General features: G+C 37.6%; 3 protein-coding genes across 5 annotated transcripts; 2 read left to right on the forward strand and 1 right to left on the reverse strand.

Annotated features, from left to right (window-relative positions):
* Positions 1-819: 819 nt before the first annotated feature.
* Positions 820-8,565, forward strand: LOC108998976 (ALA-interacting subunit 3). Its single transcript, XM_018975749.2, has 8 exons — positions 820-1,301; positions 3,792-3,850; positions 3,968-4,042; positions 4,127-4,240; positions 4,514-4,584; positions 5,805-6,102; positions 6,957-7,246; positions 8,212-8,565. Exons 1-8 carry the CDS (start codon positions 1,214-1,216, stop codon positions 8,264-8,266), a joined length of 1,050 nt encoding a protein of 349 aa, XP_018831294.1. The 5' UTR covers positions 820-1,213; the 3' UTR covers positions 8,267-8,565.
* A 1,409-nt stretch (positions 8,566-9,974) lies between these two features.
* LOC108998977 (ribosomal RNA large subunit methyltransferase I) lies at positions 9,975-43,439 on the reverse strand. Of its 2 annotated transcripts, none has more exons than XM_018975752.2 (8): positions 43,205-43,439; positions 33,777-34,002; positions 33,579-33,713; positions 32,500-32,722; positions 29,838-30,024; positions 28,129-28,313; positions 12,114-12,251; positions 9,975-10,611 (listed from the first exon to the last, which is right to left on the reverse strand). In XM_018975752.2, the coding sequence occupies exons 1-8, from the start codon at positions 43,311-43,313 to the stop codon at positions 10,483-10,485; spliced, it is 1,332 nt and encodes a 443-aa protein (XP_018831297.1). In that variant the 5' UTR covers positions 43,314-43,439; the 3' UTR covers positions 9,975-10,482. The 2 variants fall into 2 exon arrangements, with proteins under 2 accessions (XP_018831297.1, XP_018831295.1); XM_018975750.2 differs by having other exon boundaries at positions 43,182-43,439.
* A 9,585-nt stretch (positions 43,440-53,024) lies between these two features.
* Positions 53,025-57,418, forward strand: LOC108998978 (tubulin-folding cofactor A-like). Of its 2 annotated transcripts, none has more exons than XM_018975753.2 (4): positions 53,025-53,242; positions 55,768-55,926; positions 56,144-56,230; positions 57,103-57,418. In XM_018975753.2, exons 2-4 carry the CDS (start codon positions 55,774-55,776, stop codon positions 57,202-57,204), a joined length of 342 nt encoding a protein of 113 aa, XP_018831298.1. In that variant the 5' UTR covers positions 53,025-53,242; positions 55,768-55,773; the 3' UTR covers positions 57,205-57,418. The 2 variants fall into 2 exon arrangements, with proteins under 2 accessions (XP_018831298.1, XP_018831299.1); XM_018975754.2 differs by having other exon boundaries at positions 53,040-53,213.
* The last annotated feature ends 14,671 nt before the right edge of the window (positions 57,419-72,089 follow it).

The following is a 72,089-nucleotide window of genomic DNA, read 5'->3' on the forward strand; positions in this document are numbered from 1 at the left end:
ATCTATATATCAAAATAATTAATTTATCTTAATCTCTTTGATTTAATAACGAAAAATGTTGAAATAAAAACGTTGAAATAGCGCATACTTATTATACAAAAACTATCATAGAATGATGTGTAGATTATAAAGTTATTTTTATTATAAAATAGATTATATGAAACCACTTTAATTTATGAGTTTATTTTTATATAATTTATTTATGTCTGTAATATCTCTCGTCATTAATACATGGTTTATACTTATCTTACATGTTAATTGTGTGGTTTTTTTTTTTTTTTTTTTTACTTTTTCTTTTTAAATTACATATATATAATGCATTTATTTCTATAAATGATTATAACATGACAAATATGTGCTAATGTAAATTTTTTTCCTCTAAACTAGCATAGTTTAGATAGAGGGAATATTTTGATATACATACCTCTAGCCTTAGAGATCTCTTTTGGATTTTTCTAAAACTACAAGAATCAATTTTTTTTTTAAAAAAAAAAAAATCAAACCCACAATCAATATAAAACATATTTTAAGTATTTTATAAAAATTTTATCATTCATTTAAATTTTTTAATCTGAATTATAATACATTTTAAGTAATTAACTATTTTATAAACACATAAAACTATTTAAAATATATCCTATTATCCCAAATTGTTAAGATGTTAAAATCTAAAATGACTAATTAGAGTATTTTTTTTGTAAAAAAAAAAAAAAAAAGTTGAAATCCAAACATATTTTTAACTTAACAACATCTCAAAAAATAAAACTCTGTTTTTTCAAGACTTTTATTTCACAATCATGCATATTTTTCTGTGTTTTGTTTTTCCCTTCCTGTATCTGTCATATAAAAATCAACAGAAAATTACAATACTGCAGTCGCCGATTCCAGAGTCCAACCGCGTCTGCTGTATTGGATTGGTTTGACCACCAATTCCAGAGTCTCTCCTATAGAAAGACGGGGAGAGAAAATTCAGCTATCTGTTCATCCTTTCAAAAGTCAAAACAGTACCAAAAGCCAAACCACCCCCTCACCCTCCCTCTTGCGATAACTACAACAGCGACGACAACAACCGAATACCCTCTCTCTGTCTCTTTGTGTCTGAAATCTCGAGGCTTTTTCATTCTAATTCACTCTCTTTTCTGGGTCGTCGTGTTCTTCCTTTTAAATCTTGATATTCAACAAAAAAACAGAGCAGGAAACAGTCTTGGCTGTGATGAGTACGAATACTGCATCGTCGAGCTCGGGGGCCGCTGGATCGGCGGATGCGTCAGCTCCCAGGAGGAATTCCAAGCGACCCAAGTGTAATTTCCTCTCAGAAGTTTTGTTTTTTTTCATGGTTCTTTGTTTTTTCTGACGGGGGGGAAGTGCAGAGGTTTGGTCTGTTTCCTAAATATCCACTTGCAATTTGGTAGATAAGTTTCATCTGTTTTGTTTTTTCGATTTATAATTAGATACTTTTTATTAAGTGAGTTTTAGTTCCAAAATTCACGAATATGTTTTTTGACTGTAATTGGGAGGAACCCAGATGAATTATTTTTCAAAAACCTTTCTTGGTTTATGTTTTATTTTTTTAGTACTTTGTGCGATATCAGTGTCTTTATGTTCCATGCGATGTGTCTGATTGCGTTAATGAGCTCGGTTTTCGCCTATCTGTGAGCCTTTTGGGGTTCGGTCTGCTTTGGTTTGTTAAATTAACAATTTTCTGTTATGGATCGAAATTATCTGTGCCTTGTTTACTAATACAAACCCACATATAAATTATATACATATATTGGAATCTCTTTATGCTTGTGCTTTCACTTAATTCTGTCCCTAAAGTGCGATTTAACTTTCTATTCATGTTTATCTTGGTTTTATAGTTAATAGCTTGGCTTTTATTCTTGTAACTGGTTGACCTTTTCTTCTTTCTTGAAAAAAAATAACTGCCCTGAAGTATACAAAATGAACACCAAAGCAGATCTAGAGAAGGAGACAAGAAAATCATGAAAAACTAGCCTATTAAAATCTAAAGAAGCTACCTGAAGGGATAGAGCATCGAGAATGAAACTGCTTTTAGAAGTGCCTTCGTTAACCAAATGCTCCTCCAAGTGAAGTGGTTGCTTGAGGTGTAAGGACTTATGTTTAACAGTATCGATACAAGAAAATGTCGAACAGCGAGCATCCCTTTGTTAGAACGTGGCCAAAAATCTTATCTTCACCCCCAAGACATAATCTAGTAGAGTTCAAGAGACTAAAGAACTTAATGTATGCACCAACCTCTCAAGTTTCTTTGAAAAACATTCCACCGTGGGGAACCACTGGAGAACTTCAATAGAGTGACCATTAAAACACCTAGCGCACACGCAATACTGTACCCTTTTGGAAAGTTTCCTTGAGGGCCCTTTTATCACACCATAAGTCATGTTAAAACCAAGTCCTAGAGCTATCGGCCATCATAAGTTTAGTATGACTGGAAAAAATGCCATCCTCTTTGATATTTTTTCCATAACCCCACACCATGTGACCTAGGTACCTCACCAGAATATCACCCACCCCAAGCATAATCAAATTTAGATTTGAATTAGTAACATTTCTAGTGTTCAAGATGGATGACTATGAACTCTGGAAAATATATTGAGATAACCCAAGTTATTTTAATCTAATCCTAGAACTGGTTTATACCTATCAAGTCTTTTACCATTCTTCTTGCTTGGAATTTTGAGATTTTCATATATTTACGTATTTTCAATGAATAAATTAGTTTGTCACAGCTGGAACATTCCAAAGTACTAATCATATTAATTGTAAGCCTTCTTGTGATTAATTGTGTTTATTTAATGCTGCTGTTTTAAGCTTCTTATAGGCTGATCTAGATGTCTTCAAGCTAAGGTAGTAAGGTGGGCTAGTTTTTGAAGGCTTTGTCAAATAAATGAAACTTCGAGTAGGGGTGACAATTGCATGGATTTTTTTTTTTTTTTTAATTTACTGGTTTTATCCATTAAAGCATTTGGGCTATAAGCTCAAAGGGTGCAATCCAAGTACACAAGAAATATACAAGTGGAAAAACCCAATCAGCATTAAAGCCAACGAAAAAGAGCGCAAAAATGTACGAGGTTAGAAACATCAATGATGGCATTAACAGAACACCACTCAGAAAGTGACCTTAAGAAACCAAAGTTGTAAAGCTGAACTCCTCTTCTCACAATCCTTGGAACTTCAGGCATTTTGTTTTCTCCAAATGCTCTACAATATACAAGAAGGGATCACATTCCAAACAACATTAAGGTCGTTCCGACTAAATCTTCCTTTCCAACATGCCAAAAGCTCCACCACATATTTAGGCAACCTAGTTTACTCCAAACCTCTTAAGGACCAAACACTACAAATCTCTTGTAATATTGCAATTGAGAAAAAAAAATGTTGCAATCGAGAAGGTGCTCAGCAGTTTGCTAATTTCATATATATATATATGTAACACCTATCCATTGCTACAATATGATGCTTATGAAGGTTATCCAAAGTGAGATTTTTTCCTAAAAGATGCAGTCCACCAGAAACTGACACCCTCAAAGGTGCCTTGGATCTCCAAATGCTCTTCTAACTGGAAACAAAAAAGGTTAAACTTTAGGAAGGAGGGCTTGGTAAAATGATTTAACCTCAAAAGATTTTCCTTTTGTAGAACATGGATCAGCATTATATGCTTAAAACTACTTTAGAATCTTTGCTGATATTGCTAAAATAATTTTTTACGACCTCTGAAACTTGTCTGGAATTTTAACTGACTAAAGAGAGCTCCGTTTACGAAATTTCAGATTCTAAGTTTACTCAGCAGGAACTTCCAGCATGCAAGCCAATTCTTACACCAAAATGGGTGAGCGTTGTAATTGCTTGTTTTAGTATCTGGCAGGGGACATTATCAGTATGCATGCCAATCATCATTAACATAAATCTCTGTCTCCCTTCCTCCCCCTCCACCCTCTCTGTGCAGGTGATTTCAGCATTCCTGCTTGTTAGTGTTGTCTTCATTCCGATTGGAGTTGCTTCCTTGTTTGCTTCCCGGGATGTATGTCTAAGCATGACCCAATCTTTTGTGGTTTATTTGTTGTTCCACATATAGTTTATTTGGAAATCTGTTTCCTTTTATCAGGTTGTTGAAATTGTTGATCGGTATGAAACTGAATGCATACCACCGGACAAAAGAAGTGATAAGGTCAAATACATACAAACCACTGAAAATACAACTTGCAGCCGAACTCTAACAGTAAGCTTCCTCTGGAACAAGTGCTCATTTATGCTATTGTTTTTCTTTTTAATTAGAGGGCTATTCCCACTGCTGTAATTCTTCAGCAGCTATGGTGGTAGTAGTAGGGGATCTTAGAAGCTACCATATCATCTCTGGCATGTAATGTTCTTATGCATAGTGTTTTATTTTTTATTTTGATAAGCATGCATACTGTTTTATTTATAGTGATAGTCTTGAATCCTGAGTTTACAAAATTGAAAAAATTATTATTTTTTATCATTTAAATGGAAGGTACCGAAGCGAATGAAGCATCCTATATTTGTGTACTATCAACTTGACAATTTCTATCAGAATCATCGCAGGTACTCATCCCGTGCCTTTGTCATATCTTCCAAATGTGCTTAATATGATTGATGCTATATAGAGTTATAGCATCTAAAAAATCTTGTAGTTATTTTTGTCAATAAAGATGACTTGTGGTGCAGGAGTGCACCTTCTTCTTATATGTTTTTGTGACATTGTAATCTTAAACTGTAGCCATTGTTAGGTACCAAAGAAGGAGCCACAATATTTTATATTTTCAAGTATGAAAAAAATCACAAAGACTTGCTTGTCAGTGCGTGAGAATGTGTATATCAACTAAGCATGTGTCTGGGTGTGATGCGGGTGGGCTTGTGGGGCTGTGTGCATGAGTGTGAGCTTTGAAGAGCAACTAAGCATGTCTGCACGATCTCTTGATATCATGTCTCTTTGTTCTCCCTATTCTCCCTACTTGGGTGCTTTTTCTTATATATGTCTTGTGTACTTGGGTTACACCATTTTGTGCTTTTTATAAAGTCGATTTATTAAAAAAAAAAATCCTAGGGGACAGGCTGGGCATTCACACAGATAGCCGCCCATCCCAAGTGTGCTTTCCATATTGATTTAGTAGTAGTTCTCTCTCATTGACAAATATGCGACCATGTAGTTTTCATTTATAGCACCACCTTTTTTTCTTGATTGAAAGTTTATCCCATGTTTGTGTACTTGGTTGGGATCGGAATCATCAGATCCTATGTGAGGCACTCCACCACAAATAAAGTCTTCGGAAAAATGAGATCAAATGATAATATTTGATAACTCCTGTAGTATGACACGCGAAGGACAAAAGTTACATGCTTTGTTGACTTGAGAATGAAAGAAAGTGTCTTGCATTGTGGTACCCTATATGTCAGCTTCAGGAATGAGGGCAGCTATGTGCTACATCAATCTCATATCTCACAATTTTTTGGGGGAATATAAATTTAAAGAGAAACACATCAGGCAGGGGTAGAAATCCCCAACAAATACCCCAAGATCTAGCTCCTCCCAGTTTGGAACTTGGTGTTCTTAGTTGTATACCTTCTGTATACTTGGGCGATGCCTTGTTTCAATAAAATTTTATTTTGCTTATAAGTAAAACACCCCAAGATCTCACCTTTTGCAATTACTTCTATATATTGTGAACTTTGTTTTTTTCTGTTAAATCTTTTTCCAGTATCTTTATACTTGGTTCTTAAAAGAGTTCACTTTTGGTCATTATGAATGGATTTATATAATGTAGGTATGTGAAAAGCCGAAGTGATGCACAGTTGAAAAAAAATTCAAGTGCTGACGATGTGAGCTCTTGTAAGCCTGAAGATATGGCAAATGGGAAATCAATTGTTCCTTGTGGTCTTATTGCTTGGAGTTTGTTTAATGACACATATAGCTTTTCACGCAACAACCAGCAATTGAACGTGAACAAGAAGGATATTTCTTGGAAGAGTGATAGGGAGAACAAGTTTGGCAAAGATGTCTATCCTACCAACTTTCAGAATGGAACTCTTAAAGGTGGTGCCAGCCTTAATCCCCTTATACCAGTAAGCCTTCCACTACTATTCTGGTAGAGTTGATGTATGACCGTTATCATATTTGTGCACAATAGTTAGACTTTCTGGACCAAATGGAGCATTTATATTCATTATTGAAGGGGAAATGTGTTCCTTTACGAGGGGATGTCACTCCAGTATACAGGATCTGTGCAAGAGGATTTCCTGACCAACCAAACTCGACTCTTATAGGTTAAGATAGCTAAAAGTTCTAAAAGGGTAAATAATAAAGAAATACAGCTGGTATGAACATAATGCGAATTAAATAATGATCTAAAAATTCATATTGAGTTTGTGCGTTCCAATTGCATATCCCACAGAAAAGAAAAAAAAAAAAAAAAAAAAAGAGGCTCTATGCAAAGGAATTTCCACGTCTCAATTTTTTTTCTTTTTAAATTCCTGATGCCACATAACCTACTACGGAACTGTTCTCAAGATTACTTTACCCTTCCTTGGCCACCCTCCCCAACTCTAAAGGAACTCTGACAAATTATCAGAGACGTTTGTTAGCTATGTTTAGAAACAAAGACTGTCTCTCAAATCCTTCTCCTGCTAGCTGATTTTTGCAACGTTTGCTGATTGATCTTTCTAAAGATGCTGGAGGAATGCTGATTGCCCTTCCACAAAAGTCCTTTTTCAAATCCAAAGACAGTCTTCCTCCCCACCTAAAATAGCACCGCCTTTGCAATTTTACAAGACAAATTCAAATGCACAATTTACCTGTAATTGCCCTTTCACCTTGTTTTATTTGAATGGCTACTAGGTGTAGTTTTTGAGTCTTGCCAAAACTTGCTTCATTCAATGTGGGAAATGGCTTACCTGGTCAGATCTATTTTGTGTAACAGTTGAGTGAGCAGGAGGACCTCATTGTTTGGATGCGAACCGCAGCTCTGCCAACCTTCAGAAAGTTGTATGGGAAGATAGAGGTGGATCTCCAGGCAAATGATATCATACAAGTGATATTGGAGAATAATTACAATACATACAGCTTTAATGGCAAGAAGAAGCTTGTGCTTTCTACAACTAGCTGGCTTGGTGGAAAGAATGACTTTCTTGGCATTGCTTATCTCACCGTCGGCGGGTTGTGCTTTGTCTTGGCTCTGACTTTCACTGTAGTATATCTTGTTAAGCCAAGGTAATTTCTTAAACACGTACTCAGCCTGTTATGTAGGCCTCTCTATAAGAGTGAGGCTGTTGGTAGGTGGCCCCATGTGAGCTTTCCTATTTTGCAGCCTAATTTACTGTACACGTGTTTGACTGGTCACTGGGAAAACATGCTAGGGTCGACTAGTGTTCCATGCCTAATTGCATTAGCATCCAGGTACTGCACAGGTTTAAACTTATTGGGTTTGGTGAAATGGAAAGTTAACTTTTCGCCTCATTCTATCTAATTGCAAAATGATTTGGGCATGGCCTTTTGATCATGGAACTTATGAGGCTCTCAACTAGCTGCTAGGCAAGCATGTGCAGTTATGTAGATTAATGCATCAAATGTAGGCACATAGAAGCTTTTGAATCTCTCCATCCACCCTGGGGCCACTAACTAATCTAATAAAATAAAAAAATAAATAAAAAGGAACGAAGAAAGATAAATAAAAAGCTTCCACTTTGGCTAGTGTATCCACATTTCCTTATATAGCTTCTCATCCTTTGTAGCAGCTCTGTTTCTGTTATATGAAGACACATTTATTCTCTGGTATATCTTACTGCTAGTCTTCCTTAAAAGTATATTTATTTTTTATAAGTGAAGTCTTACGAAAAAATGTATATATTTTTCTTTTAAAATTAGCAAATATCCTGTGTAATGCTCTAGATTAGGTTCATTTCATTGGCCCCAACCCAATAATTAAAAACTGCCCCATTATCTTATTGTTCTTGTGGTTAATTAATCCAAGATATTGAAGCAATGGGAATACATGATAGAATAAATAAATCTATGTCAATGCCAATTTCAGTCAATGGGGAGGGTAGGTTGGATGAGATTTTGTCTGGATGCTTAAAATTATTGTGCCATGCTATGCTGTTTGTGGATCTTAGGGAATTCCTGGGCAAAATAGTTTTCTTGCAACTTATCTCACTTTCTGTTCTCTCTATTTTCAGGAGACTTGGTGATCCTTCATACCTGTCATGGAACAGAAATCCAGGAGGGCGGTAGAAAGTTTCTGGACCGCTGCTGATACCTTGTCTCGTGCATTTCGCGGTGGACAATGTTTTATGATGTAATATTATGTGCACTTCATACTTGCGTGAACAGCACTGAGATTGTTGATAAATTTTCTGGATAGATATGCAACAAGCTCTTTATTTTAAGACAGTCAACGTTTTGAATTTAAACCATTATTGCTCTTTTGGTTTTATATGTATCTCTATATGATTTTTTTTGGTGGGATCTCTGTGATGTTCTTATGAGAACTTATTTTCAATGTTTAAAGAATGTGAGACCCATATTCTGCTCATGGCTTCTTATGGTTGCAGATAGCAGCAAGCCAGCGAGATTAATGATCATGGTGCGCCGGAATAGGTGTAATAAAATCATCTTTGTTCTTTAGCCAGGTTTATCAAAAGTACATGAAAAAACTGGAAGGAAAAAGACCAAGAAAATGCATGAACATGATAACAAAGAGTAATAGCAAGGGAGCCTAAAGTTGCGAAACTATATTGAAATACTAATTAAATGGTTAAACTCACAAGATCTCATCAACTTAATTTTTTTTGGGGGGTAATTGGTGCTTAAATATCTGGATGTTGAATTCAAATCTTAGGGCTCAGTTCGTTGGTTTTGATAGTGGCGAAATGCGAAACTCAACAGCATTCAAGTGTCATGAGAGAACCAAATGCAAGATGAGCAGTGCTACAACAAAACAACAGAGATCTTATAAGAATAAACTCATAAACTGATATAATTTTGTGTTACATTAGATATATTTGCAATCAAAGTAGCGTTACAATTTGATGTATTACATAAAATCACGTCAGTTTATGAATTTACTTTTATGAAATTTCTTTGTTGCAAAAAATTTCTCATGCAAGATATACTTACATTCATATATATATATATATATATATATATACACATATAAAGCATATTTCTACGAGCCATATGCATAGATGTAATATTTCTTGAGCATTTTGTAGGATATCATTGACCTAGTTTAGTTTACCACAATGGACGATCTTACGAGAGCATGCACGGCAGATCCATTATCGTCCAAGTGAAATAACTTGAGAAATTAAGTAATTTACATACCCGAACTTGATGGGTCTTTCCCGGAAAATCTTGCATTCTTTCAAACTGTTTGGTCTTGCATATATACTTTATTGAAGTCGGTAATCAAAGTACTTGCGCCAATCACACGGCTACACGACAAGTTATTATTCCATGGATTTTTCGGAATTTCCCAGCTTTATAGGCATTGGATCCAAGTAGAGATCTGATGTCAGTTGCTAATGTTGGTACTTGGTAGTCTCAGATTGCGTGAAAGAAGTGGTGATCACTTGAGAATCTCCTTTGAATTATTGTTTTAAGAACCTGTGTAACTGCTCCTATGTTCTTATTTGTTCCCTTTGATCTTATCCATGTATGATATAACTTCAAAATTACTGTTGTTCTTTGGAGTCTTTTGACCTCTTCAGGAAGTCAGACAGAACGATCGATTTACCCAAAAGAAAAGGATAAAAGCAATTTATTAGTATTCATGAACTAGACTCTAGAGTCTAGACTCCTGTTCTGAGAATGTGTCAATGCTTCTAATAATAATAACAATTGCCCTTTGGAATTGGATAATGTTCTTCACTGGGAATAAATCTCCAACTAAAATATCATCAAACACAACACTAACAAGCAACACAAAAGTGGGTACCAATTGGCTCAACTGATAAATCTCTCATGGTCGTATAAATAATTAGAAATCAAATCCAGCTTGTGTCTTAGGAAGCGGGGTTTTGGGGAAAAAGAGGGCTAATTTCCATTGGTAACACATAAACCCAATGAAACTCCAATGAGAAAGGAAAAAATCTGGATAAGTTGCACAAAAGTCCATTTAAGGTGGTTTTTTTTATGAGCATTAAAGACCCATATAAGTCTGCATCTATAAGGGGGGAGCAACACTATAAAGGAGCTACAAGGACAAGGATTGTGAGAAAGAACATTAATTGAGATGGCGAGAACCGACATGATCATCTATGATTTGATCGAAAAATGCAGCTCTAGATAAGAAATTAAGCAGTGGATAGGATTTGATATCTGCAGGATAGGCTTAGTTGCTCTACATGATATTCACGTTTTGCAAGATTCTGGTCCTCTCTATATGGGTTAGATTCAGCACTTCATGGCAGCTTTCCCCTTTTTTTCATCAGATGATGGCTTTCCATTCACAGTACTCTTAGGAAAACATTGGAAAGATATGCACCTTCTGGGTAGGATGGGTCAATAGGATGATCGCAGGCTGCTCCTGCCTGTCGTAGAACAGTAATTTTCCTCCCTGCCATTGATGCAGCACCCTGATCACAAAGAAAAGATGTTGTCGAAGTTTATTAGAGAACCTGTTACTTTCTTCCAATTAAAGAGAAATGACCATTTGTTTGCCCCTCAAACTGCACACTTGTGGCCAAAACTTTAGGGAAGAAATCTTGATTTTAACATGTAATATTACCGAGTCCATCTCAGTGGAAGGGGCATAATCTATTCACCCGCTGATTTATTCCATTAAAATAAAAGGACTAGGGAACACATATAAAAGTCCTGTATCAAGGAGGCCTTCCAATATCTTTATTATTATCATCATCATCATCATTTAAGCTTTATTTGTGGTGAGAGTAGGGGAGAATGGCAGTTCTTGGGTGGATTTATTGGTAAGAAAGCAGAGAATCAAGCACTTTCTCAAGAACAGTTTTAAATACCTTTTCCTTTTACTTTTCCTGAAAATTTTCTTAATTTTTTTTTACCTCTTTTCTTTAAATATATATTTTTTGAAGGGCAATTTGCAGTTTATTGGATGGGTTTATCGGTAAGAAAGTTGAAGGAGAATCCATAACTCTTTTTCCTTACCATAGCATTTGCAATTATCAATCTACTCCCAACTACCAGTTTAATGGAAAATGATAAAGATACAACCTTTTTTACATATCTTTTACAACTCTACTTTAAATTGAGAGAATTTTATAAAAAAACAAAACTCAGTAAAATAGTCAAATGATTTTATAAAAAATGCCCTCCATTTTAAAGCAGAGTTGTTAAAAAAGTTGTCAAAGAGGTTGTGGCTGTATCATTATTCCTGAACAAGTTCCAGACTCAGCACGCTGGCTTTCTAAGGTAGATATAGCCCCATCCAGTGTATATACTATATAGCCTTGGTATTAGTTTCTTAAATTATGGGGTTATATAAAGATGCATCTTTGGTTAGGACGTAGTGTAAAAGTGACTTTTACACCACCAATCACACACCACGACATCATAATTCTACCAATTCTACAACGAACTAAATTGCACTGAATTAAATTTTTTAAAAGAAAATTTCTAAAACCCTAAAAATATGAACACTAAATTCTTAAAAACCCTACTGCTAATTATTTTCAAGACAACTTTAATTACTACTCCGGCCGTTACTTGGGGTGGCCGCCACCCTGAGAGGTCACCGGAGTTGGGTGGAATTCAGTGGCCAGCAGCCACCATTAGTTTTTTTAAAAAACAAAAGGAAAATAATAAGTTTTTATTCTATGTGGATGAGTGCATTTTAGGTATGATGAAAAAGTTGAAGTGACTGACAGCTTTTGGTTGGAGGGCATAAAAGGCCTTTTCACACCACATCCTGGTTTTAGATTTTTCCTTCTATAATGTCACTCTTTTTTCTTTCATAAAAAAAAGTTAGATATTACCAAAGAAAGAAAAAGAATGAGGGAAGGATCGCAGGTAATTCTCTATTACAAAAATGAAGATGATACTGAGAAGTTGATCACAGCATTGATTTTCAGTCAGGTAACACAGTACAGAAAAAATTACTTGCCTGGAGTGTAGACAAAAACATGCCACTTTGGGTCAAAGCTCCTGAACATGAACAGGTCATGAGAAGTCCACCTCTCCTTGTTAACCGCATTGCTAAAGAGTTTAAAGTTCTGTACATGCCTAATGCACTTTGTAAAACCTAATTGAATAGTGACCCCATGAGCAGAAGCAAACTTCAAAAATGTTACGACAAATATAAATGATTAAATCTACTTTTTACTATCAGGTTAAGCTTTTAGAACAAGTGGTGATTTCACATGGTATCAGAGTAGATGTCCTAAGTTCGAACTCTGACTCTATACCCTACCCCATTTAATAAATAGAAAAAGGCTGAAAGATGTGTAAAGAAGCAAACTGTCACTCAAACACAAAGCATCTAACAAAACAAGTACAGCATTGATACCGGACTTTTTTGAGAGCAAGAGAGAAAAGTAATACACAGTCATCAAAATGCTCATCAGGCATCACTCAATAGTATCCAGCACAAGATACAAAGAAAAACTCACCATCATTGCAAGAATAAACTTTAAACAAGAAGAAAATCTTTTTCCAAAGAAGCCGAAGGTTGATTTATTCAAACTCAAAAAACCGAAAAGCTCATACATAGCTATAGACCTATAGAGAACTAACTTGGAACGACTCTTGAAGTACAGGTAGGCACTCATGAAATATTCTCACACTTAATTAATAACAACCTCAATACAAATATTTAAGGAAAGATTTAAGACAACTAAATATTCAAATCACAATTAATACGACTCATAAACTCTGCTTAGGAACAAGAAAAGGCCTCTGGAAGATGAAACATGCTGACTACCAAAACTTGCTACTTCTGATTGCTAACAGTCAGGACAGATAGCTGGTGATTAAATTGCCATAACTTCTCTAAAATTCTCCAAATTGGGCTGCGGTTGATGCTTTTAAAACTAGATACATGGAGGTTTTCAATGGTGTATGGCTTGCAGGGTAATTCTCTCACAGAAAATACAATATGAATTTTGAAAATGCTCCAAAACTGTGAACAGACGATTTTCTAAGAGCTCATTGTTATGGGCCACAAAACTAGTACAACAAATGCACCAAAACTTTTGGATTGCACTTGCGACACTTCAATGAGAACTATTGTGAAACAATTTACAAGTGTCATTGGGATTTACACCCTGATTTCTTCAAGTGAGTGATAAGTTCAAATACCCAATGTTAAGTGGTCTAAGAGGAATGCAACAGATTAAAACTGTCTGGAAGATGATCCCTATATGCATTATGTGGTGTTTATGGCAGGAACGTAATGATAGGACATTTGAAGACAAAGAGAGATCGCGGGAGGAGCTGAAAGATTTTTTCTTTAGAACACTTTGTATTTGGTTCATTGCTGTTGATTTCAATGGCATGGACCTACATGATTTTCTTGTCTATAATGTGCCTATGTGGCTTCAAATTTTACTGTCTAGAGCTCTGTATATGGCTTTGCCTATTCTTTGATCAATAAAATTTGCTTACTTATCAAGAAAAAAAAGGGGGGTCTAGGATTTACACCCTGATTTCTTCAAGTGGTTTGGGGGTTGAAAACCTGCTATTGTTTAACAAAGCTCTGTAAGATAAGTGGTATGGCATGATGAACCAGAGATAGAAGCTTTGCAAAGATTGGTGGTGGAAGTCAAATATGGTAATATGTATGGTGTTCAAATGTGGTCACTAAGACTTTTGTGGAAAAACATTAGGAGAATGTGGAGGGATTTCTCATGGTGTGTTAGATTTGAGGTGGGAGATGTATCTATCATCAAATTTTGGCACAATGTGTAGTGTAGGAATCAGCCTATGAAGATGGCTTTCTTGCCATTGTTTAGAATGCTAACTGTAAGGAGGAGTCGGTGTAGCCGAACTTTTGCATATCTCTGATAATCGACAATTCCATTCTTTAATTGTTTGCACTCTTTCAAGTTGAGAGTAGGTGGTGTTGATAAGATTTGTTAGATTGCTTCCAAAGAACCTTTAAGGTCAAGTCTTACTGACATGCACTCTACCCCCAAGTGAACCCTTCTTTCCTTTCAAAGAATATTTAAAGAAATAAGGCACCATCAAGGGTGCATTCTTTGTTTGGATGTTAGCCTTGGTGAATAACTTGAATAAGAGAAATGTCGAAGCAATGGATTGGTGTTGTATGTGCATGAAAGGCAGAAAGTATTGATCATTTTCTGATTCACTGCAAGTTGACCAGGGATCTATGGGCATCGACATTCCATACCTTTGGGATCGTGTTGGTCATGCCCGAGCAAGTGATGAACTTAGGGCTGTAATTGGTCTGAGATGAGTCAATCTTTTGGATTATCAAGTGGAGCTGGACTCAAATAACTCAAGTTCGAGCTCGAGTTGGGAGCTCGTCGAGTTGATCAAACATGAGCTCAAGCCGAGTCGAATTTTTTATCAATCTTTGCCCATGCTCCTTAACAAGCCCGAGCCGAGTCGAGTTATTACTTGAGTTTTGCTCATACTCTTTTAAATATTATTTATTTATTTTTGAATGAATTGAATAATTAAAAATACCAAATTACAAAGAAAATATTAGATTTAATGAAATTTTTACAACTAATATATAAACCTTATATTAAATTACAAGATTATAACATTTTTATGAATACATTTCTTATATGGTTCCTACATTGTATTATATGAAACTACCAAGTCCTACATACTAACTATTATACATATTATGAAATAGCTACTATAATTTAATCACTTAAGTAGTTAAGTAACTTACGCATGATTATGGACTATATTCAATATATAGATATAAATGACTATGTATAAGTAACTGGGTTACATGGTACATATTTAATTTTTTTTTTTTTTTTATAGGTTACTATACTTATTATTAAATTTAATATGTACAAAAGCATATATATATATTCAATGATTTATGGACGAGCACTAATCAAGTCGAGCTAATGAGCCAAGTCTGGCATAAACAAGCCTTAACCGAGTCAAGTTGAGTTTAACGAGTATGTGTCATTTACTAATAAAGCGCAGCTGCTTTCACAATCGAGCTTTTTTTTATGAGTCGAGCTCGGTTCAAGTTTAGCTGAGCAAGTATTGGGCGAGATTTACAGCCCTAGATGGACTTGATGGCTTGTTGGCAAAGTCTACTAGGTAGCCATAGCAATTTAGAGGTTTGGATGGTTCCCTTTGTCTATGATGTGGTTACTGGTAGTGTATTTGGTGGGAACATAATGCTTGGACCTCCAAAGATTTTTTTTGATAGCTAATCAAAGATTTTGTATTCATAAAAATAGGCAAAGCCCAGGTACACAGGAAGTATACATGAAAAACGCCTAGCTAGATGTTACAATAGAAAGAGGAAAATCATGAACACAGTCCATTACAAACTATAGCTCCCGCCCAAAAGAACAAGGACTTAAAAAAGAAAACTTTAAGCTCCTCCAGTGTTCTCTCTTGATCATTGAAACATCGAGCATTTCTCTCCCTCCAAATACACCAACACAAGCATATTGAGACCAATCTCCAAATTGCCGCTACCTAAGAATTGCCGTATAGACCTCTCCAGCTTGCGAGGAAATCCACCAATCTGCAAGGCATAACCCAAGACAATCCGACTCTTAAGAAAAAATCATCCCATATAACCTTGGCCACCAAGCAATGTAAAAGCAGATGATCAATTGACTCTCCATGCTTCTTACACATATAACACCAATCTAGGACAATAACCCGTTGTTTCCTCAAATTATCAGTAGTGAGAATCTTGTCCTAAGATGCTGTCCAGAAAAAGAATGCTGCTTTTGAGGGAGTTTTCGTCTTCCATATACTCTTCCACGAGAACATAGACAATCCGGAGTTCGTGAGCTTTTGATAAAAAGAATTGACAGAGAAAATACCTTTCTTTGAATGATTCCAAAGCAACTTGTCTCCAGTGCCCCCTGGAATACTTGCGGAATATAATGTCGCAAAAAACTCCATAATAGACTCAATCTCCCAATCATGAACTGCCCTAATGAAGTCAATATTCTATTGAGGGATGCCGTTTGAAACGACCAGAAGATCGGCAATTGATGTCTCCTTTACTCTAGCAAGCGCAAAGATGGCAGGGAAGGTATCTCGTAGGCAAAGGTTATCACACCATATATCAAACCAAAAAGGGACACGCGAACCATTGCCTACAATAAAATGTTCATGTCCACGGAATGACCCCCAAAGGCTCCTAATATTTTCCACACACCCACTCCATGAGTGTCTCGTACCTCATTCGAGCACCATCCTCCACAAGCTTCCCAAAACTGTGAGTCTATAACATACTTCCATAAGGCCTCCCTTTCATTTTGATACCTCCACAACCACTTACCCAATAAAGCTTGATTGAATTTCATCAAGTGGCGAATCTCCAACCCTCTCCCAGAAATTGGGGTACAAACTGTTGACCAATTAAACAGGTGGAATTTGAACTCATCCCCCAATCCACTCCATAAGAAATCCCTTTGTAGCTTCTCAATGCAGTTAGCCACCTTAGTGGGAAGTGGGAACAAAGATAGAAGATAAGTGCGTAAGTTTGAAAGAGTGATTTTAATCAAAGTCAACCTACTGCCCTTTAACAAGTAAAGCCTCTTCCAAGCTACCAATCTGCGCTCCACCCTTTCAGCTACATCATTCCAGATCCTTAAAGATTTAAAAGAAGCATCCAACAGTAAGCCAAGGTACTTCATAGAAAGCGAAGATATCTTGCATCCCAAGGTAGTAGCTAAAATCTCCACATTGAGAACAGCCCCCACTGGCACTATTTCCGACTTTGCAAGGTTGATACTCAAACCCGACACAACAGCAAAACAAAGGAGTACCGCCCTCAAGGCTTGGACTTGTCCAAGGTGTGCACCACAAAAGACAAGCGTGTCATCAGCAAATAACAAGTGAGAAATGTTGAGATCGTCATTCCCCACCGAGAAACCATGCAGTAACCCACCGCCTACCAGACCCTCAATCATCTTGCTGAGAGCTTCCATGAAAAATAAGAAAAGTAGAGGAAAAAGCGGATCTCCCTGTCTCAGGCCACGAGAGGAGTTGAAGAAACCCACCAGTGATCCATTTACCAAGATAGAGAAACGAGATGAAAAGATACAAAATTCTACCTATTTCTGCCATTTCCTCCCAAAACCACATCTTCCAAGTAAGTAAAGAAGGAAACTCCAGTTGACATGATCATATGTTTTCTCCATGTCTAACTTGCAAAGAAGCCCGGGTTCTCTAGACTTCAATCTACCATCCAAGACTTCATTTGCAATAAGTACCGAGCAAAAGAATTTGTCTACCTTTGACATTTTGCGGCTTCGAGATTAGTTTTTCCACCATTAAGCTTAATCTATTTGCTAACACTTTGGAAATAATCTTGTATATCACATTCACAAGACTAATGGGGCGATAGTCTCTCACATCCCGAGACCCCACCTTTTTAGGAATGAGGGCTAAAAAGGTGGCATTGAGACTCTTTTCAAATCTAGCATTAGAATGAAATTCAAGAAAGATTTACATAATATCTTCCTTGACCACCTCCCAACAAGTTTGAAAGAAACTCAAAGTAAACCCATCCGGACCAGGAGCCTTATCACTTGCCATACCTCTAATAACATTGTCCATTTCCTCTTCTGTAAATGGCCTTTCTAACCACCCTGCACTCTACTGGTCTAATGTTGAAAAAGACAAACCATCCACTCTTGGTCTCCAATTATGCTCTTCAGTTAAAAGTTGTTGATAGTACTGTTCAATGTGGTTTTTGATTACCATCTGATCCGAAGAAGCAGTCCCATCTACCATCAGTACATCAATAGCATTGTTCCTCCTGTGAGAGTTCGCCATCCAATGGAAGAATTTTGTGCATTTGTCCCCCTCCTTAAGCCAAAGTACCCTTGATTTCTGTCTCCAGGAAATCTCCTCCATCAAAGTAACCCTTTCAAGATCAGTAACTACTTGATTCTTGCGAATTTTATCAAGTTCTGAAAGGGTTCTGGCCTCCTCCTCGCCATCCAGACCCTGTAGTTCCTCCATAAGAGAGCGCTTCTGCTTAAGCACATTACCAAAAACTTGTTCATTCCATTGCTTCAGGTCCTGTTTCAGCGCTTTCAACTTTTTTGCCATAATAGAGCTTGGAGAGACTTGGAAACTATAGGAAGTCCACCATTGTCTGACCCTATCTACAAAACCATCAGTTTTAAGCCACATATGCTCAAATTTAAAATACCTTCTACCCCCTTGGATGCCTCCACAATCTAACATGATGAGGAAGTGATCAGAGCATAAACGAGGTAATCTTCTTTGAGCAACATCCGGGAAATGTGACTCCTAATCAGGAGTTAGCAAAAATCTATCGATCCTTGACCAAGATGGACAATCAAGGTTGTTGGACCAGGTAAACAAGCCTCCTGATAGTGGAATGTCCATGAGCTCCTGTTCTGAAATGAAATCAGAAAAATCTCTCGTAGCTGGAGAGATGTGAGAAACACCCGACCTTTTGCTTGGAAAGAGAGATGTGTTAAAATACCCCCCAATGCAACTTGGTAGCTCCCACCAACTAATGACTCCCGCTAGCTCTTCCCACAAAAACCTTATCTCCGAATCAATATTTGGGCCATAAATACTAGCAAATGCCCATTTGAAACCATCTTCTAGATTAACAAAGGAGCATGCAACCGTAAAATCACCCACACACTCCTCTACCCTTTCCACCACTCTTGTGTCAAGCATAATTAGAACTCCCCCAGAGGCTCCTTTTGAAGGTAGATAAGACCAACCGACATGTTAGGCTACAAACTATTTGTCTTGAAATAGTTTCCAACTTAGTCTCTTGTAAGCATATGATGTCCCATTTCCATTGACGAAGTAAATTTCTGACTTGGAGCCGCTTATTAGGATCATGCAACCCCCTCACATTCCAAGATAATATTTTTGGCTTCATGGGACAACCATTTTACCCCTCCCCTTACAACGCTCCTGAGTAGAGCTCTTCTCACCCCCATCCTCTTTCATTGCCCATGTTAGCCTTTTGAGTTTTCTTTCCCTTTTTTTGGCCGAAGCCAAAGATTGATCGGACTTGAATTGAGCATTTACAGCCTCTATAGTTGTAAGTAGGGCCATAAATTCAACTTCAAAATCCTCATAAGAAATTCCTACCATATGCTTAATGTCCATCGCTCTCTGGATAACCCAATCTGACACATTGGGATGAAAGGAGTTGAGCGGAGTAGGTTCAACCTCCCCATCCCTATTAGCTGTAAACAAAACCAAAGAGCCAAAATTTTTGAAAACACTAGGTTCTTCCACCGTCTCCAACCCAATCTGATCTGACACCTGGACAAATTCCTTCACCGCCAAAGGGACAGGAAACAACCCAGAAGGTGTCGGCGGCACTGTCTGTGTCACCACCAAGCCCGAGAACTCAACTAAAGCACTGTTTGTCTATGCCAACGCCAACACACCACACTGCGACAACACCGGAAGTGGTTTCGGCGCTAGAGCATCAGGAGCTGGAACAGAGCTTGCCGATGACCAAATCTGTGCCACCTCGAAGGATGGCAACCCACCCATGAGCCCCCATGCTCCACTGAAGCTTGCGCAGGACAAATGGCTTCATGGGGGGATTCTGTCACATGGGATGCCGTCACCTAGTTCTCCGTCACCGTGGGTGCCGTCGCTTGGATCGCCATCGCCAACGCATGGGAAGCCGTGTGCTGCTGTACCAACTCCAGTGCCAAAATAAACCTGCACAGGCTCAGGATAGGCTCTACCGCGACCCTCCCAAGGGCCCCATAACTCGCCAATAAAACCTCCCCCATCGACCCCTCTGGGGTGCATGGCAGCTTCTGTGCATTTGCCGGCGAACACACCGCCACCTCCTACGAACCCGCGACCACCTCCGACAACCCCTAACCCACCGCCAATGGTGGAGGTTGAGGCCCACACGGCGGTGGTGTATCACTGTTAGCGGCCCTTCATCTCCAAGTAGACTGGGCCTGGAGAACAGGCTAGGCCTGCGAGATGGGCTGCTGGGCCACTTGAAAAATGGCCTGCCTGGAGACTGGGCCACTTGTTGAATCGCTGGGCCATCAAAGGCCACTCTCTTGCCTTTCAAAAAGCCTTCTCCCTGGAGTCCAAAAACCGGCCCATTAAAATAGCCTTCTCCCTAGCCTATAACAGTAGCCTTCTCTCTCTGCAAACCCTCCTTAACGCTGCATTTAATAATCCCCATATTAAAATGCAAAAATCCTACTTGCGTCTCCATCTCAACCAAAGCATCCAACAGATTTGCCAAACTTGGCCCCGACAGACTCCTGCCCAAACTTGCCTCTTCGCAGAGCCGCGTCTTCACCAGAAAGGAAGAAATTCTTGTCCCCTCTGCAGGTTTTGGAGCTTGAGACAAGGCCTCTCTGTACGAAGAGGAGGCCTGGTACCCCTGTGGTGGAGGAGGAGGCGTCCATGGGTGGCTTCCTTTGTTATTCCTTCCCAAAAAAGAGGAAGTTGCAGAAATATCCTTCAACAATTCACAAAAGAATAGGATATTTTTGTTTGCTTCCCAGTTATAGTTATGCTCTCAAGTCTTATATGATCTCGATTCTTTCAAATTTCTACTTGAATTTGATGGTTCTAAATGGGAGAGCGGTAAACATATGAAGTGGCTGACTCTACAATATTAAATTGTTTAGACAACATTAAATATTATCATAAAGATTGTTGATCCCATTTCATATATCAATCTCTCTAAAACCTTCATCCAGGCATGATGCTGAGAAAATTAATTTTGTTATGAAACTTTGGCTGATTGGTGAATGCTCTGTTGCTTTTGGGAATGTTTCCCTTAAGCATTCCAAGTCATCTTGATTTTGATTTTGCAACTGAGTAAGGTATAAGTTTATGATGGGGCAGTATGATGAAGTTGTGATTGAGTCCAAATGTTTCATCGTGTTAAAACTTAGAGAGGGTGTTGTGCGAGTTACAGAGAGAAGTTGGAAAACGGAGTACTCGGTGGAGTTGGGGTACTCTTCAAATCAGTGGCTTGTGAAGGTACTGGAGGAGTGCTTGAGCAAGGGGAAGAAGGAGGTTTATTCGGCAACTCGGAATGGTTTCTCTAGTCTTATAGCACAACGTTGTGTTAACAGGCGAGGGAGATTTCTTGAATTATCCGAGTATAATCAGGGAGGGAGGAGAAATGTCATTTGCATTCCTGAGGGTGTTAACGGAGGGGGATGGAGGAAGATGAGGGAGAAGCTGAAAGAGAGAGGTGCGGATGGCTCGATAAGGGTTGGCGTGCATGGAGGAGGGGGCCGGAACCTCGGTAGTGGGGCATTGAGACATAAAGATTGGTCGTATAAGGAGGCGTTGTCCGTGAATATCAACCAGCGGCAGGGTGGTGCGAACGTGCGTGAGCGGCAGGGTGGTGCGAACAGGCGCGATGGCGGTGGGAACCTGCGTGAAGAAGGTGCGAGAGCTACGGGTAGAGGACAAAGGCCATGGCAGAGGGAAGGTACGCTGCATCCTAAGTGTATGTCGTGCCATACGCTGTGTCAGGAGACGTGGGAAGTCAGAAAGGACTTGGCGGATTTGCGGGGACTGATGCATTCACTGCAGAGAGATATGGCTTCACTAGTGAACTTTGCCGGGTCTATTAACGCAATGGAGGAGACGGTGGTTTTAAAAGGGAAGGAGAAGGTTCATGGGCCGGGCTATATGAATAAGGCCCAGTTGAAAACAAAAAAAGGTAAGGGCTGGGCTGTGTGGAGAAAAAAGAGTGGGCCGACGCGGCCCAAATCCAATCTTAGCAGCCCGCCCGTAATCACTCGGGCTGATGGGGCAGGGCCCTCTAGGCTTTCTGGTCAGCAGGTACTTGGGCCTGGGCCGGCTCAGCCCAGGAATGCAGGACTCGGGTCAGAGCCGCCCTCGAGCCCTAGCAGATTCGGGTTTGAGAAACCCGTTTCGTCCACGAGCCCTAGCAGGCTCTCACCCGAGCTGAGCAGCCTCGGGTTTGTGCCGGATAGTCAATCGACGGCGCTGGGTCAGCCGACGGTTACACAGACAGTGCCGACGGTGGCAGTTGTCGCCAATGAAGCGACGCCGGTGCTCTTCGCGCAACAGACGATGGTGGGTTTCGAGGATCGACTTTCTCCACCTCACGTGGGTCAGATACAGCCGACGAAGGGAGGCGGGGGTTTCTCGACTCAGGTGGACCTCTCAGTGAGACATTTGGAGGAGCTTGAGGTGGATGAGGAGGAGAATGATTCGGATGATTTTATGCACTCCGTGGAGGACGAACTATTCATCCCTGAGGCTTGCGGATCTGAGGAGCTTTCGGTAGGGGGTAGCTTTCAGGATAACAGAGTGGGGAATCCAATCCCACTGAACTATTATTTTCCAGACCAAGTTTCAGATTGGGTGATACATAAAGCAAAAGAAATTCGAAATGTGGTAGGGATAGATTGTGATGGGTTTGAGGAGCAGTTCATAGCTTTGTTAACTGCTATGGAAGCTGGTCACCGCCAAAATAAGAAGGGGGAATCGAAGAAAAGCCGAGAATTGAAAAGATTGATGTGGTCGATGAATTCGGAAGGTGGTTCGAGTAGGAATAGGGCAAAAGGGAAGGGGCTGAATATTTCTCAATGAAGCCTAAGATTGTTTCTTGGAATGTTCGGGGCCTCAATGTGGTAGAGAAACGTCTTCGGATTAGACATTTAATTCGTGAGTGGAAAGCGGATATTGTGTGCTTACAGGAGACAAAACTGAAAATGATCAACAGGAAGATTGTGAGGAGTTTATGGAGCAACATATATGTAGATTGGGTTTATTTGGCCTCTTCAGGGGCATCGGGAGGAATGGTGGTGATGTGGGACAAGAGAGTGGTGGAGAAAGTGGAGGAATATATAGGGAGTTTTTTGATAGCGTGTGCATTCAAATGTGTTTCAGATGGTTTTTCGTGGGCATTTGCGGGGTATATGGGCCTAATCTAGATTCAGACAGAAGCATGTTGTGGGATGAGCTTGTAGGGGTGTATAGTTGGTGGGAGCTCCCTTGGTGCATTGGAGGGGATTTCAATGTGGTTCGTTTTCAAAGTGAATGTTCTGGAAGTAGAAGATTGAGACCAGCAAGTTTGGAGTTCTCGGAGTGTATTTTTGACTTGAATTTGATTGACCTTCCACTTGTTGGGGGTGGAGCAACTTGGTCAAATAATCAGTCTTGGTCCCGATTGGACCGTTTCTTAATTTCACCTGAGTTTGAAAGTCATTTTCCTGATATCTGGCAAACTCGTTTGGCACGCCTAGCATCAGATCATTGGCCAATTTTGCTTGATTGTGGAGGCATTCGTAGTGGTAAAAGGTATTTTAAGTTTGAGAATATGTGGTTGAAGTCTGAAGGTTTTGTGGATAGGGTCAAACAATGGTGGAGTTCGTATCATCTTGAAGGTACACCTAGCTACATTTTTGCAGGCAAATTGAAAGAGTTAAAAAGAGATCTAAAGGTGTGGAACCAACATACTTTTGGCAATGTAGAAGACAATAAAAATTCAAAGTGGGAGGAAATACAGGAGTTAGAAAGACTTCAAGAAGGGAGACCACTTACTGAGGAGGAACAAATTCATAAATCAAGTTTGGCTGTAGATCTTGAGAGGATAATTCTACAAGAAGAGATGTCGTGGCGCCAGAAATCGAGAGCCCTTTGGTTAAAGGAAGGGGATCGGAACACAAAGTTCTTCCATAAAATTGCAAATTCTCATAGAAGAAATAATAACATTGAGATGCTGAAAATTGAGGGGGTCGAGTGTAGAGAAGAAGAAGCAATAAAAGACCATGTGGTAAATTTCTTTGAGGTGCTTCTAACTGAACAGGTGGGGTGGAGGCCGACTTTGAATGGATTGGTTTTTGGTAATATAGAGTTGGAGGAAGCTGAAAGGATGGAAAGGGCATTCGAAGAGGTAGAGGTCTATGATGTAATAAAGAAAATGGCTAAAGATAAGGCACCCGGTCCTGATGGTTTCTCCATGGGTTTTTACCAAGAATGTTGGGAGGTGATAAAGGGAGATCTTATGAAGGTGTTTCAGGAGCTTTTCTCGATTGGCAAATTTGAGAAAAGCCTCAACACCACTTTCCTTGCTTTAATCCCTAAAAAGGTAGGGGCTTCTGAGATCTCCGATTTTCGGCCTATCAGTCTAGTGAATGGTACGTACAAGATCATTGCTAAAGTACTTGCTAATCGTCTGAGTGGGGTCTTGGGACAGATCGTCACTAAGCCCCAAAATGCCTTTGTAAAGGGTAGACAAATACTTGATGCGGCTCTAATTGCTAATGAATGTCTGGACAGTCGTGTGAAGACTGGTAGCCCAGGGCTTATGTGCAAGTTAGATATGGAGAAGGCATATGATCATGTGAATTGGGATTTCCTTCTATATCTACTGGGTAGGTGCGGATTTGGAAACAAATGGAGGTCATGGATCAGATGGTATATCTCTACGGCAAGATTCTCTGTGTTAATCAACGGCAGTCCAGAGGGTTTCTTCCCGAGTTCGCGTGGCTTGAGACAAGGGGATCCATTATCTCCTTTACTCTTTGTTATTGTTATGGAGGCACTAAGCAGGATGATCTCAGCCTTAGTGACTAATGGTAATATGAGTGGTTTTCAGATTGGATCGCCGAGTAGGGGTACCACCACCATCTCTCATTTACTGTTTGCAGATGATACGCTTATTATGTGTGATGCCGAGACAGAACAGTTGAGGGCTGTGAGGGCATTGTTGCTTTGTTTTGAAGCAGTGTCTGGTTTAAAAGTGAATTATGACAAATCTGAGTTGGTGCCTATTGGAGAAGTTCAGAATTTAAGGGTAATAGCTGGTATAATGGGTTGTAAGATAGGGTCTCTCCCTATGAACTATTTGGGATTACCTCTGGGTATAGCCCCGAGGGCGCTTTCTATTTGGGATACTGTGATTGAAAAAGTAGAGAGAAGATTAGCAGGTTGGAAGAGAATGTATTTGTCAAAAGGGGGCAGGATCACGCTTATTAAAAGTACGCTTTTCAATCTACCAACTTATTTCTTATCCTTATTCCCTATACCGGCCAGCGTAGCGGGACGTCTTGAGAAGATACAAAGAGATTTTTTGTGGGGGGGCTTAGGTGAAGAGTTCAAATTCCATTTAGTCAAGTGGGAAATTGTATGTCGTCCAATCTCCAATGGAGGATTGGGTATTAGAAATCTGAGGATGTTTAATCGGGCACTACTTGGCAAATGGTTGTGGCGGTATAACAAGGAACCGGATGCCTTATGGAAGATTGTGATTGAGAACAAATATGGTGGTCTCGAGGGGGGTTGGTGTACTAGAGAGGTGCGAGGGGCCGCTGGAATGGGATTATGGAAACACATTAGAAGAGGATGGGTGGTTTTTCATCAACATACAAGATTGCAATTGGGTACAGGTTCAAAGATCAGATTTTGGAAGGATGTTTGGTGTACCAATTGTACTCTACAAGACAGTTTTCCTACACTTTTTGAGATTGCAAATGCTAAAGATGCCATGGTGGCGGAGGTAATGGAAGTTGAAGGTAGAAACATCCTTTGGAATATCAATTTCTTCAGGGCAGCACAGGATTGGGAGATGGGGAGTTTTATAGACTTTTATAGCCTTTTATACTCTTGTCGCCCAAATACCCAGCATACAGATGATTTGTGGTGGTGTCCAACAAGGAAAGGAGTCTTCACTGTTAGCTCCTTTTACAAGGTACTCACACAAGTGCCTGACAGTCAATTTCCTTGGAGAAAGCTCTGGTGCAATAAGGCTCCTCTCAAAGCTTCTTTCTTTGTGTGGACAGCGGCTTTGGGGAAGATTCTTACTACGGATAATCTGAGAAGACGAAACATAATCATAGCAGATTGGTGTTGTATGTGTAAAAGAGGGGGTGAATCGGTGGATCATTTACTTTTACATTGCGAGGTAGCCAGGACTATTTGGGATGCGGTGTTTAACAGAATAGATCTAGCATGGGTGATGCCAGAAACTGTGATGGATGCTTTGGCCTGTTGGACTTCAATTCGAGGAATGAGACAGATTAAAGCGGTTTGGAAGATGATCCCAAACTGTATTTTGTGGTGCTTATGGCAGGAGCGCAATGAGAGGATTTTTGAAGATAAAGAGAGATCAATAGCAGAGCTAAAAATGTTATTTTTTAGGACCCTTTGTACTTGGGCTCATGCTGTGGACTTTAATGGCATGGAGTTTCATGAGTTTCTAGTTTCTAATGTTCCCACCTAGTTAGGATGGGAGCAGCAGAACTTTTCTTTGTAATTGACACTTTTTGGATGAATATATACTTATTTTACTTATCAAAAAAAAAAAAAAAACAATTCACAAAAATTCCTCCAACCTATCCCTTTCCTCCCTTCCGATATCATCAATAAGTCGCGGCGTTTCTCTTGACCAAACTCCTATAAGGAGAAAAAACTCCAATAAGAGTTACTCTGCCTCTGAACCACCAATACCTGAGAACCATTTCTACACGACTCGAGGAAAACTCCCTCAACAGACAGACCTTCCTCCACCATGGCTGCCAGCCATCCCAACGAGTCTTGATCAATGAAGATGTGATTCACAGCACGACAACTGCTCTCCATGATTCTCCACCACCTTGCATTCATCTTCTTAAAATCAAAACATTTTTTATCAATAATAACATTCCTACCAGTCCCCATCACAAGACCACTACAACAAAGAATTGAGAAGAAACTGAACTAAGAAACAAGCACTGGTCTACAACCACCATTAGCGAAAGGAACACCAACGAAAAGATGAAGCATTTTTTCCTCGAGTGTATGGAGAGAAAAAATTTTGAGTGTACGCTTGGACCTCCAAAGATTGTGAGAGGACAATGTTAGAATTACGAGTTATTATGTTCAACTCTCTCTTAATGTTTGGATAGCTGCATACAATAGTTTCCATTTCTCTAGCTTCCTAGATTTCATGAAATTGAGTTCTTTTTCCTCATCCCCTAGCTGGGTGTTTACTACTATATACTTCATGTGTACTTGAGTTGCAGCCTTTTGCTATTGAATAAGATTGCTTTATATATATATATAGTCTTTTTCTTCCATCATTTATGTAAATTAAAGGTCTTTGAATGCTACCTAACTTTGAAACCCTAGTATTATCAAATAAGGGTAACATGAATGCTTCTACCTTTGGAGCCAAGTCTATGCCCATTCTCATCTGCCAGCACTTATTAACACCACATTTAAATGTTTTTTTTTTTAATAAGTAACACCACATTTAAATGTTTCTTTTAATTGTTCAGCTTATGGGCATCAATCCACATGAATCAAGCTAATCCAACCTTGTCCCCCCTTCCCAGACAACCAAATCATTCATAGAAAAAATAAATCCAAAGAAATTCTTTAAGGTCGCCTTGTTTACTAAAAGGAAAATCCAAAATTATGATGATGTTAATATGAGCTTCATATGTCATATTTCGTACATGCCAAACAACATCTCCAAAAGGTCATTATAAACGGCTTAAGAGGAAAATTACTAGTAGCTGAATTCATATATGATTGGTAATGCAAGCAATTTACTCCTCCCCAACCTTAGGGATAATTATTTCCATTGATGGTTTTTCAAAAACTTGCTGACTTTTGATAAGATGATAAAGATTTTGGAGGCATCACAGCGACGTATCTATTGGAAATTTGGATAATACATGCAAGCAAATAGCTCATAAGTTCACATATATATGAAGTTCTAGAAGAAGTTGACAGCAAGACAAAAGTTCAGATACCCTAAGAAGCTGAAGACTGCAACCAAAAATAAAGCCAGTTCAAACAATCACTTAGGTACTTTTGGTTCTTGGATTGATCTAAAGCTCAAGTTGTTCCCAATGTGTCAAGCAAATAACTAAATGCATTATCCCTAATCGGGTTGGGATATTATTTCTTTATATGAAATCACTCAATCCTAACCTCATTGCACATTGATAAACATTAACAATGCATCTCACCTTTCTTCGTGGTGCTAGTTTAGGAGGATCGACAATGACTAAGTCCCACGATTCATTCCTAGAAAGAGCGCCCTTCATAAATTCCATTGCATCTTCTCTAAGAAAGGTTATTCTTCTTGGATCCATGTCGTTAAGAACAATATTTTCTTTTGCAAGCTCCAGAGCTGGCAATGATGTATCAACCCCTGAGAGAATACAGATATATTATAATTTATAGTCGGGAAACTTCTTTAGCTTTAGTGATACACGCAATCTTAAAATGACTTCCTCAAATAGAATCTAGAATAACATAGACTGTCCTGGTCAAGAAGTGCTCTTGAGAATAAATACAGAAGATTAAATAATAATGAAAGCCTCAATGATGAGTTCTCCTTGAACCCCTAAAAGCAATGCTATACATATTAACAAATGATACAAAAAGCCAATACAATATGATGGTCAAGGTAATGAATGCACTACAGGTGTATCCATACCAAAGATTCGACATCATTAAGCATGGAAATTTTCCAGGAGTTGGAGTTGTTTGTAAGAAAGCATTTCATAACCTCTAATGGCCCTTGTAGCTTCTCCAAAAATACATATGCCAACTGCCTTATTATTAATTTCCAACAAGGTCATGATCACGGTTTGTTATCTACGAAACAATCTATAACTTTTTTTTGGAAGTAAAATAAAATTTTATTGAAACAAGTGAAAACAATCTATAATCTTTTAATAAACTTAGCCCTCTTTTTTTTTTGGGGATGCTTCAGCTTTTAAAGAGCGAAAGCTACTTGTAAGATGGTTGTTGGCAGTTTTTGGCAGCACACAGCATAAGTCCAGCTGTATAGCCTACCGTCAGGGGCCCAGCGAATGGAACTCAGAGCTGCTCAACACACCACCAGCCCTTGGCACAACGATCAGGTCAAGCAAAGCGCCCCAACCAAAGGGGCACAGTGCGCACATAACTCCCTTTTGAAAAAGACATCTAGTACATCAAAGGTGGCTTTTGAGAAGCAGCCAAAGGATTGCTTCCAGCTGAGCTTCTCCCTCCAAGATCCAAGGTTCAAATCTCATTGAGTGCAAACAATTTCTAGGGACCATCAGGACTGGGGGATTTTCCCCTTGAATTATCTGAGGTGCACTTGTGGGAAGTTCCTTGCCGATGGCCTGTGCACCCTCGGGATTAGTCAAGAAGATGTTCCTGGACACCCGGTGCCAATAAAAATCTGCAGCCCTCCCTACTAAACCTCAAAAAACAACCTCTAATTATGTAACTGCTAGGTTCCTGTGTCCAATTATGACAAATGACATCCCAAAGAATGAGCAACAGGCTAGATTGGAAAAAAGAATTAGAATGCACCACAATCAATGTGTTTGTTGGTTTCAATTACTTTGAATTAGGAAAGTTGTGAAATAAATCCTTTGGCCAAATGTGCACTCCTTCAAATTGGAACAGTTCTGTTCGGATTCAACTAAAAATACATTTGAAAAAAAATTTCATCCATCATGGCCAAATTTTATGAATTTCAATTAAGAAAAAGATCTTTGCCACAAAAAAATAGTAAATCAAATTCAAAACAAACGTCAATAATGGCTTCAAGAAGTTCAAATCTGTATTTAGCAAAATTTACATGAGATGGTCTAGTGGAGCCCCATAGTTGTGACCATAGATTACGGTCACATTTAGAATAAAGTGTTAAAGAAAAATGAGTCAGAAAAACTTATACCAGTGACATTAACAGCACCCCCACGTGCTGCATTCAGAGCAAAACCACCACTGTAGCAGAAAATATCAAGAACTTTTTTACCACCTGAAATTGTTGATATGAACTGACGGTTTTCGCGCTGATCAGCATAAAATCCGGTCTTCTGCCCATCCAATGAAATTGCATAAAAAATTCCATTTTCCATTACCTACATTAGGGGAAAAAACCACAAGTTAGCAGGCACAAGACAAGGCACCTACATTTCAAGGGGAAGCCGCTGTAATAATATACAAGTTGCACGGAGATAAAACCTGCTATAGATTGGCTTAGAATCACTGCTCATTCAGTATTGAAGCATAATTATTTCTCCTATTTTACTTCAAAATCTTTGATTCCATGAAAGTATGTAACCCAAGGAAACCCAAGCCACATCTAGGCTTACTCTCAAAAAAGACTAGTCAACGCCACAAGTGGAGCCCCTGTAATCAATATAAAGAACAGTAACTTCTCCCTCCTAAGCAATCCATTACGACCTTCCTATATTCAATACATGGTGTTAAGTATAATTCTTCAATCAGAAGATCCTTAGAAGATGATTGGCCCAGTACACATGCCAATTGAAATCATGACCACGCACAAATGATAACTAGGATTTCTAATGGTAGAAAAAAAATTCAACAATGAGTTATGCTAGTTTTTAGAATTTGGTTATTTAAGACAAATCAATATTACTGATATCCCATATTGAGTGAATATAGGTGGTGAATGGGATCTCACATTGCTTAGGAGGGAGAAGTTCTTGGTCTTTATAATGATTCCAAGGGGGGCAAATATGTGGCTAGGACTTCACTTGGGGCATCACAAATGATATAAGAGTCAATTCCAACTAGAAATGCGGGACTTGAGTCATGCTACTAATGATGGAATGGCCCGACAAGGACATTGGAAATATGAGCGGGAAGATTGTGATACCCCATGTTGAGTAAATATAGGTGATGAATTGGATCTCACATTGCTTAGTAGGGAGAAGTTCTTGCTCTTTATAACGATTCCAAGGGGCTCCAATAGTACCATTGACGAGTCCATTTGGAGTATGGGCCTAGATGTAACTTGAGTGTAACATATGGATCCTAAATTAGGCCATAAAATAATTTTTGGTTTATTTATTTATTTATTTTAAATATTATTGTAAACATTCTATTATTGTTATTATTATGAGTTTTTATCAATTTCTATCTCATTAATAAGTGGTTCATTTCTTTTTCGGATTATTATTATTAATTTTATTTATTAAAAGAATAAATGTAGTTAAATTATTAGTCAAGATTTTTGTTTTAAATCATCATTGACCGAATCCCTGTGATTGACCTAGTCCTCTGTAAAAGGATAAACCACGTGATTAATTTGTAAACTGCCCACTAGCAATCACAGCCACTCCAAGTCCCATGTTTATTAAACTGTTGTGCAATGCTTTTAAACTTCCGTTGTTCTCTCTCTCCTCCCGAGTGACCCTTCAATAGGTTAGCATTACGGCAGCCAATAACAGACTTCAAGTTGAAACGTTGAACACCCTTTCCCTATCATTATATCTCCTCTCCTTCTACAATTTCCCCAAAAACCATAGCATTCTTTCCTCACAGCAAGCCAATATAGCCAAACTCAGCAAGCCACCATAGCCAAACTACCAGACACTTCCTCGCGTTCTCATCAGCCATAGCACTGTAGTTCACCATCCCAGCAGCCACCACCACTTCCCTCACACCCAGACCACCACAAACCACCCTAGCACCACCCAAGCAAGCCAGTACAAACCGAGACACCCACTGCATTCAATCACCTTATTCAACCCCAAAAATCACTAGATCAGCCACCATCGTGCTGCCACGGTAAGCTTTTCTCACCGTGTTTCCCTTTCTCCTCCATTACTTTCTCTCTCTATAGCAAGTGACCACCTTTTGTGCTATTTGCTTGTGCCCACTGACAATTGCCGCAAGGAGAGTCAGAAAACCACTCAGACAGCCAAAAACTGTGACTCAGCCCCAAAGAGGGCCCAAGCACAGCCTGCCTCATAGACCCCAAGCCTTTAGAAGTCCACTCAGCCCACTACTAAAAACAGCGTCGTTTTGGTCCCTGAAAACCCTAAGCCCGATTCCTTCCCCTTCTTCTCTCCCCATGCCGTCTCCCCCTTCCCTCCCGTGACCACTGGACGCCTCCACTATGCATCAAACACACACACCCACTTGCCGCCGACGGCGACACCATCCCTAGCCACCAACCACCTCTCTCATCGCACAAGACATGTAAGCCTTCATATGATAAGTAGTTGCTTATCAAAACAAGCAATAGTTATTGAGTTGTGCAAGAAATATTCAAACAATACTTAAGTTGATAGATTTGACAAGTATGGGAGTTTTGGGAAACAGGAGGTTCCTTTGCGTTGTATGCATATTATAGTGCACACGATGGTATGATATCACCATGATGAAAACACATAAGAAACAAGCTAATTTTTCGACTCAAGACCATGAGTGTACGATTTGGGGAGAATACATAGTATAGTACATACTATTGTAGCTTCAATTTCAGCTTTTAGCAATTTCTTCTTGATACTCATGAATTGAAGAGCTGGAAGAAGAGAACAATTTCAAATGATCAATATATAATGCTTCGGGGGATTTTCTACCTTAGTTCTTTCAGGACAAGCAGATGGATGCATTTCCTTCAACTCTGATAAATTGATTCCTTCTTCTTTCAAAATTTCGACAGAAGGTCTCCAGAATATATGATTAATTTCATCAATCCTACTGATGCCAGCTTCAATTTCTTGTTTGTACTTCTCAACCCAAGCAGCTGATGATGCTATAACAGCTATGTCTCCAAAAACATCAACAATTAATCCAGACAATCTGAGAAAAAGCACTGACATTCAATAAGTGTACAAGCATGTCCAGAAACAATTCAATGTAAAATAGAAAGGGGAATGAAAATACTCCAAAGAACCAACCACACCAAAAGATTATATAACCAAACCCTATTGCAGTACATAGTAATTCAAAATACACCCGTACCATAACACCGGGGCTGCAAACCTCCTCCTGCCCCCCCCCCCCCCCCCCCCCAAAAAAAAAAAAGGGTACAACCCCAATATAAACTTAATTTCACTCCATATAATAATGTGCCACCGACCTTAAGCATAGCCAAACCTAAAGCCTCACATTGCTGCTACAAATTGTTTTGGTAAGTTAAACTTTATTGATAATAAAAAGGATGCAATCCAGGTACTCAGGGAGTATACAGGATAGACACCTAAGCAAAACAAGGTAAAAATGTATCAAATCTGATAACTAGAAATAGAAGACATTAAACAACCATCCAGGAGAAAAGAGTTCTACAGAAACACTTCTAACTTGTCTCCTCACAATTCTTGAAAGTCCGATCATTATTTTCCCTCCAAATGCACCACATAACATAAGATGGGAATCATCTTCCATAAAAGTACAACTTTCAGAGCAAACAAAACAGCCTCTCTGACGTGCCAAAGGTCTATCACTCTATACAGCATAACCTAATTAAGCCCGCACAAACCTTGTCCAAAATATTGTGGATGGGGATAGCATGTGTGCCTATGCACGAATGCTTATAAAATCCCTTATCTTAGAATCAAATCAAACTGTAAACTTTTATGAATTTGGAAGAAGTTATTAAGAGGGGAGGAGAGAGGGGGGAAGAGCACCCATAACAAGTTCAATTAATGGTCAATACCTATCTCCTTCACTATTTACAAGACGAAATGCATTTGTATTAGCTGACGGAAGCCCCAAACTCTCACGTAGTTCTCTTGCTGCACATATTCTTGCTTCAAGCAGTTTCATCATGTTGAAATCACATGAAGGATCTCTGCATCATATAGACACAGTTTAGCATCGTTGCGAAGGTGATATAACCAAACTAAGTAAGTACCTTGTTAATTCCTCTTCTAGCTGCATAAGCCGAACACAGAACATGGAAACTGAATTATACAATCCCCATCCGATTGGTTTCTCTGCCCCATCAGCTACCAGCACAATATCTCCAGTTCTTGGTGGTGGTCTACCAAGTATTCTATCAACTGCTCCACTGTACACCATTGGACTACCCTTTTTAAAGAGTTGTGCCTTCCCCTTCTTTAGTACAACCGTTGCAATGCCTACCAAACACAAACCAATAACAACAAGGTTTCTAATGTCAAACAAATCTATGTACGGTTTCACACATAACACTTTGCTCAAATTGGACAAGGCAAAAAGAACGCAATGGCCATGTAACAGAAGGTTTAGACTCGCAAAATTATGGTATCTGGAGTATAAATATAATAGGGAAAGATGATAAGATGCAATGTTCAGATATCACCCGCATCAAAGGATAAGCAAACTATAAATACATGTCTGGGCCACAACACAAACTTTTTATAAACTTAAAGTGGTATACGGGCTTGAAATATCTGTTGCATAAGAGTAAATCGCAGCCGATGAATGTTAGATTTTAGAATAAGATGGGAAAAATGTTACAGGTCTGCTTATCACCAACACAGTCACCAGAATTCAGAACAAACAAATGCAAGAAAACAATTCAAGAACTCAAGAACAGAACCAAGAAAGCAATTCTTATTTCTTGGACAATTCTTATTTCTTGGAAGAGATTTTCGAGTAATCTCCAGACTCCAAAGAATCCACAACATCCAGAATGAAAAATACACTTCACTAGTTCAAGCTTTATATTTACGGCTACTAACCAGTGAAAGTTTATTACAAACATTACATCAAATACGCAACAATTTTATTAAGTCCTCTGCTGCCCCATACACTACCTAAACACAGCGCTTCATTAACATATGCACGCCTTGTTTTATTCAGCACAAGCCTTCCTTCCTTCTTCATCAAAATGCACCGTTCTATTTAAATGACACGCACCATTTTGCCACCTACATTTAATTCTGTTATCCTTCCTTTCATCCTTCCTTTCATTTTCCAACTAATTCCTTCTCTCCACCAGAACCCTTTACGTTCTCCTCCCCTTTAAGGACTTGTCCACAAGGCCTTGACAATCTCCCCCTCATTAAAGAACCTTGCCCACAAGGTGTGGGTAAATATTCCTCAACATCCATAGGACTCACAAGAGTTGTCTTATACTGGTGCTCCTACCCATTTGATTAACACCTCAGTCAATGCATGACTACCACACTTCCTCATTCTTCTTTCTAAAATCTGTTCTGGTTCAGGTTGGATCTGCCCCTGTGAATCGGTTGGAGGTAATGTTGGCAATGGTGTGACATTCTGCCCAAGTTTCTTCTCCAAACAAGACGCATAAAAAACTGGGTGTATTCTTGAGGAAGCTGGCAAACTCAGTTTATAAGCTATTGACCCAATTTTTTGCAACACCTGAAAGGGCCCGCAAAACCTTGCTGCTAGCTTCATACTGTGCATCATCGATATAGTCTTTTGTCTCTAGGGTTGAAGTCTTAAAAAAACCCAATCACCCACCTGGAAGCTCCTTTATGTTTTGTTCCTGTCGACATAAAACTTCATTCTATGCTGAGCCTTATGCATATTTTCTTTCAACAAAGACAATAGTTGTTGCCTTGACCTCAATTGTTGATCCACTACATCATTGGTAGAGGTGCCTGGAATGTAGGACAGTAGCTTGGCATACCCATAGAGAGCCTCAAAAGGGATGAGCCCTATAGAAGAGTGTGTTGTGGTGTTATAACACCATTCAACCATGGGCAACCATAGACTCCACTCCTTTGGTTTCTGGCTGCTGTAACACCTCAAATAACTCTCTAAACATTTATTCAATGCTTCTGTTTGGCTGTCAGATTGAGGGTGGTATGCTGAACCGAAATCTAAGGAAGTCCCTTGAAAGTAAAATAGTTGCTTCCAAAATGAGCTAGTGAAAACAAGGTCCCTATCCGAGATAATAGACTTAGGCCTGGTTTGGATAGTGAATTGAGATGAGACGAGACGAAAGTTGAAAGTTGAAAGTTGAATAAAATATTGTTAGAATATAATCTTTTAATATTATTTTTGTTTTGGGATTTGAAAAAATTGAATTGTTTATTGTATTTTGTTTGGAAGTTTTAGAAAGTTGTAATGATTAGATGGGATGAAATAAGATGGTTTCATTAAACAAACCAAGCCTTAGGGAATCCATGGAGTTTAAAAACTCCAGAAAAGAAAACTTGTGCTACCTTACTAGCTTTGTAAGGATGAGAGAGGGGAAAAAATGTGCAAACTTGGTCAATCTGTCCACCACAGAAAAAACCATAGGGGCAAGCCTTCAATAAAGTCCATGGCAATATCTAACCATGGAGAATTAGGGATTGACAATGGCTGCAACAACCCAAGTGAGTGGATGGTTTCATACTTATTGGCCAGGCACACTTCACATTCTCTAACCAATCTCTTGATGTCTTTGCACATACCTTCCCAATCAAAATCCATCTTTGCCTTCTGCAGAGTTTTATGGTATCCCACATGTCCTGCCAGTGGATTGTGGTGTATATACTCCAAAATCTTGGCCTGGATCGATGAAGAAGGAACCACCACCGATCTTCCTTTCCTCAACAACAAACCCTATTGCACAAAAAAATACTTGGGACCCTTATGCCCTTGATGCACCTTAGAAATGATCTCAGACACCTTAGGGCATGATGAATAGCTAACCTTAAGTTCCTCTATCCACATGGGAGTTGGAAAGGAAATCAAGGCAAGAGTTGTTGATCCTTCCTTAGTTCTTCTTGAGAGGGCACCAGCCACCAAATTCTCCTTACCCTTCTTGTAATCAATGGTGAAATCATATCCAACCAGTTTGGATATCCACTTGTGTTGAGCTTCAATTCCAATTTTTTGTTCAAGAAGGTACTTTAAGGCCTATTGATCAGTTTTGACCTTAAAGGTATGCCCCAATAAGTAAGGCCTCCATCTACTTATTGCAAAAACAACAGCTCTTTCTCATAGGTTGATAATAGTAAGGCTTTTCCCTTCAAAGTCTTGCTATAACAAAGCCTTACTATAACAATTAAAAAAAATAGGCTGGCCTTCTTGCATAAGGATAGCCCCCAACCCCAAAAGCATCACACTCGATGGTAAATGCCATTAGAAAAATCTGGCAATCTCAAAACAGAAGGATGACTTACAACCCGGTTCAACTACTCAAAGGTTGTGGCAACTTCTTCACTCCAATGAAATGAGTTCTTTTTCAATAGACCAGTTAGCAAGACTGCTATAGAACCATAATTCCTTATGAATTTTCTATAGTAACAGGTAAGACCCAATAACCCCCCTCAATGACTTCAAAGTTCTAGGTATAGGCTATTGTTTTGGAAGGGTCTGCCTGCACCCCACTGCTTGAGATAATGTGACCCAAATACTCAATTTCTTCAACACCAAACTTGCATTTCGACAATTTGGCATACAAAGTATGATGCTTCAACGCCTCCAAAACAGTTCTCACATGCAACACATGGTCAGCAACATTCTAACTATAAACCAATATATCATAAAAAAAACTAAAACAAACTTCTTCAAAAAAGATTTGAAAATGTCATTCATTAACCCTTGGAAAGTTGCAGGGGCATTTGTAAGGCCAAAATGCATGACTAAGAATTCATAATGGCCCTCATGAGTTTTAAAGGCTGTCTTTTGAATATCTACATCTCTAACTTGAATTTGATGGTAGCTTGCCCTCAAATCCAGCTTAGAAAATACTCTAACTCCAAAGAGTTCATCAAGCAACTCATCAATAACATGTATAAGAAACTTGTCCTTGATGGTTTCTTGGTTTAATGCACGGTAATCTAATGACACCCTTAGGACTATCAATCTCTAACTTCTGATCCACAACCATCAACTGTAAAAACCACCCTTGTTTTCTAACAAAATCAGATTTCAACCCCTTGCTACCAACCAACACATACTCACTGCCAAACTTAATTCCCTACAACATCACAGTTTCTATTCCCAATTTGAAACTCATAGACATTTTTGTAAAACCCCAATGGATGGAACCCAAGGTCTTGAGCCATTGTACCTGAAGAACGATACCACAACCACCTAAAGTCAACACATGAAAAGGGACTGAAAACTTGGACCCTTGGATTCTGATCACCTCCTCACATCTACCTTGACTCGATATCTTGGCCTCATTAGCAACCCTGACTTATAAACTGGAATCCCTCTCAGTCTTCAACTTAGCTTCTTGAACCACTAATAAATCCAGGAAGTTATGAGTGCTTCCTGAATCTACAAGGATCTCAACAGAACATGCCCCAATTCTTCCATGTAATCTCATGGCATTGTTATTGGAACAACCTGAGACTGCACAGATAGAAACTTCTAAACCTTCTTCCTCACCTCCCTGCACCTCCTCAACAGTGGATATTTCTTCATTCTCATCCAACAATGACTGCTCCAACACAGGCTGCTCTACTTTCAACAAGTAAACCCTAGGATTCTTATACAAATGAGCTAGACTCCACTTCTTATCACAATGATAACTATTTTTTTATAAGGAAAAAGAATTCTCATCACAATGATAATAGAGGTCTTTTCTTCTTTTCTCATTCATTTGAGATGAAAAAATCTTCTTAATAGGAACACTGCCCTTCTGTATTCTAGCACTATCTCCCCCTACTTCAGAATGACCCTTATCCACATTTCCAAGATTGCTTCTCCATGACTTCCTCGAAGCCCACAAATATTCCTCTTAAATCTTTGCAAGAACAAAGGCGACATTCAGATTAATAGGATTGAGCATTTGAACAAGCAATCGAATCTCATCCTTCAACCCACTCAGACAATCCTTTCAATCTGTTTGACAAGGCTTCAAACTGTGTCTCGTAAACAACCACAAATGACATTTGCTTTAAACGAGTTAAGATCATCATAGGCCGTAGGGCCAAACCTCACTTGAAGGGCTTTCACAAAGGAGTACCAACTTGTAAAAATTTCACAATCCACAGCATCTTGATACCACACAAGAGCCTTGCCTTCCATGTGAAAAGAGGCCATTAAAAGCCTCTGGTTCACCGATGTTTGATGGAATTTTTTTTTTTTTTTATAAGTAAGAGATAAATATTATATATATGAATGAAATAGGCATAGCCCATGTACATAGGAAGTATACAGAAAAACATCTAAATACATTCTATATGCGATAAATAAAAGACAAGGAATCATGGACATTGCCCCCCTGCAATACAATAGCGGAAAGCCAAGACAATAAAGTATGAAAGAAAAAATTCTTCAACTCGGCCAATGTGCGTTCCTTATCTTCAAAGCAGCGCGCATTCCTTTCCATCCAAATACACCACATGATGCACAACGGAATCATCTTCCACACCGCTGCCACTTGATGACAGCCCTGCATCTTCCTCCAACAACCCAATAGATCCACCACCCTCATAGGCATAACCCAAGCAACATCAACCCTTTGAAAGATCTCATCCCACAAGACCCTTGTTACCTCACAATGTAGTAAGAGATGGTCTACCGATTCTCCATTCTTTTAACACATGTAGCACCAATCTATGACTACGCATTCTCTCTTCCTCAAGTTGTCCATGGTCAAGATCTTCCCAAGAGCGGCACTCCAAACAAAAAATGCTACTTTAGAAGGCACATAAGACCTATAAATAGTCTTCCAAGGAAACGGAGAATGATCTTGTGTTGTCAAGATGTTATAATACGCCTTCATTGTGCATAGCTTGTGATTATTAGACTTCCACTTCAATCTATCTCGCTGTGCTATAGGGGTCCCCATAGAATATAGTGAGCTGAAAAATTCTGAAACAATAGATAATTCTCAGTCGTGAAAATCCCTACTAAAGAGAATGTTCCACTGATACGAGCCATGAGAAAATAACCACACATCCGCCACTGATGCCTCCTATTAACTGCAATGTGATATACGGCTGGAAAAGCCCTTTCCAAAGCTTGAACTCCACACCACATGTCCCGCCAAAAACTTATTCGATTGCCCTCACCAACCACAAAACGGATTTGATTTGCAAAGCATAGCCACCCCTTCCTTATAAACTTCCATAACCCAACACCATACCCCCCTCTCACTTCGTTGGAACACCAACCACCCCTAGTGACACCATATCTAGCGTCAACAATTTCCTTCCACAATGATCCCTCCTCTAAATAATATCTCCAAAGTCATTTTCCAAATAGAGCTTTATTAAAAGTTCTCAAGTTACACACTCCCAATCCCCATGCACAACTGAGGCACAAACTGTTTTCCAGCTAACTAGATGAAAATTCTTCTCCTCCCCCATGCCTCCCCATAAGAACGCTCTAAATAGTTTCTCCATCGTACTCACCACCCCTGCAGGCATAGGAAACAAAGATAAAAAGTATGTGGGGAGGTTAGTGAGAGTACTCTTAATAAAAGTGAGACGGCCCCCTTTTGATAAATACACATGTTTCCAACCAACCAACATTTTCTCTATCTTCTCCACCACCCCATCCCAAATAGCTCTATTTTTAAAAGTAGCTCCCAACGGAAGGCCCAGATATTTCATTGGGAAAGAAGACACCTTACAATCCAGAAAACTTGCTAAACTGAGGATATTAGGGACCGTACCCACAGGAACCATCTCAGACTTGCCAAGGTTCACCTTGAGCCCTGACACTGCTTCAAAGCAAAGTAACAAAGCTCGTAGAGTTTGGATTTGGCTCTTATTAGCTTCGCAAAAGACTAAAGTATCATCTGCAAAAAAAAAATGTGAGATGATAGTAGGGCCCCCAGAGCCATTGCCCACCTGAAAACCAGCTAAAACCCTCCCCCAACAGCAGCCTGCACCATCCTACTTAGAGCCTCCATAACTATAACAAATAAAAGTGGAGATAGAGGATCTCCTTGTCGCAGTCCTCGTGAACTATAAAAAGAACCAGCAGGTGTGCCGTTGACTAGAACTGAGAACCGGGCCGTTGAAATAGAATGACGCATCCATGAAATCCACTTAACCCCAAAGCCACACCTCTCAAGCAGATATAAGAGGAATTCCCAGTTCACATGATCATACGCCTTCTCCATGTCAAATTTGCAAAGAACCCCTGAGCCTCCCTCCTAAAGTCTGTGGTCCAAGCACTCATTTACAATGAGTACCGAATCAAGAATTTGTCTCCCTCGAATAAATGCGTTCTGAGACTTAGAAATAATATGCTCCAACACCGGGCTAAGCCGGTTGGCAAGAACCTTCGCAATAATCTTATACACGCTACTAACCAGGCTTATTGGACGAAAGTCCTCAATAGTCGAAGCCATGTGTTTCTTAGGAATGAGAGCAATAAAGGTCGCATTAAGAGATTTTTCAAACTTTTGGAAAGAGTGAAATTCACTAAAAACCTGCATTACATCACCTTTCACAATATCCCAACAAGTTTGAAAGAAGCCCATTGAGAAACCATCCGGACCCGGTGCTTTATCCTTAGCCATACCAGAGATGACCTTGTAAATCTCTTCTTCAGTAAAAGATCTCTCCAGAACACTCGCACTCTGCGAGTCAATTGCCTCAAAAGGCAAGGTATCAAGCTTCGGCCTCCAAGAAGCCGATTCTGTGAGAAGGGTCTCATAATAGTGTACTATGTGATTTTCTAACTCGGGAGGAGAAGAAATCACCTAAGAGCCTAACTGGAGCAACTCAATAGCATTGTTACGCCGATCCATCCGATAGGGTTGGTTCCATCAAAGTGGGGGAAATCCAATCTAACCCCTCTTGGCAATGATCCCCTTTCCTCTTGATTCATCCCTCCACCCCATAAAACCCTTCCTCATGATTCATATCTCTACCCCCACAAGAACCATTAGGGACAGAATTAACTTGATGACTTTCTACCAAAGACCTAATCATATCAGTGAGTTGGTATGAGTTGCCTGTAATTCCACGAATCGCATGATTATGCTCCTCCAATTGCTTCAAAATACCTTCTTGCTGCCTCAGTGAACCTTTCTGTTGCGCCTTCAAGGCTGCTGATCGCGTGTTTTCTGCCATGAGAGGATCAGCCTCTCTGACACCAATTGTTACGGGTCTACTTATCTCCAACACAGTCACCAAAATTCAGAACAAAGAAATGCAAGAAAACTCAAGAAAACAATTCAAGAACTCAAGAACAGAGCCAAGAAAGCAATTCTCATTTCTTGGAAGAGATTTTTGAGTAATCTCCAAACACCAAAAGAATCCACAACATCCAGAATGAAAGATACACTTCACTAGTTCAAGCTTTATATCTACGGCTACTAACCAGTGAAATGCACCGTTTATTACAAACATTACATCAAATACGCAACCATTTTATTAAGTCCTCTGCAACCCCATACACTACCTAAACGCACCGCTTCATTAACACATGCACGTCCTATTTTTTTCAACACAAGCCTTCCTTCCTTCTTCATCAAAAAGCACCGTTCTATTTAAATGCCACACACCGTTTTGCCACCTACAGTTAATTCTGTTATCCTTCCTTTCATTTCCCAGCTAATTCCTTCTCTCCACCAGAACCCTTTACAAAAGATGAGCTTAAGAAGTATGCCACCAATATACTCGTGTGTCAACAACCCCTAAGAGTGCTCACCAATAAAGACTCTTTAAAAGAGCATAGCATAGATCTACTCAATTATCAGAATAAAAATGGAAACTGAAAAAACAGAGAGAGAAAAGCACAAATTTAACTGAACTATGGGAATTGAATGTTTCAAATTGCCTTTCTGATAGCATCTGAAGCTCAAACATTACAAGCCCATCGTCATGAAACACGCCATTGGAAACAAGGGATCATGGAAGGGATGCGGTAACATTAGACTTAAAATAAAATAGTCGGGAAATGATATAAAGAGTATCCATGTGTTGTTAGATGTTGATTGTACGTGGCCAAATTGGCACCTTTTACTGGAAAGGGATTGTCTTGTTCAGCCTCCCTAATTTTGTTTTTCAGATTTTTCCTCAACCTTTTTCTGCTGTTTTTTTGTAATTATCTTCAGAATGATCCCAGTCAAATTGTTGGACTCATAGGAAAAGTTAGCCATTGCTATTATGCCGAAGGAATCTGGCAGCCATTTTTATGAGGAAAAGGAAAAACTACAACTTAACCAACATATTCCATTTAGCAATCACCCCTTCGATTCCCCACGTCACAGAAACATGTTTAATGCTAAAAGCTTATGGCTTTACATCCAGTTTATAGCTCAAATTTGGACAGGCCCAGAAGCCAAAAGGTTCAGATACCCCAAAAGCCAATATAGAAACAAAACAAGCAGAGAAAGAAACGCTTTCAAAGTAACCCCGACAGCCACTATAGCAAATGTAATAGAAAAGCTACCGACCACACACACAAACATGCAGAGACCTTTGGGCAAAGAATAAGCAATTTCTTCGCGAATGGTGATGCCTGGTGGTGAAGAAAAAGCTAGAGACTTCATGAGGCGTGAAGGAATCTGCTGCATGTTTTTTAGCATAAAAGGAACGAGTTATTGAGCGGTGCATTGCACATTTTCCATCGATGTGTGTATATCCAGTGTTTTGATACCGTTTAGGGTGTCGATGGGTGGCCCATTGGCGCTTACCCGAAAACCTGGTGTACATTATCCAACTAGGTCCGCTCCTCAGCGGTAAGTTGTAACCATCGTCTAATAAATTATGAAAAAACAATTATATTTCATCTTTACAGGTCACACATCATATATTTTTTATTTATTTTTTTTCTTCTTATTAAATGTGTTTTATTTGAATGATGAGTAAAAGAATTCAATAAATTTATAAAGAATAAAACAAAAAAATAAAAAAATTTAAAAAAAATATATATGATATGTGAAAATGATGAATAATAAAATTCAATTATAAATAATAGTGAAATATGAAAATGATTTTATTACCACTCTTATATCTATTTTAAAACTCTTTCAAATTGATGGTAGTTTTGTACGTCTTAAGAATTTCTTTTAATGAAGTAGCATGATTGTATTGATTGATTATAAAATGAGTTATAAAGTAATTGTAAAAAAGTTGTAGGGTATCATTCCTCAGTAAAATAATTTGAGTGAAATATTTTATTGAATTTTGGAAAAAAAAAAAAAGAGAAAAATTAAATAAAAATATTAAAAATTTAAAAAAATTGTTTAAATATGATTTTTAATATAATTTTTTTAAAAATTTATAAAAATTGTACTGAATTTTAGGTTTGAATAAAGATTATGTAATAATTAGATGAAAAAGTTTAAAATTTGAAATTAAAATATGTTTTATATTTAAATAATATTAGGAAATGAAATTTTGAGGATTCTTGTAGTGTTCAAACATGCCCTTAAGACCTTTTGCGAAACAAGAAATCAATATTTTTCAAGTTCAGTCGAAATTTTTTTCAATTTGAAAAAAAAAAAACACAAAAACCAAAACAAATTTCACAAAAATCAAAAACAAAAACTACCTTTATATTCAAATAATTTTTCAACTTCACTTATTCATTATTACAAATTCCAATAGAAAACATATTTTAAAAAAAATAAATTTATTTAAAATTTCTTATATACTTTTACAAAACTCAATAAAACGGTACATCTCAAAACATCTTAAAGCATATTTAAATAGTAGTACTATATCTACTTATAATTTTACTTATATGACTCATTTTGTCAGATAAATAATGTTATATATAATCATGAGTTGTGCAAGATCCATGCACTCTTTTTGAAAAATGATATTTGCATTCATAGAATGCGTAAACGCTGCGTATTCCTTTTGAAAATATTAAGTAAATATGAGGTCCATATGACAAAATTGATTTTTTAATGATAAATATCACTTTTGTTTAAAAAAAGTGCGCAACGTTTACACAACCCAAACTTTCGATTATTTCCTCCCAAACTCCGCATATCTTCTCTCTCTCATTCTCTTGTTATATGCTCACTCTCGATTATTTGTAATTCAATGTTTTGTCGTGCCGCCGCCTTTCACCCAACCACCAATCACTCTCCTTTGAATTTGGATCTCCTAATCTCCTAAAATCCCATATTCGAACTATAAATAATTTGGACATGAGTGTAAAAGATTGGGTACAGAGTTTTAGAATCTCCACTCTTCCTTGTCCGCAATTTCACAATCATCTCTCTCTCTCTCTCTCTCTCTCTCTTCACTTTGCCTCAATGTCTCCCCACAATGCATGGCATTACATTCATTTCTCAAATCGAGTTACCATATCATCTACGCTAAGCCACTCCATCTATCTAAGAAATTTGCCATGCATTGTTAGAAAAGTGCAAGTGCTTCACAAAATGCTAATGTTAATGTCACTCAATGTGTTGTGTTTTAAATTTTTTAAACTAGCAACTTTCCCAGATTATAACTATGTCCTCACTTACAATCTTGTACCTAATATTTAGGGCTAAAGTTAAACTAAAATGTATGTATCCAAATTTTTGTCCTCATACCTAACATTTAGGGCTAAAGTTAAACTCGAATGTATGTATTCACTCAGTTTAACAAAGAGATATTTAAGTCTACAAATCCTATTGTAGAGAATATAGCTGCTTGCCTTGAGTCAATTGCACCAAGTATCACATTATCTATGAATGCAGAACTAGAAAGAGAATTCACAGCAGAAGAAGTTGAGGCATCAATGAAACAAATAACACCACTCAAATCCCCAGGGCCTAATGGCTATGGGGTTTGTTTCTATCAATCCCATTGAAACAAAGCGGAGAAGGAGGTATGTTAAGCTATCTTGAGTTTTTTAAAGGGAGAAGGTTAGATGTGAGAAGTAACTTTACTTATCTAGCTTTAATTCCAAAAGTTAATAATCATTCTATTGTAAGTGAGTTCAAACCAATAAGTTTATGTAATGTTCTTTACAAACTTGTATCAAAGGTATTAGCCAATAGATTAAAAAATGTCCTACCCTCTATTATTTCAAGTAGCTAAAGTGCATTCATCTCAAGAAAACTCATAACAGATAATATCATAGTGGCATACGAGACTTTGCATACTATGAAAATTAGACAGAAAGGAAAGCAAGGTACTATGGCCCTCAAACTTGACATTTCAAAAGCTTGTGTAACATACGGACCAGAAAATAATAATAATAATAGATAAATAAATAAATAAAATTGGGACAATAAATAATGTAACTTTAGTTTAGTTCTTTCTTAATTGCTAGACATTTTAAATTTTGAATAGTATTATTCTTTACATATAAATGGATAAACGCGGTCAAATATCGAGTTAGAATTTTCTTTCTAAATTATAAGTTTAGATTTTATTAAGTTTGAATCTAAATCCATTGATCAAGCTTCTCTTGAAATTTACTACCAACTGTTATCTAAAGCTTTGCCGCTTCTAAAAATCTTAGTCATTGATCGGATAAATTTTACACGTCTATTTTATCCCCAGATTTCCAATGCTAGATCATCTTATAAAAAATAATCAGACAACCCCAACGGATCTGCAAACAGTCCACATCATGCACAACTTCATCAAGTCGATTTTTCCCTTATACACTTTGAACATCAAACTCTCGTAAACTAAGCCATTATTTGACTCCAAATCAAATACATCCAACAATCTCTTCCGTCTATATATACACCTCCTTTCCTTTGCAATTCTCAAGATACAACAACTCAAATCTCATAGCAAGCCTCCACCATCTCCTCAGCCCAACATTGTTTAACATCTTCTCTATTCCCTCAAAACTTCTATTGCCACTGTCAATCTCGGTTGAGCCACCCAGATCCACCACATTTTCCCTCACTTTTGCCGTCATAGTCTTCGATTGGATTTTTAGCCGTCGCAGGCCTCTCCCCTCTCGGTAAGTTCTCGGACCTACTCTCTCCCTATTGATTTCTTCTTCTCTCACTTTTCTCTCACAACTTTTTCCCCCTTTCTCTATTTCTCTCTCACCGAATACTATTGAGTTTCAATTATTTTCTTTAGAAAAAGAACTAGTAGCCTACTGTTAATGCCTTAATTTACACAAGAAACCGAAAGAGATGAAAGAATTATCTCCGGCCCACAATGATAGTTCGGGTTTTGATACGATACCCTTTGCATTTATCCATATGATAAATAATAAATAAGTCAATAAAAGTAAATGAAGAGAGACACATGGATTTACGTGATTCAGCATGATGCCTACATCCACGGGTTGTTTGGGGATGAAATCCACTATAATTGATGCTTTTACAATCTCTTATGGCCTCACATATCTCACAATACAATAGGAGAACTTAGGGAAGATCATTTGGCATTGTAGTAGAGTTTGGGGTAGGGAGCTTCTGTGGAGAGATCGTGTGTAGAGAGCTTGTCGAAAGTCCGTCCGTTATGTGGGAGATCTCCTCATATTTCTTTGGAGTGATTGCCTTGCGAAAGATTTCTTTTTAGGACTCTGAGTCCCTTTCCTTTTAAGAGTCTATGTGTATATTCTTTTAGGAGTTTGAGTCAACTTATCCTATATCTTCTTGGTTTTATCTCTTAGCTTGACTTTTGGTCCTATCTTGAAGCTAAATTATAGGCTATTGATTTAATCCCTACAAATGCTCGCGATTCTTAAGGGCGATTCGTTGTACAAGAAGGCCTTGAGAATCTTCAAGTCAATAATTTGTATAATAAATTTTGAAAATTGGTCACTGGTTTCCTGTTTGGTCCTTGGTTTACTGTTCGGTCCCTATTTTCTATTTGTTTTGTGCTAAGCAGTGAGGAGCTCAGCTTAGAGAGATAGGCGGTAGGTGTACTTGATCGTATTAGGTGTGAGCGTGGAGCTCTACTTTGGTGGGAGATGTACTCAACCGCATTAGGTGTGAGCATGGAGCTTTGCTTTGGCGGAAGATGTACTCAACCGCAGTAGAGGTGAGTGCGGGGCTCGGTTTGAGTTTGTTTGTTTATTTGTGTAGATGTTTGCCTGAGAGATTATTTATTGTCGGCGAAGAGTGCATATTTCCATGAATTTTTTTATGTATATTTTTATGATCATTTTTGCTTTTGTTGGTAGTAGTGGATTTTCTACCCCTTGGTGTAAATTGTTGTTGGTGTTCTCATTTTTCTATTTGTTTGTAGGAACTCGTGCTTAAGTGGTCAGGGTGCCCGTCGACCCCCTAGATCCATCTTAGGCTGTTTTTGAGACCGTCGACTCGTTCCCGAAGGACACCCTCGTGAGGCGGTTGTGGAGCTTGGTGGCTCGTTCCCGAAGGTAACATGCCAGCGGTAGTTATGACGTGAGCATAAACACTCAACGTTTGCTGGAGAAGTGCACCCCGAGTCTTTGGACTCGACACTGGTGACTAACTGTAGAGGTTGTAGGGTCTTTTGATCTACATGCTTGTTGAGTGCACTGCGAGTCTTTGGACTCGACACAGGTGGCTAATTGTAGATGTTGTGGGCTCTTCTGACCTCCATGCCTGTTGAGTGCACCGCGAGTCTTTGGACTCAATACTGGTGGCTAACTGTAGAGGTCATGGGGTCTTTTGACCTCCACGCTCGTTGAGTGCACTGCGAGTCTTTGGACTTGACACTAGTGGCTAACTATAGAGGTCTTGGGGTCAACTGTAGAGGTCATGAGGTCTTCTGACCTCCATGCCCATGAATTGCACCGCGAGTCTTTAGACTCGACACTAGTGGCTAACTGTAGAGGTCGTGGGGTCTTCTGACCTCCACCCCGTTGAGTGCACTGCGAGTCTTTGGACTTGACACTAGTGGCTAGCTGTAGAGGTCATGGGGTCTTCTGACATCCATGTACATGCATTGCACCATGAATTTTTGGACTCGACACTAGTGGCTAACAATAGAGGTTGTGGGGTCTTTTGACCTCCACGACTATTGAGTGCATTGCATGTCTTTAGACTCGATATTGGTGGCTAACTATAGAGGTCGTGGGGTCTTTTGACCTCCACGCCCATTCGTTGTATCTTGAGTCTTTGGACTCGACACTGGTGGCTAGCTGTACAGGACGTGGGGTCTTCTGACCTCCACGCCTGAGTGCACCGTGAGTCTTTGGACTCAACACTGGTGGCTAACTGTAAAAGTCATACTTTGGTGAGGTCGTTGTTCATCGCAAGTCTAGGGACTCGACTTTGGTGGGACCATTGCTCACCGCGAGTCTAGGACTCAACTTTGGTGTTTGGGGGATGCTCGACTGCATTGTTGTGGCAGGAGGCTGAGTTCGACCGTCCTGAGAGGTTTCACCTAAAACCAAATGAGTTAGCATGGTACTAATTATAAGTTTGAGATTTGTAAACCTGAGCCATTCCGCTAGAATGTGGTGAAGGCTGGTGACACATAGGCGATTCTCGCGGGCGGTCATGCTTTAGAATTGATGAAGGCTTGGGATGACCGCAATCGATACCGAGCGGTCTATTCTAATGCAAAGAGATTAAGAAGCCTGGATGGCACCTGGGAGGGGCTTTTATAGCCTATGTTTCGTGCCACGGGGGCGATTTCTGTGAAGTATATTCCTGAGGCATGTAGCCACTTGGATTCTTGTGGAATCTCGACGAGTTCCGGTGGATAAAATCTCCAGAAACCAAATATGTTAGTAAAAATTAAAATATAAAGTTTGAGAAAGACAAACCAGAATTCTTTTGCCCTTGTTTTCCATTTTTAATTATTGGAATTGTTCGCTGATGAATAATTTTTGCATAGGGAAGTTGTTTGTCTTTTCTAACTCGCCTGGAGTCCATGGCAAAAATCATTGATGGTCCGGATGGTTGGCACTGGTGGCTTCACTCGATCATGGGAAAGAGCACTTGTGGGTGAGGAAATTCTCCATGGTCAAGTGAGTACAAAGTCAGCGGCGAGGAAATTCCGTGGTGTGAAACCTTGGTCGCCATGGGGTGGCGAGGAGCTTCAAGGCATGGAACCTTGGTAGCCTTGGGTGGTGAGCTCGACGGGAGAATCGCCGACTGCCAAAGGTCATGTTCCTTTAGGTGTGGTTGTTGTATGCCACTAGCGTGGCAGGGACTGTGGGAATGCTCATATTTCTAGTGTTGTTCCGCACTTCTATAGAAGCTGGCCGATGGCATAAATGATCACAATCGAATTCTATGTCTTCTCATGGCGGGAATGTGGGTGTCCATGTCGCCATGTAGTCACTTGCAGGTGGTTTGCCTGTCGGCTTCCAACCCCTGTGGTATGCTTGTTGCCCGCCACTACGGTGTGGAGGTTTGTAGTAAGTGGAGTTTCCGTCACTCTTAAAGTCTCAGAGCTGCATCTCAACTTCTTGAAACTGGAGGTGATTTCTGCAAGACTATTATTTTCAGGAAAATGCAACACCTTCCAAATTGTTGCGGCCAGAGGCCCATGCAGCAGCTGGGCTTGAAGGGAAATCATAGCCCACGGGCTGCGACTGAGCCTTAAGGAGTTAGATTCCTGCGGCGGGATGGTTGCTCCTCTTTCTGTTGGGTTGGCAAGCTCCTTGCCTATTGCAGGGGTGGTAATGGACCCGTGTTAGGGTATGGCGAGCTAGACAGCTAGCTTGCTCGCCCACGATCATCATCAGCTTGCTCGCCCATGGTGATGACCCCATTGTCGATGACATAAACTTTCTTCGACATTTTCTGGCGTGATTGCTCATTGCTCATGAGGGTGATGGTTTGCATAAAGCTTTACGGCAGACTCGATAGGTGGCAGAGGATCATTGTGTCGGCTACAAAGAGGGCTGAAGGTGCATGGTGTGGCCGTGGGTGGCTCCACGAGATCATGGTTGGGCTAGGCTGGTGAGCACGTTGTGGTGTTGACGTTGAGAGGATTTTGCTGCGAGCTTTGGTGATGGCGGCAATCTATGGCGAGGAGCTCCCATGGTGTGCAGTTTCACGACCTGTGGTGGGGAGGTTTCCATGGTTGACTGCCAAGGGTCATGCGAGCTGCTCTAACAAGCGTGGCAAGGTGTAGCTCGCCATGAGGGTGGTGAAGAGCACTGGTGAAGGTGTTGGCTACGGCGGAGCTGCACGGTTTCAATCTAAAGTTGCCGCATTGGAGGATGGTTGTGGAGGTTAGGAGCAACAGTTTAGAGCTTGTTGGGGGTCGGCAACACCATGGCAGCCGCAAAATAGGCCGATGGACCAAGCACCGAGCACGTTGGCCTCCAGCTAAGGCTCTACAAAGGCGTGTATGGCGAACTATCATGCATCACGCCATCTTTCGTGGCGAGCTTGGGCAAGGATGCAAGTTTCACGACGGCTGGGACTTATGTGGTAGAGGGGCTTTCACACTAGCGACAGAAAATGCCGACGAGCTAGGTGGTGGTCGAACTGGTTCCCTCGGTGCGCTACTGCTACAAGGATAGGCGGAGAGGAAAATCTTTGTGGTCGGGAACTGTCACTCCAGTGACAAAAAAAGCTAGCGAGCTTGATGGTGGTCGGCAATAGGCTTGTTGACGCATGGACGCCTAGTTTTGGTGGTTCTTTGGCAGCGTGCATCCTCTGCTCGCACTATACTCGATGTGAGCGGCTCTCGTGGTGGAGGAACTACCCCGCTGGCTACAAACAACATCGACGGTTTTGGTGGTTGCCGGTGGGGTCCCCGCCAACTCAAAGATGCCGATGCACGGGCCTCTGACAACTTGTTTCTCTCTGCCACAGCGCTCCGGTCCGGTGAGCTATCGGCGGAAGTCTTTGTCATCATTCTATCTTCACCGGCGTTGCATCACCAGTGGGTTACCGGCGAGTCACCGATGGCTACAGGTTCCGCCTGGTGAAGGAACTGGGTGCACGACGTGCACCCTTACATGCGCTATGCGCAATGCATGTTGCACGTGCTCAACATGTGTCGTGTTGATGTCATGTTTCGTGGCCTGAGCAACTCTACGTTGTTGGACTCGAACCTAGTTCTTGTAGAGATGAAGAATGGGGGGCTCGAGGGCCATGGTACCTCTTATGCTTAAGTTAGCTTCAGAATATGAGAGAAAGAGAGATAGTCAATCAAGGAAGATGATGGTTGAAGTATTCAAGAGTGTGAACCCCCATCTTGGTTGAGAGAATGGGTATTTATACCTGGTTGGGGTGAATCCCGAGGGGGAGGTAGCCGGTGTGGGCTTCGTACTGGGATTGGATGTCCTTGCCAACTCCCTGCTGTCCTGCAAACCTGCCATGCTTGATTATGGCTGCCATTGACACCCCAGGGGGCATGCCTTAGCGTGCCGACCCTCAAGCTCCTGTCATGGCATGCCTATCCACTCTCCATTAAATGCGGCGTGGGTCTGGTCAGGCACGTTTATTCTTCTGCGCTGTCCAAACAACCGGGTCAGGGACAGGGGATGTCCCTGACTGTCGGCTAGTAGTGGCGTCAGACTGTCCTGCCCTACTTCTCGTCCTATTGTCAGTGTACTCTACCTGGTTGCTTCTCTTCTTGAGCCTTCTGGGATGACTCGGTCCAGTTCAGACCTTATCCTTAGATCCGGGCCCAGGCTTACTCCCTGGGCCCAACCGTGGGGATAAAATTTAAAATCGAACCGGTCTGGGACGCATTCCCCTAGTTTCAAAACCGGCCAGTATTGGTTCTATGCTTTTTAGGATCGAACCGGTTCACTATATTATATATTTTAATTTTTTTAATATTATATATAATTTATATATATAATATTATAATTATATATATAAGATAATATTATTATAATTTATAACATAAAGTTTTAATTTTAAATATGAAAATTTATTTGTTCATATGCTTTAAATATAAAATATATATTGATAACATTTTATGGCCTAATAAATTTTTAACATATTCTTTTTGATAAATACATAATACATTAATAATACTAATATAAATTAGTATATTAATTACATTTCATTTTAATTAATTAGTATGTAATTAATATACTAATGTATATTAGTATTAATTATATTTTATATCATAATATTAATACTATTAAAATTGAAAAACCAGACCGAAACTATAAAATTGAAAGTATCGATTTAGGAGGGTAATCGGTACGTAATGCATTTTCGATGTCCGTTCTCTTTCTAATATTTTTTTCTCCAAATTTTATTTACGTCTTATTTAGATTTGAAAATGAGATAAGATAAAATAAGATAAGATGATTTTAAATAAGTTAAATAAAATATTATTAAAATATTATTTTTTAATAATAATATTATTATTATTTTAAAATTTTAAAATTTAAAATATTTATTATATTTTATATAAAAATTTAATAAAATTATAATAATAAGAAAAATGAAGTGAGATGTCTTTTCAATCCGGCCATTAAGAAATTCCCCAATTTAATTTCTCCACCAAAGGGGAGGGAGGAGCTCGGCACCTCATTCTCGTATTTTCTTACTGTCCACCCGAAGCCTTGCGTCCTGCCAGTGAACCCGGAGCAATTCACCAACGCACCAACTGCCACGGTCTTCTTCGAAGAAGCCGCCGCCTTCCAAGTACTCCATAGACGAACCTTCTCTCTCCAGTATTTTCTCTTCCTCTCTCCCGCATTTCTCTCCCTCTCTTGGACCATTTTTTCCGCTCTAAACACCCCCTTCTCTCTCGCTTCTGATTTTGTACTTTTTATGGTGACTAATTTGTTATTTGTGATGATTTGGCTTTGGAAATTTAGGAATATATGGTTGGGTTTTTCTGTATTCTAGGGATTATGCATGCGGTTCTCTCCCACATTTTTATACTTGTTTTGGTTGCATTGCTGGGTTCTTCAATAAATCAATAGCTTGTTGTAAATTTTTAAGTTTCATGGCATTCTGGCTGCTTGTTACAAAACCCAAAATGGTTTGATTTTGGTCATTTCAAAGTCTAGGGGCTGCATTTTATATAGGGGCCGAATGCTGTGTTCTTGTTTATGATGTAAATGCGCATAAATCATTTGATAAATGACCACATAAATCATTTGATAAATCCATTTTATCTCGTTTTTAGTTCTCACCATTGATCTCTTTGATGCATTCTTGGATTTTTTGACCCTCAAAGCTTGGTCTTGAATTAAAGACTTTGAATCGTTATTATTGCTCACACATATGCTTTTGAAGTTCATTTTGATGCATGCACGGTGCTTTTTAGTGCAAAGGCATTCCTCTTTTTTGTAATTTTTGGTACCTTTTGATGTATTTTATTGATTCACTAGTCAATTTTTCTAAGTTCCTGAACAAAGATCTTCTTCCTTGTGGTTTCTTCATATACTTTGGAATGTCTAGATGATTTTTTTCATTTCTTTTGGAGAAATATTAAAAAAAAATTAATAGATTAGCCAAACTTATAGATAATCCAATGTGGAATGTATGAGAACTAGATTAGCTAGAATAGCCAATATGCCATTTTTAGCTTAAATTTAGCTAGAAAAATAGAAAACCCAGCATTAGTGCTCGTACGCCCACTCTCACTCTACAATTTGCATGGCCAAGCACGACAAAATCCAGCTGTCACAGCCCAGCCACGCGGCCCACCATCGTATTTTCTTACTGCCCAATCTCCTTCAATCTTGAACCAGGGGTAAAACTTGAACTTAGATTTCTTAGATTCATTTGGAGTTTTGAATCCATGTTTTATTTAGTCTCTCTCTTTCTTTAGATCTTTTTTTTTTAATCACTGGATCCTTTTGTTTCTTTCTTTTTTGACTCATACTTCTTAATCAAGCGCTGTAAAATTGATCGGAAACTCTAAGATTGGAATAGTTCTGACTAGTGTTCATCTTGGGTTAGAGCTGTACAGTGAAATCTAAGATTGGGATCACCTGGGTTTCTTTCTTTTTTGGGTTTTATTTCTTAAAAGTATGCAAATTATGTCTTGTGTAGCCTTTGGATAATGTGTCACCATTTAATGAATTTTATCAAATACTCGATTGATTTTTTTTTTTTTTTAACTTTTTTTATGTTCTTTTGATATGACATTGAATAGAAAGGTATGATTTATGATTGAGGTTGCACTCACAACAGATGTGGATACAACAAAGTAGCCATTTCAGTTGCATTTCAATGGTTGAATAGAAGTAGTTACAAAGTATGCAATGCAGTCTATGCCGGATATTTGAAGGTTCTCATGTTCTATATGCAAAAAACCAACAAAGTAGCCAATTCTTTTGCATTTTATGTTTGAAACTCGATTCTGACCTTCTGAAACCCAATTGTTTTAGAAAGGATGCTGCTGTTTAATTTATTTATGTTTTGCATTCCTGATTGAGAGAGTATGCTTGTTTGTGTTATGAGTAGTAGAGTCTTATTTGCACTACTTGGGATATAAGAAAACAGTGCATACTCATATCATGTTGTGTTTCCTCTTATTTTTGGCGTGGAAGGAACCATGGTAGAATTTTGTGTTTCCTCATTTTTTTTTTTTTGGGAGCCTTTTTAGGGGTTAAATATACTTTGCACCTCAAAATTACAATAGGTTTTTCCATATGAGGGGTAATGCCATCATTTTACCACCTTTCTTTTACTTCCAAAAAAACTATTGAAATTTACACTGTGCTCTCCAAGCTACCAAAAATGATACATTGCAAACTTAAACTACCAAAACCTAACAATTTGCACCTTTTGTTAAGATCTAACCATCAAGATTGTGTCACATGACATATTGTTCATCTATATTAATGGTTAGAATTGACAGATGATGCAAATTGTATGTTATTTTGTAGTTGCAAAGTGTCAGTTTTGATAGTTTGGGCACAAAGTGAAAACTGTTGCTAGTTTGGGAGTACAAAGTGTACTTTTCTCTCTGTTTAGTTAATGTTATGGTAGCAAAAAATTGAACCTCACATTTGTTTATGATAGCATGTAAATTCAGAGCCTCATTATTGCCCCACCTCTTACTTATCAAAAACAAAAACATTAGAACCTTGTTTTCGGATGTTCAATAATTTGGTCGTGTGATGATTATCTTTAGTGAACTCTATAATGTCTCAAATGAGAAGAAAATCATCAAGCAGCATTTTGCCTATCCTAGATTTCTTGTCATGTACAAATCACAGTGAAATTCTTTATTCAATAGGTTCCTATGGCGACCATAAGAAATCTGAAAATCAAGTCAGGGACTTGTAAACGAATTATTAAGGAGTTGCATTCATATGAGAAAGAGGTTGAGAGAGAAGCTGCCAAAACAGCAGACATGAAGGAAAAAGGAGCTGACCCTTACGACCTTAAGCAACAGGTGTGACAAACTAAAATCATACTTCAGAATAAATTGTATTTGCTTGGCTGCTGCTGCCTTTTCAACTAATGTATTTTCCAGAAGAAAAACATATATCATACTTCGTAATTCATTGTTGAAAAGCCCTATTACCCAGCTGAAGGAATGAGTGTATTCTATTCTAATATTTCCCTCCAACATCCTACTTAGACGCACTCTTTTGGTTGTGTTTGAACAGGAGAATGTGCTTGCTGAGTCAAGGATGATGATTCCTGATTGTCGCAAGCGCCTAGAGGCCTCATTAGCTGACCTGAAAGGAACTTTGGTATTGTGTCATTACTTTTTGGTTTGCATTCTGAATATTACTGTTTATTGCTTTCATTCTAGGTATGTCGCCCTAGTTATATACCAGAATACAACTCTTTGTAAGTTGTATTCAAAAAGACATGCCAAGTCTTTTATGTCTTGCCCTTTTTAGGTAGAATTTGTAGACTGTTGTTGGGGGTAGATATGAATCTTCCTCCATAGTTGTGTTAAACTTTTGTAACTGTAATGGATTATTGCGATAGGACCGATAAGTAGATTACTGACTCTTCCACCCCTTCAAGCTGTGGGTTTTGGGCACACTTATATAGAATGCAATCTGGTAATGTGAGTGTGGGTGTTTGTGTTCTAGGCAATTAGATTTTGTTTTGGCACAGGCAGGTTAAAGGTGTATCCAACAGGATCATCATAAATTTTACATGTTTCAGAATGGGGAGCTTAAAAGTGAATGATATTAGTACTGGATAAATAGGTTAATAACCCTGGCCTAACCCTCTAGTGTGGGGTTTGTAACATACCCAAATGAGCTGGAATCTAGGTTCAAAATGGAATGATTCTTTGCATTCAACTATCCTCTAGCAACAGTAGGTTAAAGGCTTCTTCTATTAGTCAACTAATGATACACTTGTGATACCTTTGATTGTATGGGACTAAAAAAAATCAAGCTTTTATGGATTATGACCATTTTGTTTCGTAATTTTGGTGACTCTCACCTTCACATTGAGCGACCTTAATGGGAGCTCACATTTAGTAACAAGGAAAGTATCTTGTCCAAAGTGGAGTCATCTCCAAAATATGGAACATTAAGTAAAAAGGATATGGGGCTATTGTTTTTATAAACTACATTTTGCTAAATGTGATAATAAATTTCAGGCTGAGCTTGAGGAGTCGAACCAAAAGGATGCCCCTGAAATACTGGAAGCACAAAGCATTCTAGCGGAGGTTGAACAGTTGTTTCACACAACTGAAGCTTAATAATGTTGGGGGCTTGGGATTTTGAGTTTGTTTTCGTTTTAAACTTGGCTACTGGAATCCGAAGTTGTTCCTCTTCGTGCCTTTGATGGGATATAAGAAAACAATGCAAACAAGTGGCGAACAAAAACAATTGCGCCAAATACTTACCTGGACCCATTACTTTCTTTGTGTGATGTTAATTAATTTTAGATATCAATATACTGTTTTACTTAGAGCCCGTTTGGATACAGAAATGAGATAAATCTTTCTCAACTAATTTTATCTCATCTAATTTCAACTAATAATTTAATTATTATTTATAAATCATCTCAATTCATTTTATATCATCAAGAGCATTGGCAATGGCCTAGTTATTGCTAAGTCCAAATTTTGGCTAGAACTTCAAGTTTTGGCTATAGTATTAATATTTAGCTAGGTAAATCCACATTGGGTTAGCCATTAAATTAGTTAAAATAATAATATAATATTATTTTTTTAATAATAATATTTTTTAATTTTTTTAATATTTTGTAATTACATTAACTATATATTAATTTATAATTTAATTTGATATTTAAATTATTTTTTTCTAATTATTTTTTTCCTCAACCTATTATTTTTCATCTATAAAAAATATAGAAGTTGCAAAGTTCAATGTAGAAGAAGAACTTGAAAATAAGGACAGATTTTCAAGTTAGATGGGATTTTGTGGAATAATTTATTAGTTTAGTCTATGTACAGGAACTCGCTAAATATGGCCAGCCGGTGCTTGTCACTGTAGCTCAAAGCCAAAGACTTATGGCTTTGCTAGGCCAATGCGGATAAATTTGTGATAAATGAAGTAAATATTTGGATGGCACTGGCATTTCCAGTGCTCTAAATCCAAACGAGCCTTTAATACTAAGTAGGCCTTAGAAATCCTCCGAACAGATGGACAAAGCGTCACATCTTTTTAAATTTTTGTCCAACTTAGGATCTTATAAAATATCTATTATTATTATATATATAAACGCGAATGATGGATTAACAGTGTTTTCGATGGCACTTTGTTTTTTCATTTCTGTCCCTATTTTCCTGGTTTACTTCTCAAGGCTTCTTCTGTAATTGTCTTACCGACTATCTATAATCGTAAATCTATTATTTTCCAAAAAGCCCCTTCTTTTTCTAGGAAATTTTCACTTGTTTTCTCATCTGCTTTCATTTGCAGACAATGTTTTCTGTTTTTATGTTTTGCACCGTTATCCCTGCCGCATCTTTATCCTATATAGTTTAACATTTTACACGCCGCTTTACCATACAACTTTTCATCCACCTCAATTTATAATTTATCTATCTTTTTAAAAAAAATAATCCTTACAGTTATAAATATTTAAATTATAATCATTTTAAAAATAAAAAATAAATATAAAATCTACATTAAAAAAAATTAAATTTTTAATAATAAATTTCATTCTTTTTTCTAAATAATTATACAATATTTAAGCATTTTACAACTATTCACTCTTTTTCAAATCTTCAAGGTATCCTTCAATTTTCCCAAATTTTATTCTCTACTTGTCAATCTCGGCATCACGTGGTATGCTTTATTCTACTTCCTCTTGTCAGTTAAATATTTTTGATTGTTTATTTAGTAATTTATTTAGACGCAGTACTTAGATGTAAAAAAAAAATTACATAAACTCATACGAAATGTTGTTTTGAGACAATTCCGGAAAGAAGATGAAACCCAAACAAGAACAAAGCGAAAAACAAAGAAACTTACACAAAAATAAAGTCGACCAAAGTTTGTTGGAATTTGTAAAAATTGACCAAAAAAAAAAAAAAATTATATACTATCACTAATCCTAGGGAAAGAATGTAGAAGATGAAATTAACTCGAGAATGGATGGGGGAAACGGAGGTTGATGTCAGTTTGATAAGAAGATATCAACCTCATCAAAATATATAATACATTTGTAGATCTAAAAAAATTCTTAATACGAGAACAAAAAACCAGTATACAGAAAGAAGAAAAAAAATAACAATTTTTTTCAGATCTAAAGAATAAACCTTTAGATCTGTAAGGACTCGCAAAAACAAGAACGTTTAACCAAAAAAAGGAGAAGTGGAGATTGCTGTTTGTTTGGTCGAGTGATGTGAGATAAAGCTACGCAAGATGGCGATGCCGTGTTGCTGTTGGCGTTGGTGCGACTGAGAGTGGAAGCAGGAGACAGAGAGAAAGAAATAAGAGAGAGCAGGTGAAGAACAATCTGGAACGTTGGGGTTATGAGAGAGAACATTTTCCGAGGAAATAAGGAGGCGTCGACGCTGAGAGGAAGAAATAGAAGGGGAAAAAAATTTAAGGTTGCTACTTTCTACACGTCTAAACGACGCAGTTTAGACGTTGGGAAGGGCTGGGCTGTGTTGGGCCTTGGGTATGAAATTGGGTAGTGAGGATTTGGACTTACGTGTGACAAATAGACAGTGTTGTAAATGTTTTTGAATATTTTTTTTCTTAAGAAAAGCGTTACTCTATATGCCAATTGCTAAAATAATTGTAGTAAAAAAAAAAAAAAAAAATTGAAAAAAAAAATTCTAAATTTTTGCAGCGTTCTTTTCCGAATATAATTAATAAAATTAACAATAATAGTTCTATTTATTCATATGTCATATTTAAAAAACATATGAACTTGTAATTATTGATTCGATATTGATTAAATGTAAATCTGTTTTTCTTTAGTTGTCAATGATGAAAATTTATATCATAATTATATGATTAAATTATTTAATACTTACTAATGTAATTTATAAATTTAAAATTAACATATTATATATTTAATTTACTTAAATCAGTTAATTTGTTTAATATAATTTAATTATAAATTTTCATAAGATAAAAAAAATATTTTATTGATAATTTAAATAGATTCATATATTGATTAAATCACTTAATGTTTTCATATAGCCTTAATATTTAATATAATTTATTACTAAATAAGTTCGATATTTTAAAATTTTAATATTAATAACTGAATATTAAATTTTCTATTATTAAAGAATCTTATATTTATGACATTATTAATGTTGTTTTTAGTAACACTATTAATAGAAAATTCCATCTCGTACAATATAATATTATGTTTAATTTTTAATTTTATAAATGTCTATCTTATTGACTATATTTGTTATTATTCTTAATATTTTATTATGACCTCATTCAATAAATATAATTCTAACTTTATTATATTCTATTTTTTTTATACGTTCTTTGTCACAGATTTGCTGATTTTGTTCTTATTTTGCTCGTCGTCATTCTGCTGCCTATTGATTTGCTCCATTTCTATTGCTCTTTTATTTATCCTATACTTTCTGTACTTTTTATCCTTTTGAAATAAAAAATGCTTATTTTATTTATTTTGTAATATTTATTCTATTTATTCATGTATCATATTTAACAAACATATGAACTTGTAATTACTTATAATGATTTCATATTTTTTATATGTGAATTTAACCTTTTATCTCGAAATAATTTAATGTTATATTAGTTAATTTAATGTAATGTGTAGGGACTTTTTTGAAATTGAATATTTCTTTCTTGTGCTTTGAATATAAATAGTTCTTATATTGTTTGTGTGTTATATTTTCGTATATCTGCATGTTTTGCTGTTTATTTTTTAGATTAGTCTCTCAAATTGGTGCGGAATTCTTAATTTTTCATAAAAAATGTCTACTAGTAAGACGATATTATTAGATAAAAAATTACATTTAAATTTTATAAATACCATCTTTATTAACTTTTATATAAATCTTTCAACGTATTAAGAATCTGAACAAAAAGCTGTAAAAAGAAATTTGTATGTTGCTCAATCAGAGGAGAAGAAATAAGAGATTCGTCAGAAGAAAAGATAAAGATATGCTGAGTTAAAAATATATCGAGGTCACAAAATTCAAAAAGTAAAGACAATATATACTTGCTACTGTTGTAATATATACTTAAAAAATATATGTATATAGTTATGAATAGGTTTTTGTGATTTGTTGTATTATAGTTGTAGATATTTTGCATGTGATGTATATGATATGTGTTGTAAACATGGAGAAAAATTTAAAAATGTAGACATATGTGTCTGTTTATAGTTTAAAATTTGAGACATCACAAAAATTGTCAATTGGGCAAATGTGCAGCGCACGTTGCCCTTACTAATATATAATAAAAGTAGTAATAAATATTATGTCTCCTCCAAAACTCTAAGTGTTGCAGATCCACGTGTTTGGCATTCAAACTAATTGTAATTTCCAAAATATGGATGAGATAGATGAGCATCATCCTGGCATGGAGGCTCACTTGTAGTTGGGATTGAGTTGTACTGTCTTGCTATCTCAGGAATTGCATGAGTGTTTTATTGACTTGCCATCTCATGTCAAGAAAGCTTGAATCACTTTCTCAACAGATTGTGCAAATCCAAATGGGATTTTTCCACACGAGAGGCGATATTAATTGGCTGTTTTAAGGAAGAAAATTATAGCAGTAAGACTGTTCATCTGGACTGACTTTTTTCTCAACCCGATATGGAACCCAGATTGCCAAAACTCAGACCTGTCTGGTCCGGGTAGGGCTTGAAATCTGAGTACCAGATTTTAAACCTGATACCTGGATTCCATTTTATTCATATAAAGGCTCTGCCGCCGCTCTCTATTCGTTTTTCCCTCTCCCTCTCTCTCTCTCTCTCTCTCTTGTCTAAACACTGCCCTTGCTCTAGCTGAAACCCTCATTCTCTCCATCTTCTTGTTCTCCAATCGAAACCCAGAGTCCAAACCGAAACCTCTTGATGTCTCTTTCTGAAACCCTAGCTCTCGATCTCGAATCCTCGATCTCTCTCGCCCAAAGTCCAAACTGAAACCTTAGCTTTCTCTCTAGCCATATCTTCTACTTTCTCTCTCTCTCTCTCTCCAAAGCCATAGCCTTCGAGTTTCTGAGGCATTTTCTCTCGTTGGAGTTTCTGATATTATATCAAAAGGCTTGAGCTAGGAAGACTTTGGGAGTGAATCGTGGGTAAGTTACTGCTCTTTTTTGGAAAAAAAATGTTTTTGAGGTACTTAGATGTTTTTAAAACCGATACGTGGTTTATTGATAAGAATCGACACTCTAGTTTTGTTAAGCCCTAGACTCACAAATAAAGGATTTTGTTTTGATGAAGAGAGATTTGTTAGTATTTGGAAGAATTGGGTTTTAGGATGTTGTATCTTTGATTTTTCTAGATTTTTTATTTTTTTTAAATCAGTTGTGTTTCTGGGTGGAGTGTAAAATAAGAGCAATGCATTTATGGTGAAGGGGTTTCATGTCTTAGAAAAATGAGAATCCATTTGTGTGCTTGGATTGTGGGTAATAGTTGAACATACATGTTGCAGTTGGCCAAAGTTGCGCGCTTTATGCTTGTAATTCAATAGAACTCGGTACTGATGATTATATTTTTATAGTGATGAACATTTTGGGTTTCTATGTTGTTTCTTTCAAGGTTTTTGACGATGGTATTATTTGGAAATGCAGGTCATGGAATTTCTCAAGTCATTGGTGACATTGAAAAAGTGAAGTGTTTTATAAATAAATATATATATATATATATATATAGATATATCCTGTTATTGGCTCCGAGGATGCCTTCATATCAATCATTCATTACTTAGAAACATTTGTTAATTCTTTTAAACATTTGTTACTCAAATCCTGATGATAAGCCTTTACAAAAGCACTTCATCTTTGTTTAGAAAATTACATTAATTAGCTCCAAACTTAATTACACTCATTTTTGTTTAATTAATTGCAAACATCCTTAAAAACTTATTTAGTTTTTTCTTTTGGTGCTGTTGCTAGTTAAATGTCACCATGCATTGAGCAGGTGATTTTTGAGGTATGCATGCATGTTTAGCCTGATTGAGTTGCTATAAACAGGGGTCTGTTTGGTTCTATCCCTCCATGAGTCATTAATTAATTTTTGCTTTTTTTGTTTTTGCTCAAAGGTAAACACATGAAGGCAAAAGATTTCATATTGCTTGAGTCTTTTGCTTTGTTTTTCTCTCTAGGAGTCTTTTCAGAGTGGATTGAGATGGAGTTTGTGGGATGTTATAGGTTACAAACTATATATTTTTACTGATTTCCATGTCAATACTTGGTCATTGAGCTGTTTTTATAGATTGTGTCTACTGTCAATACTTGGTTAATCCATTTTAGAAACCTCTTCTTTGGAATGTATGCATGGAGAATTTGGTGTTCCTTTCCATAGTTTGTGTTTTTCTCTGTTGAAATACATTCTTACTCTTTAGTTTCCCAAGTTGCAGAGAATATACTAGGAATTCAATATAGCGGTTTTCTTCAATTGGGTGGCTACATCAAATAGCTTGAAGTTTTATTTGGTGTGATTAAATCACATGGAAGACTATGTTATTGATATGTAACTCATATCTTGTAATTTTATATTTTGTAATGTAATGTAAGTTTACTGTAAGTTTCTTGTCCATTGTTCAAGTTATCATTTTGTATTTTGTAATAATGTAATATGTAGTGTTTACCGATAAACAAAAAAAAGTATTATGTAGTGGATTGCATGCATTTTAGTTTTATATTTTTATATATTTTATAATTTTGGACAATGTTAGTATTATGCTTTTTAACATTACCTCCTAGAAAAAAAATTCACATAATATAGGCTTTTATAAAAAAAAAAAAATTATGATTTTCAACATAGATTATTCTTGAAAAATATTTAATATGGTATAGGTTTTTATTAAAATAAATTATGCTTTCAAATATAGACTTCTATAAAAAAAAAAATTATGCTTTTAAAAAATTATGAAAAAATAGACTTCTTTAAAAAAGAAAGAAAAAAAAGCGGGTTCAACTTGGAACCCGGAATCCGGGTTTTAAAAAACCCAGGTTCAACCGGGTTTTAGCTCGGGTTTGAAACTTGGGTTCCGGTCTGGGTATACCCTGATTCTTGGGTCAGAACTCGGATGTACAGTCTTATATAGCAGTCTCAATTAATTAGTTGTTTGAAGGTGGCGAAGATGCAGAAAAACACTTAGATCATTTGGCTTTTAAATTTGGATTAATATGAAATATGACATAATTATATAATATTGTATACGGAGAGATATTACAAATATCATAAGATATGAAAATACTCAAATTCATTGATAGGTAGAAGAAATATTTGAAAAGAATAAAAAATATTAAAAAAAATATTTAAATGATATATATAGCTTATTGTAAATCAACTAATATAATTGTAATTCTAGATTAATGTAATTAAGTTTATCATTTTAATTCTCTACTTACTCGGCTTATAGAATCTTTTTCTAAGGTCTGGTTTGCTATCAATATTTATATAATATCATATAATTATCATAATTATTTTAAATTTTTATATAAAATATAATAAATAATTTAATTTTTTTAAATTTTAAAATAAAAATAATATTAAAATTTATATTATAATAATATTTTTTTAATTTTTAATTTTTTATATTATTTTATTTGTTTACCCAAAACGAGGCCAAAACACATCCACGTGTTTATTTATTAGTTTGCGTGGTCCTGCGGGGCACACGTAGACAAAATTCAACATAAAAAAAAAAAAGGAAAGGCACGAGTAACAATGCTTAATAGTGCTTAGGTAAATAAAAACAATGCTTAATAGTGACATATAAAAAAAAGCAATGTACGTATAAGTTTAGTTAATTTTATTTTTAAAAGTTTTTAAAATTATAATAATATTATTTTAAAAATAATATTTTTTTATTTAATATAAAATTTGTACATATCAATGATATCATCTCTATTTAAAAAAAGAAAAATGATATATGAAAGCCACTGTTTGTAGAAGCTAATTTTGTACTCATTAGGTGTCAAAACATACACCACATATTTGAGAGGGAAAACGAGAGAGAGCACAGATGAGAGAGAGAGCACGGATGAGAGATGAGAGAGAGAGAGAACGAGCGGAGATGAGAGAGAGAACGAGAGAGAGAGAACGAGCGGAGATGAGAGAGAGAACGAGCGAGAGATGAGAGAGAGCGAGCGAGAGCGAGACGAGAGAGAGAGAGCGAGATGCCAAGAGAGAGCGAGACGACGAGAGAGAGACCGAGAGCAGAGATGAGAGAGAGAGAGTGGAGATGAGAGAGAGAGCGAGACGACGAGAGAGAGAGACCGAGAGCAGAGATGAGAGAGAGAGTGGAGATGAGAGAGAGAGCGAGACGACGAGAGAGGAGCGCAGAGGAGAGAGAGAGAGCGAGACGAGAGAGAGCGGAGACGATGAGAGAGAGAGAGAGACGGGAGAACAAGCCGAAGGAAAAGAAAAGAAAAAAAAAAAAAACAAATGGATGAGAGGCATCCACGTAGTGTGTGCATTGTGTGCACCACTACAGTGGATGCCGTATAGCACTACTCTTTAAAAAATGAAAATAGAATTTTTCATAAAAAAAAAATTATGGCCAATGAAGTGTACCGATGTGCCACTTTTGTTTTTATCTTTGTTTTTTTAATTTTTTTTTATCGATGCACATGGCGCCACCCATTTGTTGGCGAGCCTGCAGACAGACAGTATCTAAATTAATGGAAAAGGTGCACTGATGCATTATTGTGATATTTTGTAAAACTTAACTAATTATGATAAAAAATTATTTTCTTTAACGTACAAATCTTAAATGTGTAAACTTATTCCTTCCCTCTCTCTGATAAAAAATTAAGGTTTTTATATCTGTTGAGGAAGTCGATATTCTCCTCCTACATCTCATTTTCCTTATTCCTCCATCTACCTACCTTGTTTATCAATACATTTTTTTTTTTGCTTAGTTTGATTTTGCCGCCACTTTTCGACAACTATCGAGAGACATGCACGGTATAAACAGACTCTTCATGTGCCGCCCACATTTGCACGTGATCCTCACCTGCCAGATCACCAGACTCGCCACTACTAGATTTTTTAGATTTGACCTTTATGGCTAAAAATAGATAAGTGTGTTGCCTTAATACGCCGTCACAAATTTCAAAGTCTATTGGAGTTAGTCCAAACTGTAATCTATCATTTTTCTCATCTATCTTATTGTTTTCATTTTTGGTTTCCTTATTGTCAATTAAAATAAATAAAAAAAGAGTTTGTCTCTTGGATTTTTGTCTATAGAGGTTGAATAATCTCTTTCTATGAAGGGTGATGTTGAGTCTCTGTTTAGGCAAAGAGTCCTATCTTTTGAACGTTTGTCTGTAGAGAGTATTAATAGTAGTGAAGACCAGACCAGTAACAAAAGGAAATAGTATATTGGTAGAGCTTTAAATGTATTATTTTAGTTTATGATGTCATGTTTGATATGTGAACATCTTAGAATATATCCGGTCATGAATGTAAGTTTCTTGATGAATAAATAATGACAATTTCCCTTAAAAAAAAACTAATTATGATAAAATACATGTTAATCTCAATATATTGTAAATAAATAAATGAAAATTAAAATTGGGGGGGGGGGGGTTCTCTCTCTCATAAATAAATAAATAAATAAACAAACAAATTTACACGTGATCCTCACCTGCCACTCCTTCCGATAGCTCTTCTCGTCACAAGCACCAGATCATTGGATTCGCCACCACCAGATCTTTCAGATCTGACCTTTGTGGTTGAAAAGAGACAAGCATGTTACCTTTACACACCGTCACAGATTCCAAAGTCTATCGGAGTTGATCCAAAATGTAATCCATCAATTTTCGCATCTATCTTACTGTTTTTTTTTCGGTTTCCTTATTGTTAATTAAAATATAAAAAAAATTCGTCTATTGGATTTTTGTCTATAGAGGTTAAATCATCTCCTTTTATGAAGGGTGATGTTGAGTCTCTATTTAGGCAGAAAGTGCTATCTCTTGGACATTTATTTGTAGAAAGTATCAATAGTAGTGAAGATCAGACCAATAATGAAAGGAAATAGTGTATTGGTGGAGTTTCAAATGTATTATTTTGATTTATGATGTCATGTTTGATATATAGACATCCTAAAATGTATCTGGTCATGGATGTAAATTTCTTGATGAATAAATAATGACAGTTTCTCTTAAAAAAAAACTAATTATAATAAAATACATTTTAATCTCAATATATTGTAAATAAATAAATGAAAATTAAAATTTGGGGGAAGGGGGGCTTGTTTTCTCTCTCACAAAAAATTAATAAACAAATAAGAGAGAATATCTTAAGAGATTCCTTGAGAGCACTAGCATTGGATTCATTAAATTCATCTTTAAATTTTGATGAAAAGTACATATTTTCCATATACCTAAAACCTCCTTATCCATAACTCCACATTAGATTAGCTATTGGATTCATCAAAATAATAATATAATATTATTTTTTTAATAATATTATTTTTTATTTTTTATTTCATATTTTGTAATTACACTAATCATATGTTAATTAATAATTTAATTTGATACTTAAATTATTATTTTCCAATTAATTTTTTTCCTCAATCTAATTATCATTTTAACAACCATTCTTCTACCCAACAATCATATATAGAATTTATGAAACTAACAAACACATTTACAATTCTTTCATCCAACAAACATATTACCAATATTTCTTCAATCCAATTGTCACATCTAAAATTCTTGAAACCAACATACACTTCCACAAACCCTTCTTCTCTACCCAAACTTCACATCTATAATTCTAAAAACTAACAAACACATTCATTCCACCATGCACAATATCAAACATTCATCTCTATAATTATTGAAACCAACAAGTAGATGTAGCCAACCATTCTTCTTTTGCCAAGATTTTTAGTTACAACTAATAGTCTCGGATTAATCCCTATAAGTAGATCCATCCTCTCATTACTTCTTACTCATCAAAAACCAATCTTTCTTCTTCTATTCCATCAAATTTTGTTCTCCCAATTCCCTATGGATCCCTTTGAGAGTATTGATCATATGGAAGATGAAGATTATTTTGATCACGAGGAGTATATGATACAAGCAATGACCCTACATAGACAACAACATGCAGCCGAGGGAGCTCTGCTTCATGTCGTCGTAATTCTCAACCTCGCATGTTCATCCGACGTAATCCATTGGAAGGTCATGAACACATTTGGAATGATTACTTTGCTGAGCCGTCGATATATCCGCTAAACGGTTTTAGGAGGAGGTATCGAATTCATCGTAATGTATTTTTACCCATACATTATGCAGTTGAAGCTCATGATGATTATTTTGTCTAAAAAAGAGACGCCAGTGGGAGATTTGGATTGTCTTCCTTTCAAAAGATAATTGCAGCAATTAGGATTCTCGCATATGGGGTCACGGCAGATTTTATGGACGAGTATGTAAGAATTGGAGAAAGCACCACACGGTTGAGTATGAAGAAATTTGTAAAGGCGATTGTGTCAATTTTTGGGGGTGAGTACTTGAGGTCTCCAACCAACAGTGATATAGCGAGGTTACTAGAAGTCGGACAAAAGAGTGGGTTTCCAGGAATGTTGGGTAGCATTGATTGCATGCACTGGAAATGGAAGAGTTGTCATAGTGCTTGGAAATGTATGTACTCTGGTCACGTAAATGAACCAACTATTATTTTGGAGGCTATTGCTTCTTATGATCTTTGGATATGGCATGCTTTTTTTGGTTTGCCTGGGTCTCATAACGACATCAACGTACTCGATTGATCTTCTATTTTTGCTGCATTGGCCGAAGGTCATGCTCCTCTGTGCAACTACACAATCAATAGCTTTGGAGTACTCCAAGCTAGATTTGCAATTGTGCGTGGACCTGCTAGGTATTTCCAGCCCCAAGTTCTAAAAGACATTATGTACGCATGCATTATCTTGCACAATATGATCGTTGAAGATGAGTGTCATCAATATCTCGGGGCTGACCAATTCATTTACGAATCCAATGATGATACTCCACATGAGCCAATTTCACGCGATAATATACCTGAATTCATGGAGTTCATTGCGCAACATCATCGAATCAGAGATAGAGGCACTCATTCACAACTCCATATAATTGATTAATTGAGACTTTGAGCTCGTGACAGTCCATATATGCACATATAATAATTGAGACTTTGAGCCTAGATATAATTGATTAATTGAGACTTTGAGCTCGTGACAGTCCATATATGCACATATAATAATAATAATTAAAAATCATGTGTAATTAATGCTATATCTACATGGATGAGGATCATGGTTGGTGGATTATGCATGCTAGCTTGCTCATTAATTAGCTAGGTAAGGTATATGAGTGTAGGTTGATCCCATCCTAATCCTAGACCCTTGGAATGCCAAGTTGATTTTTCATGATCTCTTAATATTAAATGTTTTTGGGGTTTTGTAAAATATATGATCAACGATTCGAGACATGATTAACTAAAACAATGGACTCACAAGTTTGTTGTTGCAATGTTATTTTTTTTTCTTTTGGGTATATTAATATTTTTTTTCTTGTAACTTTATATATAAGTTTAAAATTTGAGCTTGAATTATTAGAAAACATAGTCGGTGTTTATATGTATATATGCAGAGAGAGAGAGAGAGAGAGAAGCATTAATTCATGAACCACGTATAACTACGTAGGAATGTTGTCTATCATGAATTTACCTAATCAACAGAAAGCAAATGAGTTAGAGTCCTAGACACAAGTACTACTCTTTAGTGGGGTTTCACTTTCACTATCGAACCTAAACAAGCCACACACATCATACAAAACAACACAAATCATCATAGTTTTAAAATAATCCAAAACCAATAAAAGTCAGTGCTAGCAGAAAGGGACATCCTTCCATAAAGCTCGATTTAACAACCCCTAGCTAAACCCATTTATTAATTTAATACCCCAAATAATTTATTTTTGTTACATGCATGACCATATATATTTATATATATATATATATATATAGACTTACGTTTGAATTAGATAAATTTAATGCATCTTGATCTATATATAAATACATAAAAATTTTATATAATTAAGGTTATTAATTAGCTAGAAGGTGGAAAATTTAATATATATATTTTTTTAATGACATGATAACAATTTTTGTAATTTGATCGATAGGACAACACCACATGAGAGACTACTGGCTAGTTAGCTGGGCGTGCACAGTACCATGGCGTGAGCCTGAGGTTATCGTCCTAGCTAGCTTATAAGGTGGTGGTGTGTGGTGGATAGACTTTTTAGTTTTTATCATTAAGTGTTTAACAAGTGCAAAAGCTAGATAGATCAGACAAAATACGCATACTATTATTGTAATCACCTTTTGTCTAGAATTATTGTTGAGGCCGAGTTTGATGTTGATGATCATATTCATGATAGACAACATTTCTATTGCCCCCCCTTCCCGTCCAATTCCATATATACATATATATGTTCTTTACTAGTCAAAGTTGATTTTATTCGGATGCTGTCTTAAATTAGTAATATTTTAGAACACTTTATGATACAATAATACATATCCTATATCTTTGCATTGATTTAAATTTTTAATATAACCTAGTTTATTTTTAAACTAATTTTTTACTTCTAATTTATTTTTTCAGCTTTATTGATTGTGATATGAATTCTAGACCTAGTGGAGATGATCGTCTACAAGGGGATGTGGCGGATGTCAATGCTACAACTCTTACACCGGTAGGTACTTCCACCCCTAGAGCCACATCTAGGGTAGCTACATCTAGAGCAGCTACATTTAGAATAACTACATCTTGTGCGAATAATCGACTCCCACTCCCAGTAGATATAGAGAATGATGATATGTTCAACGAAGAAGAGGAGATGCCCATTGAGCAAGATCAACCACCACGGCCTTCTAAAAAGAGGTCGTGAACATGAGAGCATTTCACCAAAATTCCTGGTGATATTGTGAACCCGGTAGCAAGATGTCATTACTGTGGGCAACTTTGTGGATGTCATTCTAAGAAGCAAGGCACCAATATATTAATAGCACATTTAAATGGTTGCCAACAATATAAGATAGCGAAGGGGATTGTCAGCCACTAATCAAACCAACTTCAGTTACCAAACTTCTACAGCCACTGATGGTACACAGACTAAGAAATTGGTTATTCCTCAATACAGTGAGAACATGTTGAGGGACATGATTGCAGAGATGATAATTACTGATGAGATGCCCTATACCACAGTTGAGAAAAGAGGCTTTCAAAAGTTTCTAAACTTTGTTGAGCCATGATTTCCCATTCCATCACGGTATACGGTGATGCAAGATTGTATGAAGATGCATGTGAAAGACAAGGTGGAGACGAGGAAGATGTTTATTACCAATGGCCAGAGAGTGTCGTTTACAGCTGACACATGGACGTCCATACAGAACGTCTGCTACATGTGTATCACAGTACACTACATTGACAGTGAGTGGATTTTGCAAAAAAAAAATTATTGACTTTAAAGATATTGTGGATCATAAAGGTACATCCATGGAGGCGAAAATAGATGATTGTTTAAACGACTGGAGAATTTGAAAAGTGTTATATATTACAGTTGACAATGCCAGTGCCAATGAAACAACAATTGATTGGTTTAAGCGGAACACGACGGTGAGAGATGATGTCATTCGGGCCCACGAGTTTATTCACGTTAGATGCTGTGCTCATATCATCAACCTCATAGTTGTTTAGGGGTTAAAAAATGTTGATGATTCCATTACCCGAGTCCGCAGCATTGTACAATATGTGAGGAGTTCCCCTCAAAAGCTTGCCAAGTTTAAGGCAATAACAAAAAATCTTAAGATTGAATGTTCTAGTATGTTGTGCTTGGACGTTCCGACTTAATGGAACTCTATATACATAATGTTGGATGTGGCATAGAAGTACCAAAAAGCATTCAAGCGAATGGAGGTCGAGGATGGGGGCCTGAAGTATGC

Source organism: Juglans regia, chromosome 2 (genome assembly GCF_001411555.2).
Source record: "Juglans regia cultivar Chandler chromosome 2, Walnut 2.0, whole genome shotgun sequence".
NCBI lineage: Eukaryota > Viridiplantae > Streptophyta > Magnoliopsida > Fagales > Juglandaceae > Juglans > Juglans regia.

Coding starts and splice junctions, on each gene's coding strand:
- LOC108998976 (XM_018975749.2), top strand. CDS start 1,214: ATGAGTACGAATACTGCATCGTCGAGCTCGGGGGCCGCTGGATCGGCG. Junction 1,302..3,791: donor GAATTCCAAGCGACCCAAGT/GTAATTTCCTCT, acceptor ACGAAATTTCAG/ATTCTAAGTTTACTCAGCAG. Junction 4,043..4,126: donor CCTTGTTTGCTTCCCGGGAT/GTATGTCTAAGC, acceptor TCCTTTTATCAG/GTTGTTGAAATTGTTGATCG.
- LOC108998977 (XM_018975750.2), bottom strand. CDS start 43,341: ATGCACCGCTCAATAACTCGTTCCTTTTATGCTAAAAAACATGCAGCA. Junction 34,003..43,181: donor TCTGCATGTTTGTGTGTGTG/GTCGGTAGCTTT, acceptor TGTGTTTGGTAG/GCATTGCAACGGTTGTACTA. Junction 28,314..29,837: donor GGGTGCTGTTAATGTCACTG/GTATAAGTTTTT, acceptor GTATTCTCTCAG/GGGTTGATACATCATTGCCA.
- LOC108998978 (XM_018975753.2), top strand. CDS start 55,774: ATGGCGACCATAAGAAATCTGAAAATCAAGTCAGGGACTTGTAAACGA. Junction 55,927..56,143: donor CTTACGACCTTAAGCAACAG/GTGTGACAAACT, acceptor GTGTTTGAACAG/GAGAATGTGCTTGCTGAGTC. Junction 56,231..57,102: donor CTGACCTGAAAGGAACTTTG/GTATTGTGTCAT, acceptor AATAAATTTCAG/GCTGAGCTTGAGGAGTCGAA.